Source organism: Molothrus aeneus, chromosome 9 (assembly GCF_037042795.1).
Source record: "Molothrus aeneus isolate 106 chromosome 9, BPBGC_Maene_1.0, whole genome shotgun sequence".
NCBI lineage: Eukaryota > Metazoa > Chordata > Aves > Passeriformes > Icteridae > Molothrus > Molothrus aeneus.
The window spans coordinates 4,684,695-4,756,529 of record NC_089654.1 but is presented as its reverse complement, the minus strand read 5'-3'; the positions used below and the strand labels follow the sequence as shown (position 1 = coordinate 4,756,529).

At 45.2% G+C, this 71,835-nt stretch overlaps 1 long non-coding RNA gene across 1 annotated transcript; it reads right to left on the bottom strand.

The window, feature by feature from the left end:
• Positions 1–17,742: 17,742 nt before the first annotated feature.
• Positions 17,743–24,732, bottom strand: LOC136560088 (uncharacterized). Its single transcript, XR_010784079.1, has 3 exons — positions 24,633–24,732; positions 19,343–19,420; positions 17,743–18,024 (listed from the first exon to the last, which is right to left on the bottom strand). It is a non-coding gene; the product is annotated as an uncharacterized lncRNA (long non-coding RNA).
• Positions 24,733–71,835: the final 47,103 nt, after the last annotated feature.

Genomic DNA, 71,835 nt, shown 5'->3' with positions numbered 1-71,835 from the left:
AAATCTGACAATCATTAAATGCATGCAACTGGAAGCTTTTGGGGAAGGCTTTCTGGGAAGGCTTTGGGGGAAATGGGAAGGCAACCTTTCCCCTAATGCTGGCATCTTCCTATTGTTGACCCTCTTTCTCCTGGAGCTGAGCCATGTGAGGATACATTTCACCTTGCAGAGCTTGTCTTCCCTTTCCTGTGACCTGACCAGGGCAAAAGCAGCTCCAGAAGCTCCACACTTGCTGCTAGGAAGAGATATGTGTGCTCAGACCTGATACTGAGCAGGAAGGGTAATTTTCCTGTTTGGGGAACCTGGGTGCTTCCAGAGGAGGAGAGTGGAATAGCACTCATGCCACTGAGGCCACAGCTTTGGGAAGGGTTTTCTTGGTGTTTCCAGGCTTAAAGACAAGTCCTTCCATGAGGTCTGAGGGGATTTGCCCTTGCTTCTGCATGGGGTCCTGTTTTGGAAAGGCTTTAGGCCCCAAAAGATGCGGAAGCAACTGAGGACCTTGTAAAGGGTGAGGCTGATGCAAGATGCAAACCCAGGGAAAACAAGGGATTATTTCAGATGAACACAGGCATTTAATATTGCCTAAAGTCTCTGATGGTACCTAAACCTTCCTCATGGGACTGAAGAGTGGAACTTGGGAAGGAAGGGAGGCCTGCAGTGCACACAGGCATCAGCTCATTAGGAGGTGTAGCACCTGCAAGCCAGGGTGGCTTTTCTTCTCCAGTGTTTGTCTCCAGCCTCTGCTGCTTCTTGGAAATCATGTTTTCTCTCACCCAGGCTGATGCCCCACAGAATGCACAGTCCTGAGTCCCTAGCTTGCCTGGGGCTTGGCTGAAGCCTGCACATGGCAGCGTTTCTGCATCCCCAGCTGGAGCCATGCAGAGGCCAAAATATCAGCATTCCAAATGAACTGCTGAGGAATTCTCTGGATTTCAAGCACTCTGATCCATGGAGCTCTACTTGAACCTCAGAGCCACCCTTAGCATGGGGCTCTGAACCTCTCCAGAAGAGCCAGCACTGCAGCCAGAGCAGTCTGGGCTGTGCCTTTGTACTCCATTTCTCAGCATCAACTCAAATGGAAAGGCCACGGAGACATTGTCATTTATAAAAAGATAGAAACAAAGAGTTGCATTTGGGAAAGCAAATGTCACATCACTGATCTTGAGCTGAGTTGTTTACAATGAAGAGGGGTTGATTTTTAATGGAAGGTTAACTCCTTTTTCTTTCTATTTTTTTTAAGGTGCCTAAAATTACCAGACTTTGCATAAAATATGGTTCTGATTAAGAAACATCTGACTTAACAAAAGCAAAGTCAAAGTTAATATGTGCAGAGTTTTGTATTAGCCTGCCTTTAATTCTGAGGTAAAACTCTAATGACTACAGTAAATTTGCTCATTTATGAATCAGATAGGAAATGCAATACACAGAAGAGATTAGGGGCAAGAAAAACAAGCCTTTTGCTGCAATTGAGACGAGCCATGCTGCTGCCCAGTCCTCTGAACTTGCTCCCTCTAGGCTCTCTCAGAAACAGGGACGTGGATTTTTCAAGGATACATAAACTTCCACATCACAGGGGAAAAAAATTCAGGATACAAAGAGAGATTTGAGAACTTTCCTGGACAGAATAATGTTTTAGTAGAGACTGAATGTGTGAAACTGGGCCTTGCTGCTTGTCTGAAATTACTAAAGGGAGAAGGCAAGTGAGGGAAAAAGAAAAGAAACCAAATCTCTGCAGGTTTTTGAAGAAAGAGCCACAACCAGCCCAGAGAGGGCAGGGTTGACTCTGTGAGTCCTTTTTTGGGCACCCAAAGATGGAGCACAGAGCAAGATCTCATCCTGCAGGACACAGAGCAGCAGTCAGAGCCCCCAGCTGCAGGGTGAGTGGGAAAAGCTTTGCTGGAGGAATGTCTGGGAGGAGAGCAGGGCCATGTGGTCACTGGGTCTCAGTGCCAGCGAGCAGCAGGGTCCCTTTTCTGGTCCCTTCAGTGCCACCCTGCCCTGCATTGCTCGGTGTCTGCTCTGCCACGTGCGCCCCCAGCATCTGTTGCTGCCCAAACAGAACTCACCCCAGGCTCACCAAAGTCACAACCTAAAATAAAAGGGTTTTTTTTTTTTCCCCAAGACATAAATCATGTCAATGTTGCTCTTTTTTTTTTTCTGAGAGGACACAGACATCTTCCATTAACCATTTTATTCCTTCAAAACGAACATCTCAGTGGGATTGTCTCAAAGGATGGGACCTGTGCTGGATGTGCCTGCTCTGGATGTCCCTCAGGACTCGAGGCAGGGGATGGCCACTTTGTTTTCCAGCCAGGTTTTTATTTGCAGGCGGGAGGGAGTGTTTGATCTCAGTGATGGGAAAAGCTGCTGCTGTTGGATACCTCTGGAAGCCGCTGCCTTGGCGGTGGCCCTGATAAGGCCCGTGGTGGCTTTGAAGGTGGGAGGGAGGGCACAACAGCCTGGGCACGGAGCTCAGCTTATCTAAATAGCACATCAATCACTGCCACTCCTCCAGCGGGGACAGCACAAGCTGTTCATGGCACACAAACAGCGGTACTTTGAGGGACTGCTGTAAATTTAATTAAAACTTCCTTCCACTCGATAAGCACTTCCATGGGGACAGAGGTGGCAGAGCTGCTCCCCTCCCATCCCAACCACCACCCGTGGGACACCCTGGCAGCCCCAGGCTCTGGGAGGGCTCCAGCCCCTTCATCACCAGCTGCAAGCCGTGAAAAGGAGTGGTATTGTTTTGTTTTGTTTTGTTTTGTTTTGTTTTGCTTTGTTCCCTTTGTCTGGATGGAGCCTCTCATCCCCACTGGCTGACCCGAGGTTGCATCTTGCACACCTGCTGTTTAAAAGTCCCATAAAGTGTCAAGTGAAGCCCAACATCCCCACACCACAAGAATAAAGCAATAATAAACCCTCCTTGCAGGAAAGACGTGGAGAAAGACCATAACTGCTCATGTTTGGGGTTTGGAAGGCAGCAAGAACCATCTCTGACGCTCTCACGGCTTTGCCCCGCACTCGTGAGGATTTGCCTGCTCTCCAAATATTTACAGAGAAACACGTGTTTGTGGATGGGGAATGCTGCTTTTTCTCCTTAGTGTTGTGCTGCTCTCTTCAAGTGGGAGTGGGTGTTGCTGGGAGATGAACCACAGTGTGTGGCAGCAGTAAGCTCAGAGCACGAACGGGATGGATGGTCACAGGTCTGCAACATTGGTGCTTGGTTTTTCTCACAGCTGGGATGTAATTTTGTATTGCTTTTCTATCACTTTTATTGAGTGGTTCATGAGCTGATGGAAGGAGGGTGGGAATCCCTGCTCTGCTCCCCAGTTTGGGGTGCTAGGCTGCACAGGAAGATTTATTTGTGGGGTGATTTTCTCATAGGGTGATTTAGAGTCTAGATCATAAAATCCTAGAAGGGTTTTGGTCATCTTGTTCCAAGCCCCCTCCTGTGGTCAGGGACACCTGAAGGTGTAAGGTGACAAAAAGATCAGCCAAACCATGGATGGGATGTGTCATCAAGGTGTCTGCTTTGGTTTGCTGTTTGTTTTTTTCCCCCAGCATTATTTATAAATCACGATGGGTTTGTTTTCTAGGTTTTCATGGGAGCAAGGTGCAAGTCATACAACAGGAGAAGGCAGCTGCTGGGAAAAGCTGAGCCAGATTTGGTTTCTCTGTAGAGACCCAAACCCAGAAATTTGGTTTTGCCACTGGAAAAGGCACTTGTGTATATTGAGGGGAATGTTTTTGCTTTTGGGACAGCTGGGGGAAACCACAAGACAGATTTGAGCTAAGTCAGATGGCCCAGAGGCTGCTGAGGTTTGGAGATGACCCTGAGCAGGCATCCAGGACAGAAACACCTCCACTGTACACAGTGCAGTCCATGAGGGAACATTTTTCCCCCATTTTGAGCAACTTCCTTGCTGTGGTGTGTGCAGATGTCCAACCCTGGCTGGCACAGGGCCACAGGGATGCATTGCAATAAACCTGGATTTTTATATGAAGGGAAAAGCCTCTGGAGGAACAAAGCTTTGAACATTTCAGTTTGTGATGGTGCAAGGCTGGCAGGGAAAGTTGTGAATGAAAACTTGTGGGACCCGGGGTGAGCCAGTTAATCTAGATGGGTTTCCTTATTTTTCTTTCCTCGTAGGCATTGAGTGTAGGTTGAATTTTATCCTGACAGCCAAATGCTGGGCTGCCTGCGAGCAGCTCCCGCGTGCCCACACTTCTGAGCTCCGGGAAATCCGAGCTGGGAATGGAAAAACTGCAGACTAGCAAAGCATTTTTGCTATTCCTAGAGCAAATCCACTGTCCACTCTCATATTTATCAGCAAAAGGGAGGATTTCAGGGTGTTGTGACTGATGCTTTCCAAACTGAGCTTCTCAAGAATCCTTCTTTTTTTTTTTCTTTCCTTTTTCTCTTTCTCTTTTTATTTTATTTTTTTTCCTGAGGCTGATTAAGTGTGAGAGAAATTTGGAATAAAAAATCTTTCCATCCCAACCTCAGAGATCTTATATATCAAAGAAACGTGGGTGGAATAGCAAGAGAGGAGGTTGGGAGGATGGTGACAAGGTCATGGCAAACAGACCTGTGGGATGCACACCTGGGATAAGGGACTTGAAATAAAAAATAGGAATGAAGTCGGACTTACCTGGAGCTGCAAATTTAGGGTAGAATCCCCACGTTTAAACAAGAAGAAAATATAGGGGATGATTATGGAATCATAGAATGGTTTGTGTTGGAAGGGACCTTAAAGATCACCTTGTTCAAAACCCCGTGCCCCAGGCAACACCTTCCACCAGGTCAGGTTTTATGGGATTTCTTCCTCTTGCCTCCATATAAGCAGAGTTATGGATGCTCAGACTGAAAAAATTTGGCAAGAGGGATTTTTATCACAGTCCAAGACACAAATACATTTCAGGGAAAAGGAGGAACATTGCTGTTTGTTTTTTTTTAAGTAATAATTTCCCAGAAAATATAGGGAATTTTCAGTAAATTTTCTAAATGCTTTTGTGAAAGGCTCAAAAATTTTTGTGGGTTTTTATCCTCCCATCCTAATCTTCACCCAGCTGAAGAGACACCAACATTTTTGATGGCACTCCCACTCAAGTGTGCTTGCAGGATGTCAACCCACAAAGAACTATTAAAAAGAAAAATTCCTTGGACAGTTTTATGCATGGAATTACTCAAAACCCCACTGCAAAATATTGAAAAATCTGCTGAATTTTGGAAAAAAAAAAAAAAGAGTCTGAAGGATAATGAAAAAATGAAAGCATGAAGAAAAGACTGCACGCCAAAAAGATTTGTATCATAATACATTCTGACACATAATAAAGAAAATAAATTTCAAAAGTCACTGGATCCATTTTCTGCACATCCACATGGAAATTCATCTCTTCTTTTGGGATTTGTTTTTGTTCTCCATGTTCTGCTGTGGGTCTCAGGGGCTTTTGTCACCGTGGCCAGGGGACAATATCTTCTCCAAGGACACGACCCCTGGCACGTGCCACCTCCCCTGCAGGTCCCACCTGGCCATGGGGATGGGCAGGAAGAGATCTGGGTGTTTTCCTGGCAGGGATGGGATTGGAAAGCCTCTGTCAGTGAGGAATGCATGGCCTGCCCCCAACTCTTAGCCAAAACATCCCCCACACTCTGGGGTTTAAAATGAAACCTCTTCACCTTTTCGTTATCGTGGGCTTTGGGCAGACACTCTTTTATATTGCACTGCATCACTTATATCAAAACCAGAGCAGACAAAATTCTCCTTGGCCCATTCTTTTTTGCTCTTTTATGACTCTGTGTGAATTTCAAAGCAGTTCAGGATTAGGCAGGGGTAAAAGAAAAAGGTACTTGCAGCCTTCATCTAAAACGGATTCATTTCTGTCACCAAAGTGCGTTAAAAATATAAATAAGTAAAACACAAACTAGATCCAGGCAAGACATATGGAGTGATGGTTGAACTTTGGATGATGCTGGCCATGCTGAGCCATTGTGATGTATCCTGAGTGTGTAAAATACACACAATGATGAATAAAATGTGATTTTCACACAAATGCAATTTTAATATATTTACATAGAACTCGTGAAACATTAAAGTGTCCTCTTCTAAGACAAGATACTCAAGTATCCAGTCAAGTCTTCATATAGCTCTGCATTTACTGGACATCCTGATAATCTGCTCTGCAAAGTTGCCTTGTGCAGGACAAACAGGGGAAGAAAAGAAATTGAAACCTTTGCAAGGGCTGCGCATCTCCATTTCTTTGGATTAGCATTCCTACCTGGAAGCATCCGAGTTTTGTGTGTCTTTAATTGAACCAGGACCTTTAGAATATTTTAAGTTGGATGGGACCCATCAGGATTGTCAAGCCCAACTCCATCAAGCCTCAGCAGTAGAAACCATTGTCCCTGAGCCATTGGAAAACCACCAGGAGAACTGCTCTTAGTCAGTGTCACAGCCTGTCTGAGCTGCAGCCATCAGTGTTTGTGTCAGAAAAGTCTGGAAAGCAATTCCCAATAAATATTTTACCATTGAAATGCCAAAAAGATTTGGAAAAATCAAAAGAGGGGAAAAAAAAAAGAATTTAACTTGAATTGTATTGTATCCAAATCTCTGAAATCTGAGTAGTGACTGAAACCCCCAGGTAGTGCCAAACAAGAATGAGCAGAGAGCAACCATGCTAATGCACCATGTTAATGAGTCGTGATAATTAACCATACTAAGTTATGTCTCTGCCAACACAGCCACCTTTTTTGTTCACCAGTAGCTCCAGCTCAGCAGCTCTTCCAGGAGGCCACCAAGGCTGGCTCTGCCTGGGACACAGCACAGAATTCCAGGCAAGGCTGTTGCTCCTCCTCTTTTCTGCTCACAGTACTCAGCAGAACATTTTCCTGGGATATCCAAATGCTGTTCTGTGCCTTTCCAAATTGTTGGGTGTTATCTCTTGCAATTTTTATTTTATTTTATGATTGTGGCAGCATGTTCTGCAAGGCACTCTGGAGCACTGGCCCCTTTTTTCAGTGCCTTTGGAGCAATGTCTGGAGATGGTACCTCAGTAAATGAGCACCATGTGCAGTGTGAGGCTCAGGTGTGCAGAGGGAGCCTTGGTTTTGGGAAGCCCTGGCACAGCTTGGTCTGTTTGGACAGACCCAGTGGTTTGGACACTCCAACATCCATATGCAATGATTTTTCTTGATTCACAATGTTGAAACTAAAAACCACTTGGCTTTAAACCTTAAGCCTCTGCCTGCATTCCCCTGAGAATGAGCATTTCTGGCAAACTCCAAGTTCTTAAATATCACTTCTCCAATTACATTCTCACAGGTTAGTATTTATGCAGGCCTGGCTTTTCCAATCCACGGAGCTGGTACTGGGCTGAGGCTTAATGCATTACAGGTGGCTGGTGGTGCTTTGGGCTCTCTGGCCAAACTGGTTCCAGATGGCCACACAGTATGAGTAATAACATCAGCTCATTAAGTTGCAAGGTTTCAACTACAATCACAGAATTATCAATGAAATAAAAGCTAACGGCGTATCAGCTGCACTCTAAGCCATAAATAGGATTTACAGCAAAACAAAAACCTTTTTTGAACCCAGATCTCTCATCTTTTCAATGCTGGGTGTCCACAGAATGGGTTTATTCACTAGCAAAAAAAGCAAAAAATAAATCTGCCCCACCCTCTCCAAAACATATTCCTGAAGGCTACTGCACTGCTGCCCTGAGAGCTTCTGGTTTTGGAAAAGCTTTGGATTGGGGTCACCGGGAATGCAAAGCAGCACTTATCTGTGATGCCTTAGAACACAAGTGGAATGAACCTAATTCTCAGATCAGAGATAAGCATCAGGAAGCCTCATTACCTCGAGTTTAATCACGGCTGCAAATGTTTTTCTTTGTGCAAATCTCTGTCTGTCTGTGTTGCAGTACAGAGCCCTGGCTCCTGCAGGGTGTGCAGGTGGCTCCTGCTGCTCCATAGCCTGTGGCAGCAGTGGGTTTGTTGGTCTGGATGCCTTCTCTGTTCAGAATCCCCGTGGGGAAACGTTTCCCTGAGCTGCCAGGGTGGCTGGGGTGCTCGAGATCCCTGATCTTGGCTGTCAAAGGGGGCATTTCGCATTACGAAAAATGTAAAAAATAATAGAAAAATATACATAAATTAAGTAATGCCTCTTTGAAATTTCATAGTCCTGGGGCCAAGCAGGAGGTGTCAGTACACGAATTCAGCAGCTGAAGCAATTCTTCTGTAAATTCTCGTGGCTTCTCTGACTTTTGGTTGACTTGATAAAACTCCTGTCACCCATCCCAAACACTTCAGAGCCTGGTCAGCCTCACTGAAGGGAATCACAGGGAGGGTTCATATTCCCCCTTGCCCTCTCTTCCATTCTGCTAAATCTGACCCCACTGCCAGGAAATTGGGACTTCATTAGTACTGAAACCTAAATGACTTCAAGGAGAAAAAAAACCGAAAAACCAAGTAAACATTAGAATATGGTGTCACATGGCTTGGAGAAAGGTATCTTGTATGTTGAGGTATAAATGATGCCAGAATTCTAAATAGGGAATATTTCCAGCCAAACCAGAGGATATTTTGTGTTCCTCCATAGCAGGCATCCAGCAAACCAGTGTGTTGGAAGCAGGAAGGTATCTTGCTGGGTATGGCAAAAAAGCCTTGTGAAACCTGAGGGGAAAATGTGTTCCACAGGTTTGTGGGAAGCCTGAAGAAGCTTTGTATGAGCTTGGTTTGGTCCCAGAGGTCGTGGTTCTGTTTAAAGCATTGATTTAATCCCCTGAGTCATGGACAACAAGTGCAACAATCTGCTTTGCTATTCTCCATGTGAATAAGAGCCAAAATCACTCCCTTGATAATTAGAGATGTTTTCTTTAGATTTATCCTACCTGCTCAGCCTCCCCAGCTGCACTTCTGTTACAAGTGCAAGAAAAGTCCATCCACTTCTCCTCCTGTTCCCAGCAGCAGCAGCAGCAGCAGCAGCATCATGTAGGAGTCAGTTCAAGCATCATGGTGTTAGGGAGGCTGAGCACATCTAGTGACCTTCTGTTCAGGATTTAATTACCAACAGAAGTGATCCTGTAGGTAGTTCTCTCTCCATCCTGCGATTCTGATGCAGATGTGCAGTGTCACTGCTTCCAGATGCTGACAGCCCTTTCAGAGCACTGGGCACCAGCCCAAGCAGGGATTTGGTTTTGAGGAATTCTGGCACCGGCTGCGTTTCCAGAGATGCGCGCGGAGGAAATTATTGTGTGTGAGTGTGATGCAGAGACACCACTGCAGGCTGAGCTTAAGTCTCTGGGCAGGCACAGTATTGATCAAAAGTCAGGACTGTGAGCAAGCATGGACAAAGTAACATGGTGACATAGTGGGGTGGGTTTGCTCTGTCTCAGGCTGCTCTTCTCCTTTGTGTTTTTTGAACTATAGGCCTCCAATGCCTCTGTCCCACAAGGAGCAAGTTTTCAGCAAGGTTCCTGGTGTTGCTGTGAGTTTTGAGGGTGGTACTTGCACCTTCTTCCTTAAACACACATAATTTGGGTGATGCTATGGTGCTGTCTCAGCAGGGTCATCCTGCCTGGATTTAGACCTGTGTTCCATGCACAAACAGGATTGATGGAGAGAGTGGAGAGCCACTGAGGAGCCCCAGCCTTGGGGGCTTCCATGGGGGCTTGGGTGATGGATGTGCTGAGCTGGGACTTGTCAGTGTTAAAACAGACACAAACTCATATCCAGGCAGGGCTTGGTGGCAGGATCCTGGTTTTTGGGTTGTTTTTGGGGGTGTTGAGGGTAGGATGTGCCCTAACAGAGGAGTAACAAGCTCTGAATTCAGCTCACCTCCTGACCCAAGGGTCTGCTGGCCACATCTCTGGGAGAGCAGAATCCTCCAGCATTTTGGGGGTGAGATTTGTACCCCACCTCCCCTTCCAGTGCACACCACAGGGTCCTGCAAACCCCTGCAGGGTCAGCATCCCCATTTGGGACTTTGCTCTGCATAACCAAGGGTTTGTGGCTCCAAGTGGGTGGTGTCCAGCCTGGTATCAGCTTGCTGTAAATGGAGGGCACAAGAGCTGGGTGCTGGCAGTGGCTGTGAGTGCTGGGACCAAAGCTCACATGCCAGGCAGTGATGCTGAAGAGAGCCTTGTGTGCAGCATGAGGAATGCCAGACCCACCCGCTGTCTCCAGGGCCGTCTCCCCAGCCAGGCTCTGGATCTTATTTGGATGCAGAGAGATTTATAAGGCATTCTCTTAATTAGGGGCCCCTGTTTTGACTGAGAGAGGATGGGGAATGAGGAGACCTAACAGGGGAGAGGGTAAACAGTGGCCTGAAAGGGAAGGCTGGGGAGACCTGTGGCATGTGCTGTAAAGAAGAGGGGGCAATAAAATACACCAATAAAAATGATGTGTACATCTGCAGCCTTATCTAGGAAAGGGGAACAACAGCTTGTCCCTTCTCAGGGCAAAAAAAAGAAACCCCTCCATATGTAAGCAATTATTGGAAACACATGGGAGAGGTGGACAGGGCAGGCAAATCCAAAAGCCATGTGATATTGCACAGAAGAGCAGGGCTCATCTGAAGGCTGGGAGTTCATATATTTCACAACCCACAATGTACAGGGAGTTTGGCCTCCTCCAAAAGCTGCAACTGGGAAGGCTCCTCTTCCTTTGGCCTCAAGGCCTGTGGACAGAGGGCTAAAACTGGGGAAGAAGTGCTGGAATGAAGCAGTTGGCATGCTGCTGGGGAGAACTGGAGCTCTGCTTGGCTTTGCTGTGCCCTTTATTGAATTTGCAGCTGGTCAGTGGCACAGCAGCACTTTGCTGGGGTACAGGGAGCAGCACAGCTGTGTGCTACTCAGCTAACTGTGCTTTTGTTTGGTTTTAAGGGTGGACTTTTGATTATCACCTTTAAATTTTCCATCAGTGTAGTGGCAGGATGATTTTCACTGCAGGCATGGGAGTCCCAGAAACTTTGCAAGCAGACTTCCACGCTTGCATGAAGAACAAACAGCATCAGGGTCAACGGCTGGACACGATGCTCTTGGAGATCTTTTGCAGTCCTAATGATTCTATGGTTCCACAAGGACTGTGGTGTGGTCTGGGTGTTTCTGAGCTGTTTTCACACTCCCTGGCCATGCACTGCTGCTCTGAAGGCCACAGCAGGCTGGAACCCAAGGTGTTATCCAGCTCCTGTGCAGAGCTGGGATGCCTTCGACCACACAATGCCCTGAAGTTACAGAGAGATTCTCTTTGATGACACCCAGCCCTGTGGAGTGCCAGATCATCTCAGTTGAGAACATTTGGTCTTGGCAACTGATCTGAACCACTTTTATGAGCTGCTTCATGTCCACTTGCAAAGAACATGCTGTGAACTCCATGCATGTTGTCAGCTCAGTGTCTCCACTGCTCCAGTATCAGTCAGGGGCCTACAAGTGCCCCCAGTCAGGCTAAATACTCAAGCTGCTGCTTCCAAATGCCTCATGTCACAAGTTCAGGGATGTTTTCCCCAGGTTATGTGGAGAAGCAGCTCGCAGAAGACAAAATTATTCCCTTTGGCTTTCCCATTTTAGTCCAGGCTCCAATCCCTATAGATCATAACATTGAATTTGTTTCCCCAGAAGTAACCAGACAATTTTCTTCCCTTTAGTCTTAATAGTAAGAGCAAAGATTGGGAGAAACGGAGTTCTAAAATTGGAAATACCCTCCTTGAGCCAGTTTGTTGTCAAGTCTTGGACAGCTCTGAGCTGCTATAGATGCTTTGCATCCACTGTAATACAAGTGCTGTGCTTGTATTCGCCTTGCAGTCTGAGGTTGGACTGGGAAAAAAGAGCTTCCAAATGGGGCTTTAAGCCTTGTGTGAAGGCTGCTTCATTTCTAATGGACAACTTCAGGTTTCTTCATGTTGGACTGTGAAAGGAGCTGCTCTGGCTGTGAAATGCATCACTCCTGTGTGTGCTGGGAGCTACAGAAAGTGATTCTGCCTTGTAAGAAACAACAGAGAGGAAAGGAAGTTCCCTTAACTCCTGGATATGCCATGCTTATGAATGTTAACATGATTGTGGGGTTGTTTCTTCCACTGAGCAAGCAGATGTTTTAGTGCTCTGAGGATCACCTTTGCTGCAAAGGGTGGTGCTTGCACCTCTGAGGGCAATGGTATGTTCAGGCTCAGTAAACATGTTCTGCTCCATCTCACTGAGCACTGAAAGCAGAAACTGCTCTTGGGTTTCATCGCAGGAGGGGTAGCTCTGCCAAAATAAAGAGGAACTTGTTCAGGGGCTGCTTTCATCTCTGTGCATTATCAGAGCTACTAAAATAAGGAGAGAGCCCTTTAAGCCTCATTGGACAGTGACACTAAAAATACCCCCACCAGCTCTCTCAGTCCTGAGCCCCAAACAACAGAAAAACAAAAGCCAGCCCCAAACCCTAAGCCCTGGAAAACCCTGTGGTATCCATCACTGCCATGTCTAATCACAGCTAGGAACCCAAATGAAGTCTGCAGCCTGTCAGCTCCGCAGACAGATTTGGTGGTGATATGAGCAAAGCCAACATTTAAAAATGACTGAATTCTCATTATAAAGATACATGATCCTCCTTCTCATTGAGAACAGTTGGGCTTTGCTTCCAGTGGAGAGCCAAACCATTTATTTTATAGCTCCATTGTATGCTGCACTGGGAATTGTTCCTGCAGATAGAGGTTTCTAGCATGCTTTCCCTATGTACTTTGTTCCACATGCACTGTGCCCTTTGCACATGCTGAGGGCTCTCACATGAATTACACTTTGCCTGATTTGGTTGGATGGGTTTCCTACGTTTGTGTCCTATAAATTGGCATGGCGATGTATTTATTTTGGTAATCAACCAGTTCTTTGTAAATCTGTGAGCTTAATCCTCCAAGAGAGGGAAATAAAAGGCTCAGCTTTTTTTTTTTTTTTTTTTTAACAATGAAGATAAATACCTTTATTTTCATAACTTTTGGACATCTTTTTTTTCATGGCATCCAGCCAAATCATGAGGTCCTTGCTTAGGCAAGAACACACAGATGTCATTAAGTTCCTCACCAGGCTTGTTAGGGCATGGAAAAACTCTTAAGAGGAAGAATGGTCTCATGGTTTTGCCATTGAACAAGAATTCACTTTAACTGGGCTAAGCTTTTGCTTCTGCCATATATTTCCAATGTGACCTTGTTTGACCCTCTCTCTCCACATCTGCTCCCCCAAAATCTCCTGCTGCTGAGCTTATAAATCTCCTTGGTTCAGAGCCCCTCTTGCTGTGGGTCGGTTCAAGCAGGAATTTCAGCCGTGGGGCGTTGCAGAGGCAGTGCAGACCCTGGAGCAGCAGCTGGCTTTTGGCTCTCCCTGAGATCTGGGACTGACTCCCTCCTGCTCCAAGGTGATGGGATGTGAGCCAGGAGCCACCAGAGCTTTCTAGTGCTCAGCTGTGCCCAAAATAATAGACATCAGCTCTCACCCTGTTAGCGCAGGAGCTGCAGCAATCAGATTTGGACGCGGTGGTTGTGGTGCTCCTTGCACTTGAGGTGACAGCCCAAAGAACAAGGATGGCTGTTGTGGGATCTGCCCTCCTTTTCTGGCAGCCCATCCCTTCCCAGGAACTCTAACATCATCCTTCATCTGCTGATCATTAGTGCTTCAGTCACCTCTTGGTCAGACCGGCTGTGGTTTCATTCCTGTCTGGAGATGTTGGAAAGATCTCCCTGCAGGATTTTAAATAATACTGGGAATACAAAGCATTAGGGCTGAGTGAGTGAGACCATTGCTGAGCATGAAGGAGCAGGGTGGTGAGGTAAGGACTGCTCCCTGCACTCAGTGACACTCTGGGGGGAGCTGGCACAAGGAAGCACAGGCTTGGCTCAGGGGGCTTATCTCAAGAGGATGGTACAGAATTCACAGAATTCACAGAATTCACAGAATTCACAGAATGACTGGGTTGGAAGAGACCTTCAAGATCATTGAGTCCAACCCATGCCCTAAAACAATTAAACCATGGCACTGAGTGCCACATCCAGTCTTTTTTTAAACACATCCAGGGATGGTGACTCCACCACCTCCCCAGGCAGAGCATTCCAGAACTTTATCACTCTTTCTGTGAAAAACTTTTTCCTAATATCCAGCCTGTATTTCCCTTGGCACAGCTTCAGACTGTGTCCTCTGGTTCTGTCAGTGCTGCCTGGAGAAAGAGACCAGCACCACCTGACTACATCCACCTTTCAGGGGGTTGTGGAGATTGATAAGGTCACCCCAGAGTCTCCTTTTCTCCAGGCTAAACACTCTGAGCTCCCTCAGTTGTTCCTCACAGGGCTTGCATTCCCAGCCCCTCACCAGCCTTGTGTCTACAAGGTAGGTACAACACATCAGGCTCACTCTTGGTGGTGCTGATAAGGATCTCCATGTGATTCCTCCTGCGCTCCATCTTCTGGAAGAGAAAACCTGAGGGCCATGGCCAGCAGGAGGGTGGGGGACAGCACAGCCCTGCTCTGCTGCCACCCCAGGCTGGAGGCTGCTGCAAAGGCAAATGTGCTGGATTTCTGCCTGGCAGATCTGCCCCTGCACACAGCCACGGTTGTTATCCTAACACGCCTATGCTGGGAGTGTGCAAAATTTACTTGGAGAGAGTCTCCTTGGGCCTGTCAAGGGTTTGTTCAGCTGTGTGCTCTGCAGAATGAGACCAGGAGGATAAAATCCAGAGTCTGGGTGCACAAGAGCCCTTCCCTTGGCCTTGGTGGCTCTGCTAGGAGAGCTGTGGGATTATGGCATGACAAGCACACTATGGCCTCTTCAGTCTTCCTTCTCCCTGGCCTGGCTGAAGGTGCTCATCAGGCCCAAAGGCCTCCCTGACCTCCTACGGTTTCATTGGATAAGTGGAAAAAACCAAATCCTTGAAGGCATGAGCTATGCCCACCATCCCCTTGGCTGTAGCACATGTGGTGATTTTTTGTGGGGAAGCAAAATTCACATCCCAGTAAACCCCATCCATTTCTCTGTCTCTTTACAATAACTACTTCTTCTAAAATATCCTTTTGTGATTTTTTCTTTTAAATCAGGAAAAAATCATAACTGGGGAAAGGATGTTTATAGAAAGCAGAGATTTCCTAAATTAATCTCTTTCCATAGTAAAAAAAAAATCTCTTTTACAATAAGTAATGATAATGGTCCATTTTGGTATTTTTCATACCAGCCTTTACAGTGAAAGCAATATGTTGGCAATAAATCTTCAAGTTGGTTAATTCCTATGAAATTCTGCCAGCAGAATCAAATGATTTTACTACCCCATGTCAAGTTAATGGTTGGGTGTCAACTTGTGTCGCTTCCTGCTTGAAAAATGACTATACCATTAGGAGGATTTTATTTATGCTTTCCTGCCTGGTGGTCAAAAATAGCAAAATGCAACAGTTAGGGTGGGGAGAAATCAATTTAATAAATAGCATTACCACCACATCTCTTTGGAATAAGCCCAAGGTGATGCCCACACAGTGGGACATGGGTGCCCTCCCTGGATGTTTGACTCTGTTTTCCATTTTCTCACTGGTTGCCATGGGAAGATAAATAGGATTCAAGGTCCTAAAAGCAGCTCTGGTCCTTCTTCAGTTGATTGCCTGAGTTGATGAGATGGGTGGGATGTGCCTCTTTTGTAAGAAGTTGTCTGAAATTCTTCTTTCTAACCCATATTTAGATATGGCAAAGGCCAGAAAGAAAAGACTGGGCTGTCTTTTGGCTGCTGCCTGGATTAAATTCCTAAAGATTGAAGGAATAACTTCTGTAGTCTCATGCTACTGCTCTCATATGTGTCCATTTCTGAGAAAGTGCTCAGTCTTGGTGCCCAGGAAGGTGGTGGCACCTTGATGGGATGCCAACTGTAATCTATTTGTTTAACTGATTATTAGTTGCTAATAAGTTGCTTTTAGTGGCTAATTGTTTTATAGTGACACCTGCAATGTACAGAGACCATGCAGGGATGCATGGTCAGCTGCAGGCCAGCCTGGAAGCAGTTCACTGCCTTTGGTCCAACTTTTGGAAGAAAAACACTAAGAAACTCCATATCATGGTTTGAGTAGAACAGAATAAGCAAACAAAAAAAGAAACTGCTCTGTCCTGTGATTTGTGGTGTTGCAATGTCCTTGTGAGAAACACTCCATCAATAACTGGTGACCTTTCCTGCAAAGGGACCAAGAACCAGGTAAGATTGTCCCACTGGGAGGTTTATTTGTTCAGAAAGCAATGATCCTCGACAGGCCCGTGGGCAGCTGCAGAGAGTGGCCTGGATGGATTCACCTCCCTGCTTTCCCCCATCCAGCCCAGGCAGGCAGATGGAAAGAGCAGCTGCCAAGCTCACCACACCTCTGCAATAACAATCAGGGATCAGCTCACCTCTGGCCCTCAAGCAGTGTCTGGAGAAACTCTGCTGGTGCCAGCTGCCCCACGTTCAAGGCTGTCCTTTGGCTGGAATCCCCAGGGATTTGGCTTTCAGAGCACTGATGAGCTGCAGCCCCAAAGGCCAGGCGAGGACGTTGGGATGGGCAGCATGAAAGACAATCCTCCTTCTGAGTCAGCTCTCAGCTCCTCCAGCACTGCCAGGACTGTTTCTCTTGCTGCCCTGGCTGTGGCTGTTCCCTCTGAGCCCAAATATTTCCACTGTATATTTTGGGAAGAACTGGAACGTTCCACTCAGTCTTCCAAAATCTGAGTATCATTCTTTATTGCCCTCCCTAACACCTAAGAGTCAGCTCTGGACACGCTGCAGATTATTTTTATCCATCCTAAGTGTCGTTGTACACCCAGTTTTGCAGTGTTGTGTCCACCCCCAGTGAGATGTCCCAAGAGATGTAACAGGGATGGTCCTCACCCTTGTAGCCTCTCCTGTCTCAGGATCAGCTGGGCCTGAATCAAAAGGGAAACAGCCAATGCACATCACATCATCCAGAGTTTGGGGCATAATGGGGTCTCTTGTAGCTGTTCTGTGACCACCTCTGAATCTCTTTACAAAAACCACCCCAAACTCTGTGGAGGAATGGCATGGAGTCAGCACACATACAGGGTTTTTATCTGGGGAGCAGGACTGGGTCACGTTGCCTGCCCTCACAGTCAGGCCCATTCCATCTCCTCCCTATTTTGGTAGGACAGCACAACCTTTCTGTTCTTTCCTCCACTCCATCTCTTGGTCCCCAGGTCAACATCACAGTCCCCTGAGAATTCAAAATGTGATTTCATCACAACTGCAGGCCACGAGTCCTGAGAGGTAACTGTGCTCTGCTTGCATAATCCCATCCACAGAGCCAGAAAGAGAAGGAGAAAATAAATGGGGAGGATTTGGTGACCTTATGGTGCAGAATGGTATAATACATACTCCAAACATCTTCTATGCTTCTCTTGTAAAGATCTAGGCTCAAAACTGGAGAGATTTTTGACATGCATGACCCCTATGGTTTAACCACAGCTGACAACTAAACCCCACGCAGCTCCTCGCCCACTCCCCATGGTGGGATGGGGAAGGGAAACAGAAAGGAGAGAGCTCATGGGCTAAACTAAAGGTGGTTTAATAGGTAAAGCAAAAGTCATGTGTGCAAGCAAACCAAACCAAGGAATTCATTCCTATGGGCAGGAAAGTGTTCAGGAATCCCCAGGGAAAAAGGGCTTCATTATGTGTAACAATGACTTGGGATGACAAACAACAATCACTCCAAATATTCCATCTTCTGTCTTCAGCAGAAATCAAAAACACAGCCCCACACCAGCTACCATGGATAAAATTAACTCTACCCCAGCCAAAACCAGCACAACACTTCTTGCAAACTGTGAATCAATCATTCAGCCAAGGAACCTTTACCACGTCTAGAATTTCCTGTAGCTTGTTTTGATTTACTTCATGAACCTCTCCAGCCCAGATGTTCCAAGATGCACGAGCCTTTGAGCCAAGGAGTAACCAACTTCCAACAAGTGGTCACGAGGTGCTAATATCCCTTTGCCACAGGGCTGGCATCATGGGCCAAGCTCACAGCTGTAGGGTATGGACATCTGAAAGGACATAGGAAAAATCAAACAGTTCAGACACATGACCTCAGGGCTAACATTTTGTTTAAGGATATTTATATATTAACACTGTTCCCTCTGATAAAGAAATTATTTAGGCTCTGCTTGAAAAGAAACTTCTCATCTATTGCTTTATCTTCCTACAAAAGGGTTTATTTTGTCACCAGGCTAAATAAAGCCATGTAGTGAGAACCCTTTGGCACCTGCTTGCACGTTTGCATCTGGAAAGAAAATGTTTCTGACCACTCTCTTTCCCGGTGTGCAGTCAGTTTATAGAGCCCAAGCTACCCCTAGGGCTCACTTCTCCTACTTGCTCTTGGAGCAATCCCTTTCCAAGGCAGCAAGTGTCAGGATGGTTGGAGGGTGTGGAGCCTGACCAACCATTCCTGGCGATATTCCCCAAAAATCAAAGTGCGACAAAGCGTTCGGAGGATGCCTAATTATGTTACAAGGTGTGAGGAACTTGGAACCATAATATTGAGACTGCTAGAGAGAAGATTATTGTGCCTCAAATTTTCCAGTGTGGCGAGCTTATAAAAAGTAAGCTTTTTATTTTATAATGTTTTTATATTATAATTATATTTTAACTCTCACTTTTAAATGCATAAAAAGCTGTAATGTTCTATAACCTTGCTGAACTGGAAAATCTGAGGCATGCACATTTGGTGATGATGACAGTTTGATGCATGAATTTTTTGGGGTTGGTCAAATGCCCTTGTCAAAATTCCATAATTGCATCTCACCCATATGTAGGTTTTTACACTCAGTCCCATCAAAGTCTCATTCAAGACCTTAAAATAGAGTTTAATTTATTCACAGAGGTTGTGTTGGTCTTACTGAGTTGATTCACCCAAGCTCGCAGTAATAACAACAGTAATAAATGATTCTTAATAACAACATTGTGTTATTTTTGATTGCTCCCTCTGGGATTCATGCATGTTACAAAGGAAGCTGGAATCACTCTGCTTTTAAGATAAAACACACCCAGCTTACTGGGGTGATGTTAATTAGACTTTGAGCATCCATGTTTTAATCTTCTTGCTTTTATCGTTTTCCTACACGTGAAACGTTTAAAAAAATGGGGACGCAAATGAGATAAACATCTGCTCCACCTTGGAATCATCCATCCAGCCCATAATTCAGCATGTGGCAGGGTTTCAGTGGTGAATGTGGCTCTGAAAAGGGCAGACAAAAATAGCATCATCTTCCCAGGGAGTCAGGCCAGGCTGCTGATGGGTGTTAATCAGTGTCTACTCTCCAGCTCTGCCTGCTCAAGGTGTGGTTCATCTCTACCAAAACTTACTGGCGTGCTTTGAGATGTTCCAAGCTGATTATCCAGCTCATTTCTCCCATCCAAGTAGGTCTCACAGTGGGGCTTCTCCTGGAGGAGCCAAACAAATCATGGATTAACTCTTGTCTCTCTGATCCAAGCCTGGTGGGACACCAAGTGCAAGTAGGCACACACAAGGCATCAACATGCTGAGCTGATGCTGAGCTGCACTGTGCTAAGAGTGAACCCCTGGATGGTGCCAGTGGAGGAGTTAATGTTCCCTTGCTGTCCCTCATGGGTGATGAACCCATTCCCAAGTGTTTTCTCTGCAACCTTTTCCTAAAATTAGCTTTAAAGGTACCCCTGAGCACAGGGCTTCCCAGGGGTGCTCCAGTGTGCCCAGTTTGTGGTACAGTGGTACTGTGCAGGTGACTGGTGAACAGGAGCAGTGCTGAGGTGACATTTACCCAAAAAATGGGCCTGCTTTTCCTGTGTGAGAAGCTCACAGTGATCCCTTCTGGATTTGATATCTGAGAGGTACCTGCATTTGGCAAGGGCTTGCAGGAATGGAAAAGCAGCCCCTCTGCCTGGACCAGACTTCTGAAGCTCCAGCACTGGCTGGAGAATCGGGCCAGGTGGGATTTACCCCTTGCTGTTGCCAATGTGTAACCTGTCAGGGCTGAACCTCTTGGATACAAATTCCTGCTCCTCTCCTCTGGTGAAAGCAGGGAGCCAGAGAGCAGCAGCTCTCCCAGCAGCTCTCAAAGGCATCTGTTACCCCAGGGCGACTTGCACTGCCTGCTGTGAAAAGCTGTAAATTACACACCAATAACTGCATGGAAATGGCTGGGCAAATATTTTGAAAGAGGGGAGAAACCTTGTAGAAACCACTGCTTTGTGAGTCACTCATGGGTGGAAAAAGGTGAACCCAAAAGATATGCCTGGCAAAAGACTTGCTGGACATTATCCATCCTCACAGCACTCCTCCCTCTCTTCTTCCCCCCCTTTCATATCTCCTTTCCCTTTTACTCTTGCTATTCAAAGCCTGATGAAACCATAGTTTCCAAATTGATTTTTTTTTCCCTTCCAAATTTCTACTGTCAATAAACACTTCAAAGGTAGAGAGAACTCATATGCTAGAACTTCTAGCCTGGAGCTGACTTTTACAGCTCTCTAATAAACCCCTTTAACAAAATGTTTATAATGGCCATGGCACTTGACCACTGCAGTGCTTTCTGTCACCCCCATAATATTAAGTGCCAATAAATCACCTGCACTGTCGTGGTGCCCTGTATTTATTTACAAAGCTGTTACAGGAGTACTTCTTGGTTTTATTGACCAAGTGGAACAAAAGCTGAGATTCTTCATTCAGTGGGTTTCTTGGGAATTTGGGTGGGGGGTTTCCTTTGCTCAGGAGAGTAGATGAATGCCACCTAAACCTCCAGCTGGCCTCTTGTACCTGAGGCATGTAATGCTGCTGGTTTTGGAGGTGCTTCACAGGGGATGAAGCCCAGCTCAGAGGCTGGGGGTGCAGTAGTTGCTTGGCAGACAAACCCATGTGCATCGCCCAGCCTGTGGTGGAGCTGAGCCTGCAGCCACAAATAGTTTGGAGGGGAGGCACCAGCCTGCACTGAGATGTGGGGATGAGGAAAAGGGCTTTTTTCTCTTTGTAGGCACTGCTCAGAAGCCTCCCTGCCCCTGCTTATGGCAGAAGGGGATTTCTGGCCTCTGATTTCCTGGCCCATGTTAGGCTGGGCAGGGCACAGAGATCAATTGTTTCTCTTACCACCCAGTTCTGACCCTGCTTTGGTCTCTCAGGGGGTTGTACTCGGGCCTATAAACTCCACCATCCCCCAGCTGCAAAGAGCATTTTTTTGATCTTTAGTCTGTTGAGTCTTCCCCACATTTCACTCACTGATAAGCAGAAGTATTAAAACCATAAACCCATAAAAGAAAACTACTTCTTCATCCTTGTTTCATGCATGTTTTCATCTCTGCAGTAAAGGTTTCTGCAGATAACTCCCTATCTGTGATAGAGGATGAAGAAGAGCAGAATTCGAGATTGCACTATGAGCATGGACACAGTCTTGGTTTGAAATTAATGCATAAAAACCAAACTGTTTTCTCCAAAAGAGTAAACATAGTGAATTTTCCAACTGTGTCAATAACCCCAGGACAGAACGGATTTTCAGACAGTGATGGATCATATAGGAAAACAAGGTTTAGCTGTTGGAAATTAAAAGTTAATATTGGAAGTAAAAGGGCAATCAGCCCCAAAAGCCACCTGCCTCCTCTTAGAGTGTGTTTTGAAGATCCTTCCCACATACTGTGTTAGGAGCTGCTGCCTTTGAGTGTATCACCTGGTTGGAATTTTTCACGGAGCTTGAATTTATTAGAAAACAGCCCCAGTCAAGCAGAACTGTGCAAATTAAATTGGATTTACATGACAAGGTGGAGCCCAAGCACAGCAGCTAGGAAATGCCTGAGAAGCAAAAGACAAACCAGAGGGGATCAGGGAGGAAGGCTGCACTGTGTAAACAGTGTTTAAAAAAAAAAAGGAAAAAATGTTTGACAAATAACACAATAAAATTAAAATTGCCGCTTCGGCTGCCCTGGGGGTTTCAAAAGGAGACACTGAGAGAGACTTGGACACTAGAGGAAATAAACAGATTTGAGCATCTAATAAGAGGGAGGATGGAATATTATTGTAGGATAAAGTGTTCTGGGATGGGACGAGCTGACCCAGAACATGTTCCTGTTGTGAGGAGGGTGAAGACTTGATCTTCAACCCCACTGGAGCCTGGAGGACTCAGTCCACTGGCTTCAACAAGCTTTGGGAGAAGCCTGACTTCCTTGTAGGCATTAGAAGCTTCATATTTTCTTCCCTGTCAGCTCACACTGCTGCCTATTATCTTATCAAAACATGGTTTCTTCATCAGTAATACGTAGGTTTCATCTGAATCTGTAAAAACTGAATTGCTTCCATATGCCAGATATTTCACTGGAGAGACCCTCCACTTTGGGAATGTCATTACTGCCCAAAATAATCTTCTGCAAGTCGTAATGTAAACTCAAAGTTATTGCAATTTATTAGCAATCACAATTTGCCAGAAAAATAAAATCAAGGGAGTATCAGGGAAAGTAACTCCATTGCAAAATGAACATGCCCTCTACTGCAGTCTGAGCCCATTAATATTGACTTTCCAAATTCAGAGAGTGATTTCCTCCTGTGCCTGTGCAATAAGGCAGTGCAGCATGTTTTCTCCTGAAGGAAGCAACAGGGTTTTGTTGAATATATGGAAGGGAATTGGTTTTCTGGTTTGTAACTTGAAGCTGATCCTTACTGTCAACATTTGTGATGAGCAAACCTCATGAAATAACACGGCTAAAGGCTTAATCTGGTGCCACTGTGATTTGCAGGGCTAAATTGGGGAGACATGGCTGTGGCCAGGGACCAAGGAGTGCACAGTGCTGCTCTTAAAAATGAAGGGATCTGCTCCCAGAGATAGTGTGCTGCCGTGGGCAGAGGTTGGGAGGGGGCATGGAGGGAATGTGGTGGAAAAATTCATGAAAGGAGTGCTAAATGTGCCATTTCCTGCTGGAGCCCTTCAGCTTATGAGAAATCCTCCCTCTTGCATCCTACTGTTTGCAGTGTGGATTTGGGAGGGTGAGAAAAGGCTCTTTATTAGCAACACTTTGATTCCCCTGATGCTGGTGGGCTCGTGGCTGGGATTTCCTCCAGCTGAATGCTGATGTGAGCAGCTCCCAAGTCTGTTTGTGCAGAAATATCAACGTGTGGCAGATCTGGCTGTGGTGTGGGGACAGCCCATCCCAGAGCCCTGGCCCTGCTGTGAGTCCTCACACAGAGGGCAGTGCTGTACCCACAGATGGAGGAGCCTTTGGAGCTGCTGAGGTCCTTCAGCACTGGCCAGAGGTGTCCCCAGGATTGTCCCTACGGAATGGACAGGCTTGGCCTTGCTCTGGTGCATGGTCATAACCCTTAGATTTACTCAGTCCCAGGTGATACCAAGGGAAATTTTAGAGGGTGCAGTATGTGGGATCATGTCAGATATCTGGGAGTGGTTGTGCAGCCATGTTGAGAGGTGCTAGCAGAGCTGTTAGGTTGGCTCTGTCCAAAATCCCCCTATCCACCCCCATGCAAAGAACAACCTCTGGCTGATGTCAGCATCATAAAACAGCCATGAGTCGTTTGTCCCTTCGTGGCACTCATTTCCCTGTCAGGGACACCCCTTCTCATGTGGCACTGGCATTTCTGAGTCACTTGCCTGGTGTGAAGCTGCAGTTGAGGGTGAGGTGATCAGAGAGGGAGGATGGAGCAAGCTGGTCCCAAACAGGGGAAACACAAGAGCTGTCACTCCCTGGGAGCCTGGGCTGCCCTCTGGGCTGGTGATAATGGATGCAAACTGGGCGTGGGACACTGCATTCCCTGACATGTCACAGCAGATGAAAACAGAGCACAGCCTCACCCTGTAAAGCCCACTCAGAGACGTCAGAGGCTGAACTATTTTGGTAGGAGAATAAAAGTCTGAATGCACCCCACCCCTTGAGAGTTTGTGTGGTGGATGTTGTGCCCACCCGCCCTGAGCTTGCTTTAGCATCAAAGCCAGGCTCTGCCTGTGTGCAGCACCATGTTCACACCCTTACAGCAGCAGTGCAGGAATAACAGGCCACTTGGGGCATGGCAGGAGCAATTTGGGAGCCTTAGCCTAGAGCAGATTGCATCCTTACAGCATCCTTAGCCTAGAGCAGATTGCACACTTACAGCATCCTTAGCCTAGAGCAGATTGCACACACAGCATCCTTAGCCTGGAGCAGAATCCATCCTTACAGCATCCTTAGCCTAGAGCAGATTGCACCCTTACAGCATCCTTAGCCTAGAGCAGATTGCACACACAGCATCCTTAGCCTGGAGCAGAATCCATCCTTACAGCATCCTTAGCCTAGAGCAGATTGCACACTTACAGCATGCTTAGCCTGGAGCAGATTGCATCCTTACAGCATCCTTAGCCTAAAGCAGATTGCATCCTTACAGCATCCTTAGCCTAGAGCAGATTGCACACTTACAGCATCCTTAGCCTAAAGCAGAATCCATCCTTACAGCATCCTTAGCCTAGAGCAGATTGCACCCTTACAGCATGCTTAGCCTGGAGCAGATTGCACACTTACAGCATGCTTAGCCTGGAGCAGATTGCATCCTTACAGCATCCTTAGCCTAAAGCAGATTGCATCCTTACAGCATCCTTAGCCTAGAGCAGATTGCACCCTTACAGCATGCTTAGCCTGGAGCAGATTGCACACTTACAGCATCCTTAGCCTAGAGCAGATTGCATCCTTACAGCTGGAGCAGCAGCTCACTTCTGTAGCATGTACATGTCCTCCACAGGGAATAGGACAGCCATCAAGATTTGCTTCACTGTGGATTAAAGCTGGGTTTCAATAGATCTTTTCCTTCCTTTTTGGATTTCTTTCTTTTTTTTTTTTTTTTACGTTGCTGGAAAAAAAAGTACTGTGAAATTTTGTTCCACTCTCTTTGAATTTAACAGCGGGTTTTTTTCCACTAATTTCAGTGAGGTTGCAGGTATTTGTGTGTGTTTCCACCGGCCAGTGCCCAAGTGTAACAGCTGAGCTGGCCTGAAAAAAAAAAAAAAGATTTCTTACAGAGAAAAGGAAAATGGAGTTCTGCTGGAAAAGCTTTTGTTTGGCAGTGGCTGGAAAAGGTTGTTCTGGGACTGATTTAAGGAGCACTGGGTAAACTTATGCACATGCCCTCAGGGCAGCCATAAGTTCAGTGATGAAAACGTCTGCATGTTTTACACGGCTCTGCTCAGGGGCTGAGGGAGAGGCAGCAGGGCTGCAGCAACACACAGACATGGCATTGCTGAGGGGACAGGATGCTCCAGGGGGAGCAGCACAAACCCTGTGGGTCCTAGAGGTGTGCAGGATGGACCATCGGTGCCAAGCACGGTCCTAACCCCATCCATAGAGAACTTCCTGATGGGAGATGCAGTCCCACCCCAGCCAGAGCCAGGGAGAGCAACTTCCCTCTGCACGTGCTTCTGATTTGCATAATTTGTGTACTAATTTATGGAGCAGAAGGAAGCAGGGCTTGGAACAGATGGTGGCTGCTTTTTTTGTGATGTTGTGCTTGATGTGGCTGCCTTCCATGCTGGAGTTTTGCATGTGTGTGTGTGTGTGTGACATAAGTGGCCTTAAAAATACAAGGGATTGGGTGGGAGGAAAATGAGAATGGAAACTGTTTTTTACTAAGCTAGATACCATAATAACACCATAATAATCCTGGCAGTGAGCTAAGGGAGAGCTCCAGAGATGGATTTTTTTTTTCCACCATACATTTGTTTTCAGTATAACCCAGAGAGGAGAGACCTTCCCACTTGCTGAGCAGCAGCCATGCCCGAGGGGACCTGGTTATATTGACTTTCCAATATTTCTGGTTATAACTAATCCCAGAACAGGGTGTCCCTTTTGGGGATCTCCGTGTGCTTTGCACATAAACTTGCACCCTGCCTCTAGGACTGACATTAAAAAAAAGGAAAATGAACTCCAAAGGCTTGACTGGTGAGTGGGGCTCTTTGTTCTGGGGCATTGTCACCCAGGAGTGAGCCCTACAGGGAGATTTATAGCAAGATTCCAAACTGCCAATGAGGGAAGGCTTCTCTCAGCAGTCAGGTGGCAAAGCACAGCAGCCCATGCTCAGAGAAGAGGAAGATAAGGTTGGCTGTACAAACAAGGTGTGTTGATGTGTTGTACACTCTGCTTAGAGTTGCTACAGCTGAGGGAAGGTGCTTTGCCAAAGCTCTTGGGCTTGGCCATGGGGTCCTGGGGTTTGGCCATTTCTGAAGCAGTCCTTGGGTTTCTGGATGTGGCTCCAGTTTGCAGTGGCTTGTTGAGGTCTCTAAGGAGCCCTTGTGTCACGGTGGGACTGCAGCACTGCACAGCTCTGCTCTCTTTGCTGTCATGGTCACAAACTACAAAATTTCAGCTCCTTTCATCCCTAAACCATCTGGACATTTTACTCATGGCCAAAGCTGCCTGAATCACAGAAGGGGCAAACCGTGGGTCCAGCAGGTGTTGGTGTGAAGAAGGACCACTGACCCTGCAGATCCTCCTGGAAGGACTTGAAGCAATAAAGGGCAGTGTTGGGGTGGAGACAAGGAGCCACCACAGGCAGATGAGATAAGGCCAAAGGCTTTGGTCAGGCTTCCCTGTGCAGTGCAGCAGATCCAGTTATCCTATGCAAGCAAGCTGACAGCTCAGCTTGCTCTTCTGCTCCATCTGTAAATAGCTACACTGGAGTGAGAATGGTTGTTATCTCTGTTGAGGTGACTGGGATCAGCCATCCTGGCTGATTTCTCAATGGAGAGAAAGCTTTGTCTTGTTTAAGATCAAGCAGGAAGGCTATAAATCTGCTGGGATATGAGAGCACATTCTTGCTTCAGTCCAGTTCCAAACAGACTTCACCTTCTGGAAGAGTTTTCTTACATTTTGTTAATTCTCTAGCATGCAGGAAGGCAGGTTTATGGCTTGTGCTCACTCTGCTTACAGTGTTAATGAATTTGAGTAGTTAATCAATTTAGCGTGAGTTCTTCTAAGTTAAAAAAAACCCAAACCAACTAAAAAACATATATCTATATATAAAAAACCATCCAATTTCTGCTTACTCCTTGCAGAATGTTTTCTGTCCTGTCAGTCTAAACACTGGGAAGTATTTTAAACAGATGTAGGCCATCAGTTTCTATAAACATTGTAATTGCTTGGCACCACCAATGCTTACATGGAAGGATTCAGATTGCCAGGATCTGCACAGACACCAGCCACACGCTTTCTGCTGCGCCCAGAAACTCAGTTTACATCTCATTGGAGGCCTGTAACCTCCCTCCTGTAGAACTCACTTTAGCCTGGAGCCTGGCACAGCCAAGGGCTGCTATCCCTGCAGCTTTATATAGCCCCAAGCTGCAGGCTCAGCCATTTCAGCATCCTGGCTCGGCAGGGTTTGATGGGAGGGTGTGATTTGGATTCTACCCCAAAAGCTCTTTGTTCTCATCACCCTGCTGCAAAATAGACACAATGGTACTGGCACCTCGAGTTGCTCAGGCTGAAAAGAATGCAACTGGGCTCCCTGTGCTCACATTCAGTCATTTACCAGCTTTCTGTGAGCTCATCCTGTCTGATTTTTGGGAGGTGGTGAAGCTAATGTCCACGGTGCTGTCCCTGGCAAGCAGAGGAGGTGTGGTCCTCAGCTTGCCCTCTCGTAAAAATGATGAATGGAGCTGGAGGGGGGAGGGGGTGGAAGGAAGGAATGGATAACATCCCTGATAATAAATCTAGTGGGGCAATTAAGATCTCCTTTAAAAATGTGTATTATCGGCACAAATAGAAATACAGATGAGAGCAGCAGCCAAGGGCTGCTCTGTGTCTGTAACAAACAGGATGGACTCATCATTTAGCCAGGGACTGCTGGCCAAGCCCGTGGCTCTCCAGGACTGGGGTGAACAGCTCTCCCCAATCCATCTTTCAGCCTGAGGTCATGTGCAGCTCAGTCATTTTTATGCCATATTTGCCTGCAACAAGGTGATGGGTGGTTTGGCAGCATCTTGTGCCCTTGCAGTGTTTTTTTTGATGATTCTTTCCATTATTCCTAACTGGGGTGGGTCAGAATTGGACACCTCTGCTCTGCAGACCAGTGGCCTGAAGGTGTAAAGCCATCCAGGGCTTTGCCCTATCTCATTCCTGCCTCAAGACAGCCCCATGTGCATTCTCCTCCTGTTAAGAAATACTAAGTGGCAACAAAAAAATGAGACTTTGCTGATAGCATATGTTCAAAACACAGGCTCATTTCTTAATATGCTTTGGCTCCAGCCTCTAGCTGAGAAGCCAGATTGCTAAAGCACCAGAAGTGTGGATAAATGTACAGTCGGGGCATTGCATAATTTTTGTCTCAGTGTGACTTACAGAGAAAACTGTGAATATCACCACAGACCAGAGAAAGCAACTGCTGCTCTCCTGGAACAAACATTTCAGGTCACTCTTCTATCCACTATTAATTCTTTGTCAATTTAGTGTTGGGAAAGGTGTTGTCCAGATTTTGAAGGACAAATGAAGCATTTCCCACCCCATGGAGGCACAGAGGACAGTACCAGAAAAGTATTCATCTCTAGAAGGTGATGACACCTCCAGGTGTCTACTTAAGGTGTCTAAGTCTTTAAGTCTCTAAGTCAGTTTAGCTGCCTGGCTAAAATGCTCAACAGCTCCTTTGCACAGGGAAGAGACAATGGTTACTCTGCAAGGCTCTTGCCTGCACAGGAGGTTAATTCCTGCTCTACACTCACTTAAAGAAATATCTCTGCAGAGATTATAAAGAGATCAAAGGCAGATCAGCCACCTAATTTAGTTGCTTAAATGATTAAAGTTCTCTGGGGCAAATGTTCTTTTTCCTTTGCTCCCAGTGACAAAGGTTTCTAGGGCATCTGGTGAGCACCTCCGTGGTGCAAGGAACAGGTTTCTGCAGCAATAAAAAAGGGGCCCTTTCTCCCCAAGAGCGCTAAACTTTGCCCAGAAAGCTTCCAAGTCTCTGCAAGGAAACCTAAAGCTGGAGCAAAAGGTTGGAGTTTATGGAAGTGGTTTGTGGTTGTGGTTAAGAGAGTTTGCTCTTCCATCTGCGCACAAGGGTCTTTTTCTAGGAATTTTTGCTCGTGTCACTAGGAATTCAGCCCAAAATAGACTCATTGGGACAGAGGAGAAGTGAGAGCATGGCTCAGGAGTCAGAAATGCACTAAACTTGGCCCAAAACAGAGTTTTGTACTCTCTGAGAAGGGCATAATCTGATGTCAAGCTTTCCCCAAGAGTCATGCTCCTAAATGGAAAGGAGTCCAGAATGATCACATGCTGCGGGCCTGTTCGGAGACAAGTGGCTCTTACTGCCAAACAAACTGGAGGGGAGGGCTGCTCTTGAAAAATCCACTGCTGCCCACGTGCTGATCCTCCTCTGGAGAGCAGGCATTTCTCAGTCACAGCCAGGCCAACTGCTCTTCTCAAAACCAGCATTCCAGGAGTCATCACCTCCATCCACACTGGGGTCAGGAGCTCAGCAGTGCTCTGCCACTCAGCTGTCCCTCCCCTTTCAACCAAGGTGGGTGTCAGCAAATCTTTCTGGAATTTCCTCAGGTGGCTCCTGGCAGAGAAAACAGAGAAAAAGAAACTTGTACTCCTGAGTATGTCTGTTTTGATTTTGGCCTGAGCATTCCTCTGGGTTTGGGGTAACATAAGAAACAGGAACATGAGAAAATGGTTTCTCTCCTGTTCTTTTACTGCACTTGATGGGTTTTAAAATATAAAGACTCTCCTCTCTCCAAATGAAGCATAACCAGAATTTCTTACTCCAGAAGTTAAACTGAATTCTTGGTCAAAAACAACCTCTGAAGAAAGTGCTGTAAGGTTTCAGGCCTTTCCATCACTTCAGCTTTTCTTGATTTTATTAGTGTCCTTGCCTCTGTTTCTCAAGTGACACATTTCTAAAGAAATGCAGGTTTTGTCCTTTAGGTAGCAGGCCAGGGTAAATTCTGTAAGCTGAAATTTTTCAGTTCAGCAAAGACATCAACAGGCAGTGACCTCTTCAGAGCACACCTGAATTTCTCAAATTAGTCATATTTGGCCATGAAACTCTTCCATGGTCCAGCAGAAGTCAGAGATCAGATCTTCTACTGGGATGTGAGAACTGTCCGACCTAGTATCTCAACAGTTACATAACATTTTTAAATTGGGAAAACTAGATCATTCATCCCTTCCTGCCTCTTTTGAAAGCAGGATTCATGGGTTTGTAAGGATGTGACCTGACTTTCTAAACTTGTTTGCCTATTCCCCCCAGTGAGAGTGGCCCACCAGCCAGAGCAGCAGGGATCCCTCATTCCAGCATCATCAGAACTTGAGACACTCCACATTAAGACCTGAATCCCAAGACTGGCCTCTGCCAAACTGTAGGCTGGGGTCCAAACATCAGTAGCAGCTATTTAGGAAAGGCTTGCTCCAAGATATTGGTTTAGAAATGCCTGCAGTGTTTCCACCCTGTGAGACAGGGACCAGAGCACATTCCCAGCTGCTGCTCTTCAGCACATTCCCAGCTCCTTGGATACCAACTGCTGAGCCCTTTGCAGCCTACCTGGCACCTGGCTGGGCTGGGTTTGCAGCCTTTCTCAAATCATCTGCAGGTCCCACTTGCCCCCCTTTTACAGCAAAACAATGCCTCTTCCCCGCTGCCAGAAATTTCTCCAACGGCGATGCAGAAATCAAGTTCTGGCAACAATTCCCTCTTAGCATTTCCACCTGAAGGAGAAAAGGAAAATGAAACAAAGCAGCAGAAGTTGCTGTCTGTGGGGCTTTCAGGGTGGCAAAGTCTGATGCTGCAAGGCCCACACCTTGGGAAGAACGGCCCCTTTCAGGCATTTTGTTGGAAGTGGAGGGAGCGGTGGCCAAGCCCTTCTGTTCAGTGAGGGCTCTTGATCCATGGCTCTTTCACCATTCCCACCAGCCCAAGGTCCAACAAGGGCTCCTTCAACATCACTTGGAACTGAGCTGGAGCAGGGCTGGGCAAAGCCTTTCCCTTCAAATGGGAGGAGGAAAGGTGTTTATGGGGACGCCTCGGTGCTCGTGGGCATCTCCAGTCTGCCGGGAAGTCACCAAGCAGTCAAGTCAATTATTTTTAATGAACTGGGCCAAAGCTGATTGTGTTATTTTGTAACATATTAGTTTGGAAAGCAGTGAAATTATTTGGCATTTTTCCCTGGCCATCACAGGGACCCCTTTGTGCTTCCCTTTTCCCCACTTTTCTCTCGTGTATATAGCTGGCTCCCAAATCTCCACTTGCTGACGCTGATTGATTGCATTAATATCACTGTAAATATTACATAATCTCTGCTTACAATGCTAGAAGGAACTGATGAGTTTTACTCTGCCAAGAGTTTTCAGGCTGGAAAATAATAATGAAAAAAATAATCTCAAAAAAATAAAATCTAACTCTTTACCCCCATATTTTATTTTTTTTTTTTGCCATGTGCATTTGCCATTGGCCCCATTGGCTGCACATCAAGACAAGGCTGTATGGACTGTTGGTGGCCATTTCTTCAAGGGGACAGTGAAAAAGAAGTAACAGCATGACAGTAAACTGTGCCTGGCCTCAGGAGAGGTGATGGGGGATATTGGTGAGATGGGATATTGGAAGACAACTTATGGAAAAAATCAGTTTCAGAAAACAGGATTCAGCTGAGCTAAGGAGGATGAGGATGCACAGGGAGGTCTATACCCCATCCTGGTTCTATGGGCCAGTGGAAATATGGACTGTTGGAATGTGGTACCCTCTTCTCTCCATCAGTGGGTGATTTAGGCCAGTTTCCTGGCTGATTGAGCTCACCCCTTTAGGATTTGAAGATTCTGAGGCACGAGCCGGGGAGGCTGCAGTGCTGCTGGGAGGGATGGAGAGGAGGCTTCCCCACCCTCCAAGGTGCACGGTGGGATGGTCCTTCCCACCCTGCTCCGGGCAGGTGGGAGGGGAGATGTGACTCCTCCCTCTCCAGCACCAGCCCAGGGTTGTTTGACCTCCTGCTTGTAACACATCCTCCACCCCGACCCTAGTCCAGGCCAGCTCTGTTTCTTTTCTCTGTCTCCCTGCCGGAGACAACTCCGGATCAGGTTGCACTCTGAAGCAGGCACACCGTTCTCAGACTCTGCAGAAAATCCATTTATCATATCAGCCTTGCATTAGCTAAAGTATCAGAGATAAAAATTATCTTGGAAATCTAAACACAGATTCTAATCTAAGGTACAGCAGCATCTGCTTCCCATTACTTTTTATGGCTTGCAAGGTTCGAGCGGCATCACTCCCGCTGTGAGATATTTGGGAAAGCAGAGGTCTGCTCTTCCCAGAACTCCAGGTCCCAGTGCTGTTTGCTGCTCATCTCCCAGGGCTCATCTGCATGGGAATAGCCGATTACTCAGCCTGCAGCGCTGGGAAGCATGTCCAGTGCAGTCCAGGCTCCACAGGCAGCGCTCTGCCTGAGCTCAGGGTTATGCTGACTTCAGCAGCACCAGCACTGGGCTTGGACTCCTTTCAGAAGGCAGCTCAGGGATGTTTTTCAGAGGTATTTGCAATACCAGCCTGCCAGACTGCGCTGGTCCAAACTGGCCGGGATGAAGCAGTGATGTGGATACACGGACACAAAGCCGTGGTTTCAGGCTGCTTTTCTAGCAGAGCTTTTTCTGAGCTGTGCTTTGGGGATGAGGAGCTCCACTCGAGTTGCTGCCAGAAGTGACTCAAACCTGCCACTACTTCTCACCTCACAAGGCCAAATCCTGCATGGTTGGGTGTGTGGGGCAGCTTTTGGCTTAGCCATGAGCAGGCCACTTGCTCCAGTGTAATTCAGGCACCTGGTAATGCAACCTCCCTTGTACCTCAGGGAATTGTTTCAGGGCAGCCACACCTCAGGGACACCCATGGCCCAGGTGGGGGCCCTGAGGACACTAACAGATCTTGATCTTATCAAACAGCTATCTGTATATGAAGGGAGAGTGCCAGGAGCATGGACCAGGTTCTGCCCTGTGGTGCTGAGCAATGGGACAAGAGGAAATGGGCAGAAATGGATGCACAGGAAGCTCCACGTGAACATGAGGAAAAACTTTGTTGTGCAGTGACTGAGCACTGGAACAGGTCGCCCAAAGGGGGTGTGGAGCCTCCCTCAGACACAAACCTGTGCCATCTGCTCTGGGATGACCCTGCTTGAGCAGGGAGGCTGGGCCAGATGACCCCACTGTGGTCCCTTCCAACCTGACCCATTCCCTGACCTGCCTCACCTTGGACTTTCGATGTTCCCCACTTGAGCTGAGCCCAGCCTGAGCTGCACTACAGGCTTGCCTGCCCTTTGCCCTGCTCCTGTGCTGCTGCTGCTTGGTTTTCCTGGCTTTTCCTTTAGGGAGCAGCCCTGCTCTTGTGCTTCTCCCTGACGGCAGCACGCTTGCCGTGGTGTGCAGTGCCTTGGGCATGTGCTGTGAACTCAGCCTTGCCCCGCCGCACAGAGACAAGTATGCAGCTCTGCAAACTACTGTTTGCCTCTGGAGACAAATTATGGCATGCTGCAATAGCTGAGGAATAGCATAAGAGGAGTATGCAATGAATCATGATGCATATGCACACGAGGGGAAAAGTTCAACCTTCTGTTTGCCATTATCTGACTCTTGAAAGCTGAACTGCTCAATTCTTGCATTTTCTGTGTGGAGTTTATTTCTGTGGCATTTCCTAAGTCTTTCTGTCTGTCTCAAGGCAGGGGAAAGAGAGTATGTCCCTCTGCAGAACATTGCATTTGTGCTGGCTTGCAAATAAAAAATCAAATCAAAAATAAAATAGGATAAGAAGCATGTCGTGTGTAACTCTAGATCTCTGTATTTGTGGAGTTGAACCCTTTTTGCTCAGCTTGCCCAGCTGTGGTGTGCCTGAAGGCTCATGTGCTGCTGGCTGGGGTGGAAGTGGCTGCAGGCACAGGGAGTTTGGAAACTATTGTGGCTGCAGGAGGAGATGTGCCCTGACATGCCAGTGGTATTAAAAAAAAATAATGTGTTTTGATTAGAGTCAGAGATGTCAAGTCATTTTTTCTCACTACATCAGTTGAAATGGGTTTTCTCTGATAGGGCCAAAGAAAGTGAAGAGAGGAGATCCTCTCCACCAACTTACTCAAAGTTGACTTCACATCTCAAGGCACCCGGTTTTCCCTAATAATGATAGCAAGAGGTCCCCACTTGAGCTCAGCCCAGCCTGAGCTGCAGGATTGCCTGCCTTTTGCCCTGTTCCTGGGCTGCTGCTTGGCTTTCCTGGCTTTTCCATTAGGGAGCATCCCTGCTCTCCCTGACTAATCTCCTAAACTAGCTCCCTTGGGGTGCTTGGGCTTTTCAGGGCAGCCTGAAATCCTCCAACATTTCTATAGCAATATAGGAAAATTAGTCTTTAATTCATTTCATGATCACTGTGCATAAATAGTCCCAAAGGATTGTGGTGCCCAGGATGAGATACAAATCAGGCATTTGTTGGTCTCTGCTCAATACGTCAGATTTTGTCAAATTTCCAAACTGCATAGTGGATATTTGTCCTTCCTCAGGCAAATATTTAATGCAAAGAGCAGGCCAAGAGGTTTCCAATCATCTCTTAATTATCTATGAACACCCACATGGGAGAGGGTTTCTTTGGCGGGGGGGGGGGAACAAAAGCATCTCCTTAATCTAGCGGAAAAATGAGATCCTAAAATAATGAGGAAACAGAAGCTAAACACATTTAGAGTGGTGACAAGACGTGGGTTTTCAAGAATGACACTAATTATGCATTGAAACCCATTAACTTGGTGACTGGAAGAGCCTGCATTCCTTCCTTCCTGCCCTTGGCTGCCAGAACTCCTCTGGCAGTGCGGGCTGAGCCACGCAGGAGCTCAGGGCTGCCCCTGCTGCTGCTGCCCCTCACCTGGGAGGAGGAAGTGTGGGAATGCCTTACAATGGTTGTAACCTCACCCTGCTCCACAGCCTGGAGCCTTAACCCTGAAACCTTAACCCTGAAGTCTAAGGATGCCCATTTCTACTTGAGCAGTAATTTAGGACCAATTTCTCGGGCAACAACACGTGTTCTTGCTGGGATTAGGACCAGGAGGAACCAGTCACCTCATTCCATCTCAGATCCCATTCCTGGACCACCTTGCTCTGCTCCACACACTTTTGGTGAGTTGGTTTTATCATAGCTCTATGCATGTCCTAGAGAAGCACATGTGGGTCTTGTGTCTAAAACTACAACTTTGGTTACATAGCAATGAGGGCAGTTAAAAGAACAATTTCCCTGGAACTGACCTGCCAAATGAACCTGGCCAAAACACACTTGCGATGTTTACACCAGTCTGATTTTTCTTGATAGTCTCTCAGGGAAAAAAAACCCAACAAAATAAAGCCCTCCCCCTCAGTGATATTAATTAATCACAGTGATATTTGCTTTCTTATTGGGTGCTTAAGCTGGCCGTGCAATTACCAAACTTAGAAAACTGTGCCATATCTTATCTTTTTATTAAAAAAAACCAAAACAAAACAAAAAAACAAACCAGCTGTGACTGTGTGATCTGGCTGCATGCAGCAGTGAAAGGTCATTCTGGAGAACAGGCTCTGGGACCAAGCACTGTTTGGATATTTACAGACCTCAAACAGTTTGGGATCAGAGATACTGGATAGGATTTTGCACAGAATTTGATACAGCAGAGCCTAGACCTCAAAGTGTTCCCAAAACCCAGGGATGAGGATTGTCTGTACGGGTTAATCCTGCCCGTCCGTGCACTGGAGAAAATCCTGCAGCATTCTCCCTGTGCCCACCCCCTTGGGAGCTGGAGGAGAATTCAGGTCAAAGTACAGAGAACTGTATCACAGTATTAGCACTTATTATCCAGTTTGATTCTATTAAGGGAAACCTGCAGTGAGGAATGAGAATGGAGCTGGCCCTTTCCACAAGTGCTTTAACAGCTGGTGGCCCAAGAGCTGTTTTGATGAAATAAATCACCCCGGTGGAAAAATCTCAAAAGCCGCAGACTGTGGAAAGTTGACCAGATCTTTACTGGCAATATTTAGGGATGCTCTAAACAATGAGACAGTTGTTTTCCTGTTACTTTCAGTACTGTGCCTGGAAAAACATGATATCCCTGAAGCTTGCCTGCCCTGGAAGCCTTGGGATGCGTGGCACTGCTAAACCTGACTGCAGGATTCCTGGAGGGGCTCCTGTGCTTGTAAAGAATTTTAGTCTATCCAATAATTAGCTGGATTGCCTTGACCTCAGCTGGAGAAAGCAGGATAGGCACGGTTGGAGGTTTTTTTGCTTCTGGAGCCTGGCTTATTCCTGCAAGCATCCTCCACAATCCTGCACCTGCTGTGAATTCCTGGGGAAAAAAAAGGAGAAAAAAAAAAAAAGGTTGTTGCAATGCACAGCCTCTGCCATAAAACCTGTGAAAAGTAAATACAGAGGCAGAGCTGAATGAGCCCTCAGACCCCAGTGAGGGGCTGTAAGGCACCAGCTCCCTCAGTGCCTGTGGCAAGTCCCCCCCTTGGAACTGTCTGGCCTCTGGATGGCATCACAGGGAGGCAAATCCAGAGTTTCCATCTGCTAACGCCATTTTGGATTATAACTCGAAGGAGATGAGCTGCAAAAAAAGCATCTCCTGGGGCAGACAGAGGCTTTGCCTGCTCAGACTGGAGAGAAGAGCTGGGCAGAGGCTGCACACACACAGGACAGGTCATCTCATCAGAAAGAGATCTAATGTTCACCTTCTGCTCCTGGGAAGTTCTTCAGTCCAGGTGCAGTGCTGGGTGTCCTGTCAGGGGCTGGGACTAAGGACAGGCAGGAAAAAATAATCTCCTCTAAGATGCTGAGCTCAGAAATCCTCCTGCAGCAGCAAAAGGAGGTTAAGGCAGACAAGAAAGGAGACCTTTCCTGTCTGGTTGCTGTTGGTGGCTGTTTCTGATGAGGCTTGACCTTTTCCTGAGTGCTGCAGAGGAGCTGAGTGCTGGCCTGAAGCGGTGAGGAAGTAGAATAGAAATAATCTGCAAACGTGATCTGCCAAACTCTGTCCAACCAAGCCTTTTTCTTTAACTGGGGCTTTGTGGAAGTGGTAGTGGTGGTTCAAATACAAGGTGCAGGGGTTGCTGGTGGGGCTCCTCTCCTCCAGGCAGGCTCTCAGAGAGATTTTTGGGTCCCCCTGGTTGGCGGGTCCTGTGTGGCACCTTCTGCTGCTGTTCCTATCAGTGCTTTTCATGAAGCTCTGATGGGTGAGAGCCACCAGTCTCCCTGCTCATTCTCCTGAAGGGAAAACCTGATGACCTCCCAAGAAAACATCACCGGCACCTTTTCACAATCAGCCCAGCGCCCAGCTTTGCATACAATTTCCTTCCCTACCCCGTTGTTTCTCCTGTTTACACTCCTGTCCCATTTACACCTTTCAATGACACAAAGGATCAGTCTCCCGTGTTTATACAACAGCTTTTGGCCATGGTTCCTTTGTTGTGGATAAAGCAGAGAGCCTTTACGGAGATTCATTCCACCTTATGGAAGAAAAGCACGAAAATGAGTTATTACAGTCAGAAAGTCCTATGTTTACAGGGTAAAAAAATAGACCATGTAATGCAGTAACTGTGGGCTGTGGGAGAAAAGATGTAATTGTTGTCTGTGCTAAACACAAACCTAAACAGGATCACAAATAATTAGCTATTTAATAGGTGACTAGAGTAAATACTGCAATTAAAAATCCTATTAAAAATAATATTAAAAAAAGAAACCTCGCAAGAAATGCAGCTTTGTCCTGGACTGCCAGTCAACAAAATCAACAAACCATTATGAAAAAAAATGTCCGTGCATGCCCAAATCAGTAAAACACATAGTAATTACTTGGCACATTTTATCTTCAAAGTCCTCTGCGTGAGCTAAGTAATTAATCCTCCCAACACCTCGGTGCGGTATGTGCAGCAGGCACCGGTGAAAAGCAAGTTTGTCTTGCAGCCAGGTACAAATACCTTGTTGTGGGGCTCGTTCTTGATAGAGGAAATGCCACTGTAAAGTCAATAACGGGGAGTGGAGGTGGTTATCTCTTCAATGGCTCTCATTGTTAGCCGCTGCTGCTTTTGTTTGAGGAGGGGGGACTGAGACACGAGGAATTCGGAGGCTGTCCTTGGATTCCCCATCGCATTCCAGGGTGAGCAATGGCTTTGGAGAAAGCCCACGCAGCTTCTGCCTTCACTCCTGCGTCTGAACCGGGGTCAGGGTGATCTGCCAGGCCTGAAAACACTTCCCCACACAGGCTTTGGGTCTGCCGAGTAGAAGTTAATGGCTTTCAGTTTAATTGGTTGTTTGAGGGCAGAGGGAGAAGGGAGCTCCCCCTTGCTCGCGGTGATGCTCCAGCAGCAGCAGCAGCAGCTGGGGAGGGCAGGTGAGACCTGGGTGATAAAACCTCGGGTGCCTGTGGTGCTCTGAGCCCATTTTTGGGCTCTCTGCCAAACAGAGGACAGCTTTCTACTCTGACCCTTCTGCCATCAAGCCAAAAGGTGGGGAAAAGATAACTGCAAGTAGCAGATCAGAGCGGAATAACGTGGGGGAAGGAGAGGTGAGGATGCAGTGGTAGAGCATGGAAAACTCACGTTAACATCAAGCTGTGTCATAAACACATCCAAGCCTGAGCTCTGGGAGCGCCAGCAGAAATAAAATACCTTACAGAGAGAAATCAAAGGTGGTACCGTCAGCTGCATCCTTCTCCTGTAAAGTGCAGCAGAAGGCAGGTGCCACAAGGAGCAAACCTTCCACCTGGGAATGACTAATCTCACCCTGGCTGCCATTAAGAGACCATTTGCAGCAGTGGCTAATTGGGCTGAGCAAAATAAACTTTCCCACAAAGAAGGGTGAGCTACAAATGGAAAAATACCTGTGCAGAGATTAATTCTGGTGTGGGAAGGAAGGCGCTTCTGCCAAATGAAAGGGAGCATTGGAAAAAGGAGCAGCTTTCCCTTTGATCAGAGGGGCACCTGGGCAGCAAGGAGGAAAATGGAGGTTTATGGATGGAGGGAAACACAGGTTTATGGAGATGCAGCTGGCAGAGAAGAGCATTTTCACCAAAAGTGAGATTTTTGTAGCTGTAGTTTTGTAGCAGCACAGGTGTGCTGCTGTGTATGTGGAAGGGGAACATTGCTGTACATCAGGTACAGGTCAGGATGTGAACAACACCAAAATGTGGCTCCTCCCCCCTTCAAGGAAGGCAATTTTTCCTTTTTTTTTCCCTCCTTTATTTTTTTTTCTCTTTTTCCTCTTCTCCAGGCTCCTCTGCTTCTCAGCTCTCAGGGGAGCCCCATACCTGACTTTATTCTCCAGCCTGCTGTTGATCAGGAAAAATGATGTTCTCCAGGATGAATCCCCAAGAATAGGTACTCATCAGCCTCATTAGCCTGGTCATCTCCCTGTGGATTTTCCATTTTTCTAGGAATTGAAAGGAAAACAAAGGAGGCAGAGTTCAGAATCTCGAATAGGTTTAGTAACACGTCGTGCAGGCACAAGTCATGCAGTGTTTTCACAAGTCCCATCTCAAATCCAGAGTAAACTGCCAAGTTATTTCCCCGTAGGATAGGCTCAGTGACGTGCATCAGCTGGGTCATCAGCAGAGCCCAGCCCTGAAAGCAGCATCTAAACACATGCTGGGGCTTAAGCAAGGAGCTCAAGCACGCGCTTTAGGATTACGTGCTATCCTGATTTATAAATAATTCCCACAACTCTGATTAGAAGCATGGGATGGAGGCTGGTCTCTGTGCTGAGATATATTGACCTGTCTATTCAGAGGTTTCCAGGGAATGTCGCCTTTCCAACTCTCTCCTTTTGTGCCATTAGAATGTCAGGCTTGGCTGGAAGAGCTGTGTCGGTGATTCCTCTTTGAAGCTTGATGTGACAGCACCATGTGGAAAAACTCCTATTAACAAAGCCCATACTGTTACTCCTCAAATATTTAACTGCCATCAAATGCCTGCTTATTTCTGCTCTTCCCAAATAATCTTAATTCTGCTCTTTGCCAATAACTCACTGCTTGGAATTGGAGGGCATTTCATTATTTCTTCAGTGTCTCTTTCTCAAGAGAAAATCTGCTTTGCCACACCAGTTGCTTCTGAAAGGACACAAAGAACAGGGACACTTGGGACCCATCCTTTCCAGAAGGTGATGGATTCCATGACTCATCCAGGAGCTGCTGGATTCCCTGGAGAAAAGGGGATCCAAACTGGACCACAGACATCAGCAAATAACCCTGTGCTTCTCAGCATTTTTCAGAGCAAATGTCCCAAGCACATGACTTTCCTTTCTGCCTTCCAGGCAGTGGGAAGCAGCATTCCCAGACTACACACATGACTTTCCCCTGTTTATCCCACAGTGTCTCTCGGCTTAGACCCCTCTGCCATCCATCATCCATTCAGAGATACAGATTTCACTAATAGCCACAGTGTAAATATCTACAGTAAACAGTTGTAACAGCTGACTTTTAGTAGCCACTGTGCATATGGAACTGCATAAACAGGAAGGACGATTATAGGGATGGAAACATTGGCACAGGAAGGAAGGAAAACAAGAAAGTACAAGGCTGAAGTCCTAGACTAATTAATTAATATAACATTAATTAACTAATGTATATAATTAATATAATTAATTATATATAAATATATAAAATATTAATTAATTACTGTATTAATATAATTAATTAATATAATAATTTATTAGAAATGACCCTTCTCTTCTGAAGGCCCATGAAGCAAACACGTAATATTGTTTGGCCCTACAAAATAATGCATAGCACTGAAATTCATCTGATATTACCTTTTTGACCCAAATGATTAGCCAGGATGTGGGGTCTCGGGGCTTTTTTTTCCACTAAAAGTAGATATTAATGATGGTCTCAAGTATTTCTTTAACACAATCCTGTTTATTTCAAAGCCTGGGCAAAATCCTTATTCCCTGAACTCATTAGGAATTAAATAGCAGGAGGCAGTTTCCTTGGGCAGTGGTCCAACTCCCCTTTTCCAGCCAGCACTCAACCCAAAAAACTCACTTCATCAGTCTCATTTCAAGGTCATGCTTCATGTGCTTCTTCAGTTATCCTTGACTTTTTCAGCTGCCTTCTCTCCTTGCTACTGTGATATTTCTCATGACGTTTTTACTACCTATTTCTCTCCTTTCCCCCTGTTTCCTTTCCATTCCCACCCTCCCCTTCACCCCAAAAAAGACCCAAGAAACAGCATGAAATCCTTTCAAATCCTTAGCCCATAGCACTTGCTCACACTTTAGGCAGTGTGAATGTTTGGGCACTAATTCTCCCCTCACTCTTGCAAAAATAGTTATTTCTTCCACTTATTCTCATCAAAAAATGACATTTATTCTCATCAAAAAGTTTGTTTTCATCTCCCTCCCACCTGACAGTGACTTTGTAATTTCAGTTGTTGTCGCTTGCCTGTGATTTATTTTATTTTTTATTTTGTTTTATTTTTTATTTATTTAATTTAATTTAATTTAATTTAATTTTATTTTATTTTATTTTATTTTATTTTTTATTTTATTATATTTATTTTTATTTTAGTATTTATTTTATTTTACTATTTATTTTATTTTTAATTTTGTTTTATTTATTTTATTTTATTTTATTTCTTGTTTTATTATATTTATTTTTATTTTATATTTTATTTTATATTTTATTTTATTATGTTTATTTTTATTTTATTTTTTGTTTTATTTTATTTTATTTTATTTTATTTTATTTTATTTCTTGTTTTATTATATTTATTTTTATTTTATATTTTATTTTATATTTTATTTTATTATGTTTATTTTTATTTTATATTTTGTTTTATTTTATTTTATTTTATTTCTTGTTTTATTATATTTATTTTTATTTTATATTTTATTTTATATTTTATTTTATTATATTTATTTTTATTATATTTTTTGTTTTATTTTATTATTTTATTTTATTATTTTCATTATTTCATTTCTTTTATTTTAATTTTTATTTTTTTCTTGTCTCCACAATAATCTTCCCGAGGGAAAGACAGAATTTTTTCTGCTTTTTTAGCCAGGCTTTGCCTCTGGATGGGGTTTTGTTTTTACTTTCCCCTCCAGCTGGTAAATCCCTGTCACCATGTCACACACCAAACAGTGACAAATTCCTGTGCACACTTTGGCTGTGGGTTCACAGGCACACACTTTGGACCTCAGCAAGAAGAAATATTGGCTTCCATTCCCCCCCTCTGCCAGAATAACTCTTCCTTTCCATGTGTTTGTTTAACTAATCTGTGCTAAGGCCACCTGCTCCTCCAAAGGCAGCAGCAGCATTAAGAAAATAACAAAATGCTTCAATATTTCAGTGGGAATCAAGGCTCTGTGGCTTTTTTTGGGCACGGCAGCAGGGTATTTACAAGGCTAATTTCAGCTACTCAGAGCATTTCAGGAGGTTTTTAAAGGGGGGGACCCATGAACCTGAACTGAGCCAGGCTTAAACTCGGTTTTATCCATCCCAGGTGCCAGGAGGGCTCAGACCCACACTCTGTATTCCCTGCTTGGATCTGCTGTGTCCTGCAGAAGGAGGAAGGTTGTTTGGCTTGGAGCCGGGCAGATGGCTGACAAAATAATGTGGCCAAATTAAGATGGATGAAAAGTGGGGACACAGGAGGGGAGAAAAGTGAATTTCTTTTCCTCTTGTGGAAAATGTAAGCAGGCCAATACCTGCTGCAGTCCAGGTGGCATTCATTTCCCTCATTTAACTTGTTGAGGAGACTGGGATTTTAATTTTATTTCATTTATTTTCTTTTTACGATTTTCTCGAAGCCTTATTTTTTTTCATCCGTATTTTGATTTTCTGTAGAACCACATGTCTTCTTGCTACATGGAAAAGATTCAGTAAGCCATCACCTCCACTTCCTAAAACACTTTTACCAGTGATTTTTCCTTTTTCTAAATTAAATGTATTTTTGAAAACCTGCTGTTGCTTAAAAAAACCCAACCAGAAAAAAAAAAATAACCAAAAAGAAGTAGTAATAGAATTAAGAATTCTAATAATTCTGTGGGAGAGATGTAGCCTGTGGTGACTGGCTGAGGGACAATCCTGCTCTCTCCCTGCAGGCATTCCTTGGAGGAACATCACAGGTGAATCGTGGCAGCAGGGAGAAATGAATGTCTTCTACAATCCTTAGAAATCTGGATTCCTTATCCTGGGGAAGGATGGACTTCAGCTCTGGTGAGTTCATATTCCATGGGACACCATGTGCACACAACCACAAACCGTAATCAATTAATGATCAGAACATGAAATAATTTCAATAATTAATTAATTTCAATAATTAAATAATTTCAATAAATAATTTCAATAATTTCAGTCCAAGGCCTGCTGTCAAGGGAAACACCACGGAGATTGTGTTATCATAAACTGGTGAACAAACTGTGAAAAAAAAGACTTTTCCTGGTGCAGAGGAAAGTGGGAAATATCTAAAAAGAGCAGGAGAGGCAATGCAATTATGAAGAATTTGAAGCTGCAACATAAATACAAGAATATACCCCCTGAACCAGCACTGCTCTAAAAGATGTGTAATTTTAAACTCATGAAATGCACCCATTAAATCACATATGCTAATTTTGTGCTTAAAATTAGGCCTCACTGGGCTGGAGGTCAGGTGGGGCATGGATATAAATGGTGTTGTACTCTTGGTGTGTCACATGGAGTGAAAAGGAAAAGAAATAAAAAAAGAAAAGAGGTGAGAAGATGTGAATCAAGGAAGAAAATTCCTGTTTGGATAGCCAATACACAAGGATGAGGCCAGAAATATCACATCAGGAGAGGGAAGAGGGATATCCTTGGAACAATTGGATCAGGTAACCTTGAAAGAACCAGCAAAGTTGCTGTCTTGGTGATGTTCTCAAAAGACAAGGTTGAATTTGAGACAGTTCCTTTTGTTTTCATAGCAGGCTTCCCTTCGCTTCTTCCTTTCCTAATTATATTCCATATATATTTCCTAATTATATTTCCATATTCCATGTTAAAAAAAAAAAAACAAAAACCTGCAGAAGATCTTCTGCCTTTGTTTAGGAGCTCCTGGAGTCCCATCACTGCTTCTCTGTTGCTGCAAAAGGAATCTCCCACCTCAAGTGGCAGCTTCAAGGCTTCTGGAGAACGTACCACATTATCTGGTTGGAAAACCCCTGGCCATTTAATAAGTGCTTGGGTTTCTTATAATCTTATCAATAATTTTGCTCACAAAGACTGATTGCCAACAGAAAAATACTTCTGTGGGTCTGATCCAAAGCTCAGGTAAAGTCAATGAAAATATTCCTCAGGCACTCTCCATGTGGGACCATATTTTGACCTGTCTTTCCAAAGCTTGCAGGGAAAGAGAGCTGTTCAATTTGTCTAGTTGCTCTTTAACGAATGGTTTTAGTGTTTTTAAAATTCTGCCTTTGGGATGTTCATGCATCACTGAGCACTGTTAAAATAGAATTTGACATTGGTATTCACAGCAATGCTAAGAAAACTGCCTTTCTTTATAGGAAGGAAAATACCTAACCCTAAAAGGAACATTAAACACATAAATAACATGAAACATGCCTGTTTCCACAATAATTTCAATGATTCATTTATTTGTTTTTAGTCCAGGGCTTTTAAGATAAAGATTCATCATATGAATTATTTTTTTAGGTAATGCACACCATAAACATTTTATTTTCCCTCTCAAGATCTGATCCTTTTCCTTTTTTTTTTTTCCTGCGGAAAGCAAAATTTTTCCAAACTTTTGGTGAATAAGTGATGACGACGGGAAGTTCTCTAATCTCTTGCCATTTCCAAGTGAGTCCACGTGGAGCTTTTGGATGGAAAGTTGCAGCAGAAGGTTCCAAGGGCTGCAGGGCTCTCTAGCTCCAAGCTGGGCTGAGTGTATGGAGATGTATCCCAGGCAGCAAAATCCAACTTTTCCAGAATAAGCTCATTTTAAAGATGTGTGGATGTGGCACTTGGGGACATGGGTTAGTGGTGGACTTGGCAGTGCTGGGCTAGCAGTTGGACTTGATGATCTCAAAGGTCTTTTCCAAACTAAATGATGCTCTGATTCTATTTTTTTTTTCTCATGCTTGCCCTCTAATGAGCTGTGGCAGCTTTTTCTTGCCTGCACATTCCTTAATACCTATGTAGCCAGAACCCTCTGGGATAGGCAGGGGAGGATTTGGCTGCTGTAGGGCTGTCACAGGATCATTCTGGTCTGACCCTGGGGACCATGCTCTGATTTTCCTTTTTCCCACATCCAGAGGTGCTTGTTTGGAGGGAGTGTGAAATCTGCATTTCAGCAGCCCAGTCTTTAGTCCCCGGATTAACTCCTCCTGCTCCTCCCTTGCAGAGGAGTTGTGTCATCTGGACAGGGGCTTAGGGGTGAGGAATGAGTCTGTCCATGACTTCTGGTGATTTAACAGGGTGGTTTATTCCATTAATACATTATGTTTGGAGGCATGGCCCTTGGGAATCAATGGGGATATTTCCAGTTGGTTTCCATTAACCAAATATAAAATGGAGTTGCAGCTTCAGAGGCATTAAACTATGGAAAAACTCCAGTAATCACAAACCCTGGGACACCAGACCCTACAGATCATGGCCCTGGGTGGTAGGTGAATGTGACTTGTAGAACAGTCTCCTCTCTCAGGGTTAAGGCCAAGCCTTGGAAGGACCAACTCGATCTTGGTTTAGCGAGTATGGGATCAAGAACAAACCCCTTCACCCTTGCTAAAGTTCCCTCACCAAACACACCAAGAAATGAAACATGGCATTTCTTCCAAGGTTATTACATTGCTGTCAAGTATATATATATATATGTATATATATATATATATATATATAACATGAGATATATTAGGGATATTAGGCTTGTGCTTGTGGTGGTCTTCTCCAAATTCCTCATCCCTCCTGCAAGGGGACCTTGTTTCAGGTCTTGTGCTCCAAGTTTCCAGCTCTGTGGTGGTCACAGCTCTCCCTCACTGCTTCTCCTGTTTTTTTCATTGTGTAAACTTTTCAGTTTACTGCAGCTCCTTTATCCATGTGGGAAATGTTGTTTTTTTTTTTATAGGCCTTACACCACTGGGGAGAGACAAAAAAAGTCAGCTGGGTTCAGCTCTCAGATTTGCTGCAATAAAAACAATACAGGAGCAAAAGGAATTAATGAATATTGAATATCAAAAGTGGACTCAGTTCTAGAACATTTTGAGCATTTTTGCTTTGGAGCAAATACTCTGCTTGGGCTAAAATGTGAAAGGCTTGCAGGATTTTAATTTTTTTCCAGAGAGAGGGTTGCTGCTATGTGGAAATACTATCTCTTATGCCACATAGTAAAGTACATTTTTTTCTTCTTTTGCAAAAAAGTGGTGAGAAGCCAGCTTTCTTATTTATCCAGCTTGTCATTCCACAGGGAGAGGACTGGAGATTTAGTAATATCTAGAAAAAAGGATTGCCAATACAAATGCAATTGTCTCTCACAAAGTCACATTAAGGAGACAACATTCAGTGCTTCCAAAAAGGCAAAACAAAGCTGGATGTAAAATAATTTTGAGAGGAATTTGTGGTATGTAACTAGGAATGAGTGCATGCCTGCTGAAAGGACAGATCATTTAAGTTCAATGGGATGTATTTCTTCACAAGTCAGATATTCCATGTATCATAATTCAGGAAGCCCCATGGGAGCAGCTGTAGGTGGAGAATGGACTCTTGGGTGATGTGTTTATTCACAGGCTCAACAGGAATCAAAGCTTTTCCAAATGGAGAGCTGTTTGCGTGCTTAAGACATCCACTAAAGTTGCCCAGCTGGGCTGGTGGGACACTCTATGTACAGCCAAGAAAACATGGATTGAACACTGGGACATTAACCCATAAACAAAGCAGGGATCCAGGAGTCCTGTGCACAGGACTTGGCAACTTCAGCTCTTTGATGATAGCAGGAGAGGCAGAACTCAGATCCCAGCTCAGCTATGAAATTTAACCACACCTCCACGTCCCCAGCCCTGCACAGTTCTGGCTAAATTGCATTAATTTTAGTGTAAACAGGACGTGTTTCATATTTATGCAGGGCTCTGGCTGGGATTGCTGTCCTGAACCCGAGCCACGGCAAATGAACATCTCCTCTTCAGCCTTGTTTTTGTTTTGCTGGTTCTGCTTACAGCAAACAACCGTGTCTGAGAAGCCTGGGGTCCGTGGGATCAACTGTTTAATCAGCTGTAGCAAGAATGTGATTGTCTTTGTTGTTAACCACTCAGCTATGAAAAGCGTGAATAGTATATGTACATTTGGAAGCACCACATGAGTGGTTTTGTCCCTGCTTTGCTCCCTCCTACTGGTCAGATGCTCAAAATAAGTTAAATATTTTGGAAGTCAAGCATTTTGCTGTTTTTTTCTCCAAAGTCTGTGTTTTCAGTTCAAACAGATAATTGCATCTGTAATGGAGAGATGTTTTCCTCGCTTGGCACTGTTAACATCATAAAACACCTGCTAGGGCTGAGCTGCTTTTACCTCTGAAATGTTTGTTTTGCACCACTTTTTCTGCAATATAAATGTACCACTGTAACTACAAAAGCTTTGCCTTAAAATTGTTTAAAAGCCCCCCTCCTTGGCATGGAAGAATTATACTCACTTTTGCTAGGCTTTGTTGGATTTTTTTTTTTTTTATATATTTTTCTTAAGCTCTAAACATTTTTAGGCTTGCAAGAGAAAGGAAAAAAACCCATCCAAGTCTAATGTAACTGTTGAAGTGTCAGAAATGCAAATCTGCTGCTGCTGTTTTGGTGTACATGGGGTGGAGGATGGAGGATGAGGAGGTGGTTCCTCCTCCCAGGGCAGCAGCTTTGCATCGCTGCAAAGGCAGGATTGCACTGCCTCTCTCTGCCCACACAGCAGTCAGAAAGGGCTTTTTCTGCAGTTTAGGGGTGCCCAGCACACAGCTCACTGCTCACACTGGGCAGCTGGGCTGGCAGAGGTCACTGGTGGTCGCTCAGCACCACGGAGGAGCCAACTCTGGTCCTGGCTGCTCCTGGGCTCTGCAGTGTGGCTGAAACCAGATGAGGACCAGCTCATGTGAGTGATTGCTTCACTCTGCTGAGTGGCTGGATGTTGCAAGACCACTCGAGGTTCCAGTTGTTTTCCTGGACCCTGGAATGTGTCTCTGGTCTGAGTGTTGACTCATTTCTCCCAGGAGTGAGTGGCTGCTGGCTCTGGACGTCCTGAGCAGCTCCTGGGCACCCAGGGGAGCAGGGGCGGCCTGTGGGTGCACACTCTCTCTGGCACACAGAAATAGGATGTTGCAATGCTCAGACCTGTAGATTGCCAGGTTTTTAATGGAAAGTTAATGTATGGCTGACCTCAAAATGCTGGATGCTACCTAAAGGGTTACGTCACTCCACCACCCACAAGCGTTTCTCGTGAACTTTGCCTGACTTTCCTTCCCGAACCCCTCAGCTGTCATCTCCTCTGGATTTGGACAGGCAGCAGCATTTGGGTTTGGTTTTGAACTCCTAGGAAAGGCATTTCTGAGGTGCTGCTGAGTGTGGAGACAGGAGAAGTTTCTGATGATGCCAAGTATGGCACAGACTCCATTCCTGAGCTGAGCCCTGACTCTGTTAGTGTTGGTATCAAGGAGCTGCTGATATCGAGGAGCTGTTGGGTGGGAGAGGGTCTATTCCCTTTTCTCTCACCACTGTCTCATCTGAATCTTCCTTGAAAGACGTCAGAGAAGAGCAAACCAGAGGATCCATTAAAGTTTTCCCCGATGTCATCATTGCTGTGTCACATCTTTGAAATGTCAGCCCAATGTCTTCTCTCACCCCCAGCTGCCCGTTTTCTATTTCTCATCTTCAATTTCAGAAAAAAAAAGAGGTGAAAAACCCCCAGAAGTGATAAACATCTTGCCATATTGCATAACTCCTGCCCTCAGCACATTTTCCATGCTCCCGAGCCAGACAGGTTTTCCATTTTGACTTTATAGTTATGTCTCACTCCTTGGAGCGACAGCTCTATCACAAAAATCTCTATCTCTTGTTTTCTAAATCTGCAGCTGTTTATGTTCTTCTAGCTTCCAAATTGCTCTTGGTCCCTGGCCACACCGGAGTGTCCCAAAGACACCAAGCGGGAGAACAAGCGCTGGCTGTGAGGAGGTGGTGGGTGGTCTGCAGGGGAGCTGTGCCTTAGCCCTCCACCTCTGCTCGGGCAAAAAATGTCCTGCAAGACCCAGAAATGTGTTTTCCTTTCGTGTGCAACCCCCAGGTAAAAGTGGAGCTCCCAGATTGGAGGCTTTGCCAAGAGCGGGCAGGCTGCTCCTTGCCTGCCCGTCACAAACACTCGCTTGTTTCCAACAGCTCAGGATTGACAGGCAAAACTCAGATTACTCTGGCGCTTTCCCCCCTTCATTTTAGCACAGAGCTAACCTTCAAGGATCCATTTGCCTGCCTTTTCCATGGTGTGGAGGGTGGCACAGAGGCAGGGGGGACAGAACCTCTCCTTGAAGCCGCCGCTGTTGTGCCGGAGTTTGCCGCTCCCTGCCCGCAAAACGTAACCCGAGCCTCCTGCACGAAACTTGCTCGGTTTAAAGTTTACACAAATCATCTCCTTACTTCCAGTTTTCCTTGGCTCTCGCGGGGTTTTATTTGTTTTTCAGCCCTTTTCTCAGAGGTGGTTTCTCAGCACCCAGCTGCCCCCTGGTTCCAAGGGCAGAGGGAGCCTCCAGGGGTCAGGTTTCCCACCTGGATTATGCTGGGCAGGCCGCAGAGCCCCAGGGAAAGGAGATGAGAAGGAGCTGGGAGATGCTGGCTTAGTTATCCAAGCAAAAGGGAGGTGGTGAGGATATTACAGTTCTGCAGCATCCTAAGGACGGTGTCAGGAGGTCATCTAAAGTCCAGGTATAGCTTTACAATAAGGAAATTCAGGAGAAGAAGGACAGATTTCTGACAACTAGGACTGTGTGATTCTGAGCACTTAAGGAGGCGTAAAAATCCTTCAGTTTTATAGGTGGATCCCTGGGAAGTGCTATGTGATGAGGGTAAGACTGGAGGATGCAGTTCCAATCTGAAATGTCCCTCTGCCTGGGGACAAGGCAGATTCACTTTTTCTGGGTTCTTTGCCTTGCCAGGACCCCTTTAAACCCTAATCCTCCCTCAGGGTGCCTGACTTCATATAGATGCACACCACAGGATAATAATTCTCCTGCTTTTGTGGAGTTACTTTTCATGCTACTCCACTCTCACACTGTAATTTAAACCAATTTCTATTGGCTTAATACATACTGAAGATGACAATTTTATTTCTATTTTTTTTCCCTCAACCCTCTGCTAATTCCTCCCCTCAATTTTCATCTCCCAAGGCCATAGCTAGAGCACTTTTTGTCATGATTATCACTCATCATAATTGAGCCAGCCTAACTCATGATGTCACAAAAAGAAATCAACTCTCTTAAGCTATTTTGTAGACAACTCATCTCACTAATTCCCCTGCCTTTACCCTGACAATAACCTTATATCTTTTTGGCCTGTTTTTTCTTTTAGCTAGCATAATTGGTTTTGTCATGATGGTAGCAGTGCTTTGAGTGCCAAAAATGTATTCCCAGAGCAGCTGTGATGAAAAACATAGTAGTGAATTTTGCAAGTCATTATTAGTCATTTGCCAAAAATGAATGGCAGCTCAGTCTCCAAGTGTGCTACCCAGAGGATGCCCAGGAAGGAAAGCTCTGTGTGCCAGGGGCTTTCTTCCTTCCACCCAGACAGGACAGGCTTTCACTGAGGGTGGGCACAATGACTCATGTCCTGCCTGCCAGAAAAATAGCTGGGACCCATTTCTTGGAAGAAACAGGAATGGAAGCAAAGCCTGATTCACAATGTCGTGATATTTCTTGAAAAAGTGATTTTGAAGGCTTGCCTTGCTGTCAGTTCAGATTCAGTGACCTGACAGTGCCTTGGCTGTCCTTTTCTCCTTGCTCCATTCCTTAAATGCAGTTATTGCACTTTCAGGGGTTACAAATCCACACTCCTGATGTGCAGCTTCTCTGGGCTTTTCAAACCCCAGCAGGGAGATTCCCCCATCCCTCTAGACTTCCCTGTGTGATGCTGTGGCTGTGAATCCCTCTCAGCTCCATGTCCTCTCCTCATTTTCCACCCCATCTCTGCAGCAGCCCTTTGCTGAGCCCCGGGGAGGGGTGACAGGCTTGGAGCAACCCTCAGTTCTCTGATTTCTGCTCCATTTTCACAGCACCACAACACTTTTTCCCTCTCTGTGTTTGTGGCTGGAAAACATCTGAGACTGTTTTCCTCACTGAAACTTCCATCTGGGTTAATTTTGACGGCTCTTATTTTACCTCTCCTCTCCCCCAGCCTCCAAGAAGCTCCTGTGTTGCTTTTGCACCCTTGATAAGACTCCCTCGATTCTTCCACACCAAGATATCCATGTGGGACAGGGAGGAGACCTTTCTCTTTAGCAGGGTGGTGGATTTGACAGCATTTTTTTGTGTCTCCCAACAGAAATTCCAACGTCCTTGATCACAGCAGTCACTGAGCCCTTCCAACCCTGACTCCTCCAGCTCTACATCCTTTTTGGTACTGGAAGCCACGGTGTTACTTTGAGTGGGTCAGTGGTGGTCACTCAGTTTAAAGCTCTTTGCCATGAGTTAGGAAGCACTTTTGCTGTGCTTGGCCAAAAGCAGGGCGGAAACAGCAGCTCCTGAGGAAGCCCATGCAGGAACAACTGGGCTCCACCAGGTTAGCAGAACGATTTTTCCACTTTCCCCCCAGGAAAATCTCCATCCAGAGCACAATTCCTGGCTCTCTCCAGCACCCTGCAGAGGTCCTTGCCAAGGTCCAGTCTCATACAGACAGTCCTATCTCAGCACAAATCTGTCCTGGACAGGTTCTGACTGGTCCCTGATGGATCTCTTTTCTCTGCATCAGCAGCACAGCAGTGGCTTGTGATTTATCAGATCCTGCTGCTCTGCACAAGTCCTGCCAGAGAGTCTGAACCAGCTCATGTGATAATTTTAAGGGTTTTTGTGGTCTTGATTGGGGAATATGTCTCCTCAGGTAATATTTTTTCCATCCCTGAAGGCCCTGTGTGAATTTCATGGACTTATTTGGCTCTTTAAATCCTCCCTTGCTGGGGAGAAAGTTCCTGTGAGCTCATGGATGGCTGTGCTCTGTCTGCCCTTCCACAGGAGCCCTCTTGTTCAGGCCTCTCCAAAATCCACCTTTTATCCTCTGCCACTTTTGATTTGTTGGTGTTTCTTCTTCCACCAGTGCTTTTTTTCAAGCCTGGTTTTAAGTACGAGGGAGGTTAAATATATTACATTGTTCATAGCAGACGTTTCTACTTCAGTTTAACTGGAAATGCTGCATGAGGGGTGGTCCTTGCCTCACTCCAAACCACCTTTAATCTCCCACCAGGAATCACTGCCACTTTCCACAGAGTGCTGTGGAGCAGCTCGAGCCTGGCTTTGCTTGATGGCCAAGGGCCCAGGTAACCTGTCCTTCTGCAAATTCTCCTTCTGAAGAAATCAAATTCTCCATTTCCATCTTGAGGGGAAGAAAACCAAAACACTTGCCCCACCCCCCAAAAAATCCCTAAAAACAAACAAATAAAAACAAAAATAAAACCACCCCTGTGATGGTGTTCACAGGGGTTCTTGGGTGAGGGAAGAGACGAGGATCTGACTCCGTGTTTCAGAAGGCTGATTTATTATTTTATGATATATATTACATTAAGACTATACTAAAAGAATAGAAGAAAGGATTTCCTCAGAAGGCTAGCTAAGAATAGAAAAAGAAAGAATGACAACAAAGGTTTGTGGCTCGGCTCTCTGTCCAAGCCAGCTGGGCTGTGATTTGCCATTTATTAGAAACATCCAAAATGGGCCAATCTCAGATCCACCTGTTGCATTCCACAGCAGCAGATAACCATTGTTCACATCTTGTTCCTGAGGCCTCTCAGCTTCTCAGGAGGAAAAATCCTAAGGAAAGGATTTTCCATAAAAGATGTCTGCGACAAACCCCAAACCCCCGAAACAAAAAAACAAAACAAAAGAAACAGAAACCCCCAAAAAACCTCCAAAGAACAAAAAAAAAAACCCCCAAACAATTCCACCAATCAAAACCAAAAAAAAACCAAGAAGAAAACCTCATGATCTCAGCAGGTCTGAGAAACTCCTCTGGGGTGGATATTTGGCACTGTTCTGCCAGCTGAATCCATGGACAGCCTATTTTGATGAGCTCCAGTGAGACCCTGGATTTGGGCAATCTCCAGGAGATGACGAGCTGCTCACCAGAGCCCTTTCAAACCAGCTCAGCTCCAAGGAATTGTTTCACTTCCATCAGACGTGTCCTTACCCCCACCCCTTCTGTGTGGGATTTCTTCCTGCTGATGGGTTTTTTGTTTTTTTTTTGTAGTGGACAGGGAGCTTAAAAAGATGGGGAAAAATTGTCTTCCTGTGATGCTGTCATTAAATGTATGCTCTGGGAACTGCCTTCTTGGCAGAAATATGGACAAATAATATATTTCCTTTAGTTTTGACTTGGAAATACATTTAAAAAAATGACAGCAGTCACAAAGCTGTATTGTTACCAGAGAATGGTGTTTGGGGAAACCTTGTTTTGCTGTTTCTTTTCCATACTTTTTTTTGGGAGGTTTTTTTGGCTGCTTTTCTCTTCCATAGGCAATAAAGTTCAAATTATTGTAGGATTTGGAGCTTCGCTTAAGAAAAAAAAAGTCAGAACTTGACAAAATGCCCACTAATGGAAGAAGAAAGTCTCCCACTGACTTTGAGAAAGATTTGCTCGTGTCAGAGAACATCCAAGAAATGTTTTATTTTATGGTACTTTCATAGTTCAGGAAATGGTGACTCTTTAAATCACAAGAGTAGATGAATGCTGGCTCACACATTTGCAGGATTTTTATCCTGCTCCAGCATCACTATTTGATTTTGGAATGGACAGTGTTGAGGACACAGCACTAATATGGAAATGTCCTATTTTTTGCCCCTGTTGTCATCATAGGCTGTCCAATAGTCTTAATTTTTACTTTAAAACAGTATTTGGCCAGTCAACATAAAATTTGAAGAAAATTCATTTAGGGATGGGATTCTCCTTTGCATATCAAAAGGAGATAAAACATCCAGACAAATCTGGGCTGGAAACACAGTTAAAAAATTTAATGGTGGAAGTAGATAACTACAAGATACCTCATGAAGATTTGAGTTATGGATGGGATATGTAGGATTCTCCATCACAGGAAGCCAAAATTGGGTTGTTTTCTTCTGGGTGCTCAGCATGACTCAGAGGCACCACTGGGTGGGCAGAAATTCAGGACAAGGGTCACCCTGGGTTGTGCAGGAGGTGACAAAAGACCATCATTACAGCCCACCCCAAACTTATAATCACAAAATTGCATGAACTTGGTAATTATTGACAACTTGGACTTCAGATTTCAGTTCTCCTCCAGGTGACAGAAGGTTTCATCTGCAGAGAAATGTTCTGGGAAACAGGGAAATTCTGCTGCAGCCTCTGGAAAGCTGCAGTGTGGGAGGTGGAAAGGGATTATAAAAAGTGGAATGAATGAGGTGTTTGGTGCAGGTAAAAACGAGGCTCTGCCTGTCTGGTCCTGCTCTGGTGGCAGCCAAACTCTCAGGATGCTTGGTGGCTGCCATCCCTGAAGCAGGACCATCCCACCGTGCTGATTTTGGGGTCTCAGGCTCTGTTAAACCCCAAGTGATTTTGAAGTAACAGAAACTGTGAAGTTGACACCAAGAAAAAGGAAAAAGAAGAAAGAAAAGGGGCCCATGTTTTGTGGTTAAAAATAAATGAGCGTCACATCTCCTTCCAAAGCAGAAACCTCTAAATTTTTGCTTCTGTCTCATTCAATTATGCTCAAAGGGCCACACTTAAGAAGTGCAGGAAAAAGGAGTCAGACCTTTACAATACAAGACACAAAGCTGAGTTTGGCTGTGCCAGCCTTTGCTTCCTGCAGTTCAGTTCTGGAGAGCAGTCAGGGCTGGGCTGGTGCCAGGGCTGACACCTGGGCATGCCCTGGGCTGGCAGCTGTGTACCCACCCCAGCTCACTGCCAGGCTCTTCCAGAGCATCCCAATAGAGACATTTCTGATGGCAGATTAATCAGGGTGCCCATTTCCCTGTCCCAGATAGAAAATTTGGAAGAAACGCTACAAAAGAGCTTTCGTAGGGTTTTCTTGACCTTTTTCTTGACCAAGACACAAACTCCCAGACAGTTTATATCTGAGGTGTTTAAAGCTCTGAGGCTGGACATGGTGGGTCCACATATCTTGTTCTGGACCAGTGTAAATCTCCTTTCTTGAAGGTTTAAGATCCCCAGATAACCCATACATAGGGTCCCCAGTTGGACCTTCTTGGGACTGCACTTGAAATTCTTTTCTCTCTCCCAAGTTTATTAGTTAGTGCCCAGACTTTTTAGTAATTCCATGCTATGGCTTGAGTTTGTTGTTGTGGGTTGGAGCTGCTGTAGGGAATCTTAGGGCAGCAAGGCACAGGCTCAGTGCTGCCCAGGCTCTCACAAACATACCCCTGCCTCCTGCATGTCTCTAAGCCTGCTCTCATGCTCTGAGCTTTTCACCAGGATGGAAGGAAATCACACAGATGCCTCTCTTCCCACTTCTATTCCAGCTACATAAAATGCTGAGAGCCTCTCCCACTTTTGCTGATTTGTTTCAAAATTTATTGGAAGCTAAGGAGAGGCAACTGGGATATAGCAGGGATTGTGCTGAGCCCAGATGGGATACTGAACTGAAAAAAGTTCTTGGATAGGGAGATAGGTAAGGAAATGTGCTAGAGCATTAATACAGAATAAATCTTCCTCTATTGTTTTTCTTTTCCAAGTAAAATTCTAACAGATACTCATTTACAGTTTGGATATCTGCCGTGAAATGTTTGACACATGGTTAACTTCACTCTGTTAATTACTGGAGGCTTTCTGGAAGTCTCCTGAGGTATTTGGTGCAGAGCAGTTCCTGTGCAGGAGAGGTGGCAGGAGAAGATGCCACCTTGGCTGTGCTGGCTGCTGCCAGGCTGTGCCACCTTCCCAGCAGGATGTCAGCAACAGCTTGGAAAATTCATTTCTGTCGGTAATTCAGGCCTGTGCAGCAGGCAGAGGGTGTGCATCCTATGGAGCAGGGATTGCATCAGGATCAGCAGAAGGGGCAGAGCCCCACAGGTGGTTTAACTCAGAGCCTGTGAGAGCTGGAATGGAGCAGCAGCAATCTGCCTTTCCCAGGAGCAGGGCTGGAGACCCTCCGCTGCTCAGCACTCCATCCTTGGGATTCCTGACATCCAGGGGGCTCAGTGCTGAGCGCCAGCACGGTCCAGAGCTCTGGAGAACCTTTCTTCCACCAGGTTCAAGCTTGGAGCAAGCCACAGGCTGGTTTGTGTGTACTCAAGGGCTGGGCAGCCAGGGAACCACAGCCAGTGGAGCTGAAAGCTTCAAGCTCTGCTTTGTTCCCCATAAAGCCAGGGAACATTGGATTCTCCTGCTTACTGGGGAGGCAGGAAAGACAGGAATTTCAAAACTTCATTCCTTCAATTCGCCCTTCCCTCAAAAATGCTGCTCTTCCTTCAATTTCTTCTCTGGTCTCCAGCCTAAGCCAAGTTTTCATAACTCCTTTTTTTCCCCCCCCCACCCTCTGGTTTGAATTACTGCAGTGTCTATCAGTTTTAGCTGACATTGTGAATAAACTCTCATAACGCAGAGAACATCTTGCTTTCTAAATCACTTAAGTGATAATCAAATTTAGCAGGATGATTTAGAGCCCAGGAAGTTTGCAGGGTGTGTTTATTTTACTAGAATTTTTCTGTACACAGAAGTGACCGTCCTGCTAACTGTCCATATGAAGAACTTTAATTCAGAACTTTCCTTCACTACCCCATTTCCACTTTTACTGTAATCCCATGTTTTGCAGGATGCTAAAATCACAGCTTTTGTTGCTAGAGATGAACTAATGCTGAAAACTCCCCAGAGAGAAATGAGCTTTCATCCAAGTGTGGGCCAGACAGCCAATTATTTTTCCTTAATAAGAACAACTGCTTGATGCTGCATCATACTTGAAACTAATAGTAAGTTAAATAATAGCAACAACAGCTGGTGGAAAGTGAAAGAATAGCAGGAAATAGCTCCTCAGGCATCCTATAGTTAGCTTGTGGCCTTCATTGGCACAGGAGATGGTGGTGATGACTGCTATTGTACGAACGCCATGGCTCCTGCTCAAGAAAAACCAATCCTTATCTGCCTGAAAACTCTCTGTGGGAGGTTCCTGGAAAAGGACATTGCAGTGCTAAGGTGGGAATGACAGACAATGACTGCATGTGCAGGCAAGGTGACTGGTCCCCACGGCTAGGAAACCCTGTCAGGGTTCCTTGGAGGCTTTCTGGGAAGCTGAAATAAATAACATGATAATTACTGTTCCTGGAATCATAATGCTTAATCGGTCATAGAATCACAGAACATGGAACAGTTTGGGTTTGAAGGGGCCTTAAGGATCATTCCAACCCCTGCCATGGGCAGGGACACCTCCCACTATCCCAGGTTGCTCCAAGCCCCAGCCTGGCCTTGGGCACTTCCAGGGATGGCGCAGCCACAGCTTCTCTGGGAACCTGTGCCAGGCCATCCCCACCCTCACAGGGAAGAATGTTCCCCTAATATCCCATCTAAATTTGCCCTCTTCCAGTTTAAATCCATGCTTCATTTCTCCTAAGCTCCCCGGAATCAGCTGAACAGAAGGGGGTTTTGTGTACGGCAGTTGTCAGATCCCCATTGCAAAATCACTCCTCAGCTCTACCTGCCTCCAACCTGACTCTGCAGAAAAGCTTCCCCAGCCTTATTTTGGATCCTAATGCCTGTGATTAAATGCTGCAGAGCCATGGAAAAGCAGTCTGTGAGCTCCCAAGCAGTGTGAGGGCCAGCAGCCTGTCCCCAGTCTGATATTTCCATCCCTGCACTGACAGATTCTGCCTCAGGCAACTCTAATTAGAGGTAAGATTGTCTGAGGATCTGAGCAAATTTATTCAGCCATTCTGCATATCTTGACACCAGCAAGGTTTTCTCCAGAGTCTGCACATTAATTTTGACATTAAATTTCCTTTATAGGTTTCTAAGTTCATACTTCTAATAAACTTGGCCTGCACTTTTCCTACTGATGCCCACAATATGCTTCATTTTAAGACCGATGGAACATGCTGAGATGTTCTGGTTGTTTTATTTCCAGGACACAGGCTGGAAATTACACAAGGAGCTAAAACATGCTTGAACCTCTTATCAGCACCATCAGATATATATCACAGTGTTAGTTACTTAGGAAGGGCTGTCTGCACAACAACTGGGAAAAGGTGTGAGTCATCTCTTCTTACTCCATCTCCGTGAGGGGAACATCACACCACAGCTCATAAGATGCCATTGAATGTGAAAGGGAAGATTTCAGCTATCAGGCCTTATCACTGAGATTTTGCAATAGAAATGACCCGTGATTCACTTCTAATTTTGGAAGGTTTGGCAGTTGTTGGGGTGGTTATTATTTTTTTTTTTTTTTGAGTGAATGAAAAGCAGCAAGGAATGAAGGAATTCACCCTGTGAGATCCAGAGCCCTCTGTTGTACAGAGGCATCGATGCTGTTTGGACACATAAAGGGCAAAGGACTTGCCAAACAGTTGTGTCCTGACACTTCACTATTGGCTGGAAATTGACATCCACACAGGGGCTCCCTATCAGCTCAGCTGCCTCGTGTTCTCATTAGGTTGGCTCAGGAGCTGCTTTTTCTGCAGCCATGAATTTGTGCATACCTCAAGTGTGCCATTCCAGCTGTCCTTGCTGCACATCTGCCGTCAGCCACAGAGGTCATGGATATCTGATGGCCAGGGAGACAAATGAGTCTGAGAAAATCAATAAAAGCCCCACAGAGCAGCCCAGGAGCAATCCAAATGGGGATCTGCTGCAAACCCTGCCTTTTCAACAATTTGGTGCAAATTTCAGAAAGCTCAACCCTGGTGAGAACAAATTCTTTACTAAGTAAATTGAAGCATTTTGCAACTGGTGCCTCTGTTCTCCGGGCTGTTTTTTTTCTGACTTGTTCTCTGGGCTATTTTTATTTTGACTGGCCAAATTTCATCCCGGTACTCCTGTGCAGTCTCTTTTCCAAGAAATGAACAGCCAAGCTGTGGCCAGTGAGTCTGTCATGGGAACATGAGCGGGAAGGGACACTTAGAAGCAAGGACTACCCAAAACCTTGATAATTAACTTGATTGGAGTGATTAATATTAACTACACAGAGCAAAATATAAAGTTTGGGAAGTTTGGGGTGAAACCAAACAGCGCTGTTTCCCATAAACTCCTCTGCTCCCTGGCTGAGTTCTGCTTTTACCCCAAATGTTCACGTTGTTTACTCCTTGCAAGACCTGGACAGTCGTGTTGACCAAACATTGGGTTTATAGTTATGATTAATTTTTTTGTTCTTCTTGCCAAGGACAAACAAAACATAATGATGGAGGAAGAGGTTCAGCTGAAGTCTTCAGGCACTTTGAATGAAGGGCAGATGTTGGTCTAGAGGACAGATGTTTGTCTGGAAGACACTGTGACTCAGCCATGCACATCTGTATTACCTCTGGAAATATCACAGGGTTTTGCAGGAGGGCAGCTGGGTGGTTTTAAAAGCTTTCTCTGGCTTTCAGATCCACGACTCTTTGTACCCTCTTATTTAAAACAAAGCATTTTCCTGAGGATTTTAAGAAGCTGAACATAAACTGCTGACTCCTGGATGGAATAACTCCCTCCAGCCATCATGAGCTGTGAAATGCCTCTTTTACCAACATCATTACAGCTCGTATTAAAAGTCCACTGGACTCTGCAGCTCTTCACTGACCCTTCCTGGCCTTAGGCTGATGCATTTACACACAGAACAAGCTGTCTTGAAAATTTTTTGAGGTTGGGTTTTGCTGCCACTTTACATATTGAACACTACTGAGGTTTGGGTAATTGTCCCAATGGTGAAAACCAGCAGGAATCAAGCTCACCTGAACAATCGCTCTTGCCTGATGATCTGGGCTTGATTAGGGCCCTTTGTAGATGTCTGAAAACCAGTTCATATCCTTTGCTTCGTGGGCCAGCTGCACAAAACCCTTTCAGTGTCCCAGGGAGTGCTGCTGAGGCTGAATCCCGTGTTTGTTTTTGGCCAGGGCTCGGCGGGAGCTGCCGGCAGCGAACGCGCGCACGGAGAGGCTGCCAAGCACACGGTGCCAATCTGGGTAAGCCCTGTGCAAACACCCAGTCTGGACAAAGGGATCTGCAGACAGAAGCCAGCCCTGATCTCACAGGAGATCAAGTGTTGATAAAATTGCCCAGACTGGGGAGCCAGAGGGGTTTTGTGTTAAACTCGTGTAGTGCGTAGCGGGGATGTTTTTGTTCAGGTTGAGTTAGTGGAGTTTTTGACTTAATATATTACTTCAGACTTCCTAATTCTGCATCCAAGATCTGAGAGAAGCCTTTGCATTGCTTAGTCCCTGGGTGTCTTTCTGGACTGCAGAGTGCTGAGCCCATCTCTGGGTGAGGCCTCAGTGCTGTATCACAGAATCACAGAATTCACAGAATGACTGGGTTGGAAGAGACCTTCAAGATCATCGAGTCCAACCCAGCCCCAACACCTCAACTCAACCCTGGCACCCAGTGCCACATCCAGGCTTTGTTAAACACACCCAGGGATGGTGACTCTACACCTCCCTGGGCAAACCATTCCAGAACTTCATCACTCTTTCTGTAAAAAACTTTTTTTTCTAATATCCAACCTGAATTTCCCTTGGTGCAGCTTGAGACTGTCCTCTGGTTCTGACAGTTGCTGATGTGTCCCCCCTGATGCCTCCAGGATGCTGCCTGGAGTGCACAGGTGTGTGATCCCAGGGACAGACCAACTCACCTGGACCCCAAGTCCCCTTTCCATGTCTGCTGCCTCCCATAAACACAGTGGATCCATGCAGCTGTTCCCAAAGGAGTGCCATCACCTTCAGTTCTGTGGATCCTCTGGAGTGTGTGATGTGGGGCTGGTGTGGGCAGTGGCTCAGAAACTTCTGCACATTTATTTGCCTTTCCATGAAGGGCCTTGATGTAAGGAATAGCTGAAGTCCAGCAGATGAGCAACACTTGTTATATGGAAGTAGACTCCCAGCAAAACTGCTGTGATGAAATAAAGCACAGGCTCCATCTGATCTGTGCCATGCTTCTGCCGTTAGAGCTGTGGGATGGCTTCTTGAGGCTCTGGTCACTCTGCTTATCGTGTAAATCACAAAGAACCTGCTGTCCCTGCCCAGAGCACTCAGAAATGCTTAACCAGCCCCTTTCTATGCTCCACTGCTCCTCTCAGGCCTTGCATGCCTTATCTGAGATCTGAATCACATAATCTGCTTTGTACCTCTGCAATTGTATAGATTGTCATGGTTGCAGGAGTGGTTGATCCGATCCCAGTTTGTCCTGAGGTTGTCCTGCCAGCATCTGCACACACTCTGTTCTGGAAGGCAAACTTTTATCCTGATTTCTGGAACACAGCGACAAAGTTTCCCCAAGCCAGAATAACAAACAAACTAACAAACAAAACTTATTCATGGGAAGTGATTTAGAGTGCAGAGCAATCTGTCTCCCACTAATCAGGTTAGGGTCATGATGAGCACCATGGAAGAGGAAGCCTGACGTGTGGTTGCTGTGGTGGGACAGAAGTCCCACAGTCTGTGTCCTGGGCTGTCTCTGTTCCCAAGGCACTGTCCTGCTCTGCTCTGCCTCAGGACCAGCTCCAGTCTCTCCCAAAAGATGATCTCCTTTGCTTCCAGCTGGGCAGATATTTGATCTGCCAGGTGCTCCTCTCCTCTGTCCCCTTGGGCAATGGCACTGAATGAGCACTGGGGCTGAACCATGGCATGGCTGGTCCTGCAGAGCTGCTCTGAGGAGCACATGGGGACATCACAGTCCTGGCATTGCCACAGCAAGGGCCACCTTCAGCTATGGCCCCTCCCAGGCATGAGATGTGCAAAGATGAGGTGTGCCTGTGTCCCCTTCCCCTCATTAGGAAAAGCTCTAGGGAAGATGCTCTTTCATATTTCCTCCAGCTGCCCCCAGAGGCACAGAAAAGCCCTGAAATGAGGGAAGTCATATAATCTATGTTTTGGATTTGGCTTAAAAGCGAGTTAACCCCCCTCTCTTTTTTTCTTTTGGTGGAATTTCCTTTGTTTTACTGAACAGCTGCAGGCTGCAAGGTCCCAGAATTGTAATTTTGGCCACCATATACTGTCACAGTGTGTATTACATATCCAATAAAGCCTGACTATTGCGTCCTCTGGGCACACTTTAAAATAATTGCTTGTAAAAGCACATACTCATCTCAGCTGCACTCATCTGAGGGACCAGTGACAAAAAAGGTTCCCTGACTTCCCAAAATACAAGTTCTCCTTATTCTCCTTATACCTTTCATTGTCCCCAACCTCAAATCCAAGATTTTCCAAGGGAGTCACACAGCATTTTTCTCTTGCTCAAGGCTGCCTGGAGGTGACCCAAAATGCAGCAGAAAAAGCATCTTGGGGATGAGGGGATGTCCTGTTTTTCCTGTAGGAGATGAAGGACCAGACCACAGCAAAAGATGCTGGCTTGTCTGCAAGGCCATGATGTCACCCTGATGTCTGCCATCCCTCTGGTGCTGTTCAAACATCAAAACTCCTGTGGAACACCAAGGAAAAGCAACTCCTCCAGCCAACATGGCCTACAAACCCCAGAGGCTTTTCATTTCCTCCATCTCTCCAATCCTCTGTGCAAGCAAGGAGCCCATAGCCCATTCCTGGCCCTTCCACCTGGTCTCAGGGTGACAATTAGAAATTAGTGACGAGTGAACATCCAGTGCTTTGCAGTTTGGGGTCACTTGACTTTAAATAAACATCCAAATGTTCGCAGCAGAACCAGCCAAAGCTCATTTGTCTTGAAATTTTCTCACGCCATTTCAGGCACAATTTCTTCTGGCCACAGCTGGGAGTATCAGGAGAATAATCCTCTTTGCTGTGTTTTGGCATGGTTGGCTCTAGTGCTGGCCAGAACTGGAAGAAAAATTATCTGTCTGTCTATCTATCTATCTATCTATCTATCTATCTATCTATCTATCTATCTATCTATCTATCTATCTATCTAATGTATTTTATGTGTGTGTCCAAAAGCTTTAGACCCTCAGAACCCTAATGAAGCTTTACTCAAAATTTGGCTGAGTTGGACCTAACATTTTGAAAAGTAGTTCTTCATTTCTAACCGAGCATACACAAATTTACTAGGAATCAGAATTTTAGTGCATTTGAAAGAAGTCAAGAGATGTGACTCTGTGTGTGTGTGTGTTCTCAACTTTATCCATTTACAGAAAGTTACGGGTGAAAGTTTATCAGCTGACAGCTCATTGTGAGAATTCCAGGTAGGAGCTTGCAATATTTACACAAGGTGTTTCATTGTGAGCCCTCAGAATGGGAAAGCATTAAAACTCCAGAAATACACAGGGCAAGCTGCATAAAATTAATTCTCTTGCTTTCATTTCGGTACTTGCAAGGAATCTTTGCCAGTCCTCTTTCCATTCCAGAGCACAGCAACGCCCATAAAAGAGCAGAAGAGTGTGTCTGCTCTGTGCAACATTTCTGCTTGTTTATAACAGGAGGCTGGGGGAAAAAAAGGGCTGAATTTATTGCAGCTGGTGGGGGAATCTGGTTTTGTCCATTTTACCTGATGGTCACTGAAACCATATGCTCAATATAAATGCAAAGGAACATACCTGCAAAGAATTTCTGCTGTGGAGCTTTCTGCAGGGTTTTCCTGAAGCCTGACCTTCAACAATCATGGTTTTGCCTTGTTTTACAGAGATCTAATTGTTCCTAATTTCCTGTCGATAAATGGTACAAGGTGTGGAGTTGCACTTTTAATGTTAAATTTCAATCATTTGTCTGACTTAATAGACGTGAATGGCTCTTTCAAGCCTAAGTGCCTTTGGTTCATGTAGGACATGTTTGTACTGAAAAATCTATTTTGAGTGGGCAAAGCCATTTTTCAGGAGGGAGGAGGATATTTCCTACCTGCAGCTGCTGAGCTCTGGGGGAGCTGTGGGCACAGGGCTGGGATCTCCTGATCTCCAGAAATCAGGTCTGTAGGAGGATTTTTCTTCCCTCCCAGTGCAAATCATCACGGATTCCCACTTGCCACAGGCAGGTCACAGTCACATGTAGCTCAGCTTTAGGGTAATCCTGGTGGCACAAGGATGATGCTTCCTCCTGGAACATTGTTGGTCCTTTGGCATCTTTCTCCTCTTACCCAAGACCTCCAGAAAAGACAACTCTTTTTAATGGCTGTGTTTCTGTGGAAATCACAAATATTTCTTGCAGTAATCTGCTTTTTTTTTGCCACCAGTTTATCTTGCTGTCACTGATAAGATGCTTCCTTAGCCGGGGTAGGCTGGAAGGAAATTGGTGCCTCCAATTTAGGGATTAAATTTTCAGGGATTAGCTCTTCCACCTCCTCCTCTTGTCTGCAGAGGCAGGTGAGGAAGCTCCATACATTCCTGCTGTGCCCATGGAGCACAGGAACTGCAGCTTGGGATCCCTGAGCCACGGAGGGAGCAGCCAAGGACACTTCTGGCTCTGGGAAAGGAGTGCAAGGCTTGCAGCCTCTCTCAGAGCCCCCATCTGAGTCTCTTCATCCCAAATACACAGCAACATTTCTGCTGGACCTTGACCTTGCTAGGTGTGGTGGTGTTTCCACCAGTTAATGCTTCACAGAGGCAATAAAATCACAGATAAAATTGCTCTTGAGCCGAGATGATGCAATTAACCATTGGCCGAACTGTTTCAACAGGATGCTGGAGAAATTATGAGAGAATTATTAATGATTTCTGATAAACCAGCTCAGGCAAAGGAGTTTGTGTACAGACAGTGAGTACTTGATTCTGTTGCAGACATGAATAACTCTTCAGTAAATTGCAATTGACTGAAATTTTTAAGTCAGCAGTCATTAGCCTGTAGTGATAAATCTACAGATGAATTTAGGCCTATGTTGCTAAACACTGTTTAGGAACAGATTAAAAAGATATTTGACTCACCACATAATTTCCCAGCCAGTACGGATCCAGAGTAATTATTCTAGTTACAATGTCCTTGTGTTTGGTGTTTTTCATTCAGTTTTACACACTATTGTGAAACAATGTTAAATTTTGTCTATTTTCTCCCTTTCTAAAGCTCTCAATCGCACCCAAAAATCTATTTGTTTCTGAATATATGGAGCAATTCTTTTATTTGAAGTGTGTGATATTGCTTTTAGAGTTCTGAATCTCAGAGAAGTGTCTGCTTTTGCTATGAAAAAAGATGTGTATCAGAACTTTTCCTGAGCACAGACTGTGCTTTAATATAATTCAACTCATAGCTAATCCCCTCCTGCACAGATAACATTTCATACTCAAATTTTGCTCTTTGAGCTTTCCAGCCTTTCAATTCCAGCTCTGGATCCAGATCAGATTTCCTCACTTAAATAGCTCCCCTGTCTGTTTTGTGTAACTCCCAATGGTTTATAGGGTATCTTTGTTTCAAAATCTGTTTCTCTGCTCTGCTGGGACCACATATGTCTCTGTTGTGTTTAACTATCCCCTGCAACCTGTTAATACAGCATAATGGGTTTGCAAAGATAAAAACCTCACCAACAAAATAATACTTCTTTCATTACAAAATGGAGGCTGGGAAAAAAAAGAAAAGAAGTAGAGTTCTTGAAATGAAAAATATTTGAAGAGAAGAAATATCTAGGTCACAGCTTTTCTCAATTTTTGTAATTTAATGCAGCCTGGAATAATTGCTGCATGCATTCTTTTGAAATCAAGTCTTATAATGCACTTATTGCCCAATCTCTATTTTCAGATGTTGCTGGTAAGATACAACATTCTGTTTTCCAAATAACTATATTGTAAAAATGCTAAAAAAGTAAGTTGAATGAGAGTTTATCCAAATATTGAAAAGAAACGTAGCCATCCACATCAGCCTGGTAGTTGGTGGGTTCTTCATGGGAAACTGACTCCACTTCTGAAGATGCCACAGCCACCAAGCCCCAAACTCTGGAGAAATAAATACTTGAGTGATCGAGAAGTAAAAAAAGGGGGAAGAGAAAGATTTATGGCTCCAGTCTCAGGTAATCTCAGGAGAATCTGAGGAAATTAAGCAGTGCATCAATGATGCAGAGAGTTTCTATGTCAATTCCCTTCAGAGAAAACAATGTAATCATGCATGAGGTCTTCTTCAAGACTGTGCCTTTTTCCTCTTATATTTTAAGGTCACTCTAAGGCAATTAAAAAAACATCAGGAGAAGGTAAAAAGGCTGAAGGCTTTGTGTAGAGTCCCTAGGAGTCACCTGGCAGCCCCAGCTTTGCACCACAAAAAATGGCTGGGAAACCAGTTTTGTGAGGTTTGTATTGCTCAGGAATGCAGGGAGGGGGGAGATTCTGGGCAGACAACAGCAGAAAAGCAACTGCACCTTCACTTGTCACTCTCACAAAATAAAAGGTGGGCAATATAATACCTTTGGGCTGACACAAAATTGGTTTTAATTTCCCTCTAACCGCACATTTTTCTACACCCCACTTCATGTGCCACCAGGTCAGGGGTAAGATGGAAGATAAAGCCTGAACAAAAGTATCTCCTTATCTGCTGAGAGAAAAAATACTGGCATGTTTTCAGGTCAGGCCCAAGTGTTTGAGAAGCCAGCCCATTCCACAGAAACATTGTGTTCCACTCCACAGCAAAAAATGAAGCACTTGAAAAATCCCAGCGTGTTTCATGAAAAATTGTTGACTATAAGTATGAAGTGGGGCTGACAAGGTGGTGTTAGGCATTCACTGGAATTTCTGGACACGTGCCCTCTGAAATTAGTAGATTTTACCTCTCTCTGCTTTTGTTGTGTCTATGAAGAAGCAGTTTTCAAACAGGAAAAGGGGGAAAGCTTCAGCTGCCCTCATGAGCAGCTCCTGACCCTTCCTCTCCACCCCTGCCCTCCCTCACCAGCTCTCCAGCAGGGCCAAGGCCTGCGCTGGGTTTTAGGTGGGGTTTGGAATTTAGACCTGGACCATCTCTGTGGCTGATCAGCCTGATGTGCTGCCCGCAGAGTTCAACATCACCTGAAAACAACTCGGGAACGTCCATTCCCCTGTTACTCATTGCCACATTTCTTGTTTTGCCACTGGTGACCAGACAGTTTTTCCTATGGATAATTCCCCTCTGCCCAGATAAGTTGCTATTGCATTTTTAACAGCAGAAAGTATTGGCTTTTTGTGGGTTTTTTTTTTCCTTTTCCCCATTTCCTAGAATTGATTTAATGCACAGATCCGACTGGCCCTGCAAAACAAAATTTAAATCAGAAAAGCTTTAATTAAGATTTTTAACTTTAATTGAGATTTTTCCTATCAATTCAAGTAGGTGCCTCTCTTTTTTACTATTGCAGGACTAGGGGTTAACCAGTTGAGGTCAGTAATTACTGATACAACAACCAAGCTGGTTTAAGTGGCTTTTCAGCCAAATTTTTAATTACACTGCACAGATGGGGCAGATTTTAAAATGCTTTTGCCCTGTTCAAATTTAATTATACAGTTTGGGGTTTGTTTTGTTTTGTTTTGAGAAGTCATCACTGTGTCCATATTAACAAAATTGTCTGGATTGCCCTTTCCAAGCTGTTAACTCTTAGTTTTTATTCTTTATGCTGATGGTGGTAATTGGATTGAACCAAGGGCTTTTTTTGGGTTGGTTTGTGGGATCTTTTTTCCCCTATTCACATGATTAGTCATAATGACCATAAACAGCCCTATTTCCATCTGAATCAGTGGAGACACTCTGACTAATGTAGGAGTCCTTATACAGCAGAAGCTGAAATTTCTTTGTGTTTTCTGATGTTGAAAGTTCATCTTTGAATTCACCATAAGTACTGTGGTAGTGTTTCAGATAGGCACTACACACTCTGCTCCTGCTCCCAAAAGTCTCTTCATCAGATGCAAACAGCATCAATCAAATCATTAATCCACTGAATAATAATTTTTTCATTTTTCTCCTTATCTGGAATAATCAAAGAACATCATCACCCTTCTTAATCAGTTCAAAATTTTCTTCACAAATAATTGTTCACCTGCTAATTTTTCTTATCAATATGGAAACTCCATCTGAGGTTTTAGTTTTGTTTTTATTAGCCACTAGATTTACAGGAGAGCTTAATACAACTTCATTCCATGATCAAAGCAACACTTAGTGCCAAGTTTCCAATATAAATACTCATGTTATAAAAATATCTTTCCATTAATTTGTTGCTTCTATAATTGTTCTTGTCAGTAAATGTGTTCATTACTGGAAAGAGAAACTTTAAAAGAACGTAAGACCGGTTACAGTGCATTCAATAAGGCATTAAAATGAGTATTCCTGGGAACTCTTTTTGTAGTATTTTCCCAGCAGTACATCTTCCAATGGACAGCTCTACAGTAGGCTCAGGGAGAGAAGGAGCCTAGGTCATTTTCCATGGAAATCCTGGTTCATTTAGCCCAGAGACTGCAAGACTGGCCACTGTTTGGCAAGACATAATTCAATAACAGCATCTTCCCTGCCTGGGAATATAAGTCACTTGCTTGGTTTATCTGAGAAACCTTGTCTGTGTTTGTAAGCACAGAAATCAGCATCTGGTTAAGGGGAGGATTGGAAGTAATTTTGTTTGAAAATGTGACCCTTTTCAAACAGCAAACCTCAACTATCTGTACTCTTTCAGTAACCTGAGATGAGTGATTATTTGAGAGAGCCTAAATGTACATCCATTCTTGGTGGCAAGCCTTGTATTTTCATATCTGTTCCTTGGATGGAAAAGAAACACGAGAGAAATTGCAGAGAAAGGCCTTTTCCCTCCCTGTTTGCAGAGGGAAGCCAACAGGGCAAAGAGAGCTCAGGCATTTTATTGGAGGTTTCACAATTTATCTGCTGGACCATGATATCCCTTCACCTTCCCAAGGTGAAAAAGTCCCTTCTCTCCTTTCATCATCATCACCTGACATCCATGAGTCACCTTCAGCAAATGTTCCGATAGGAAATGCAATTTAACTTTGTTTCATGCTGAAACAAAGGTGCTGGAATCAAGAAATAAAGCACTGGAATGGCTGCCTGGGGAGGTGGGGGAGTCCCCATCCCTGGGTGTGTTTAAACAAAGCCTGGATGTGGCACTGGGTGCCAGGGTTGAGTTGGGGTGCCAGGGAATGGGTTGGACTCGATGATCTTGAAGGTCTCCTCAAACCTGGTCATTCTGTGATTCTGTGAAAATCATCACCAGTTGGGCCTACAAGAAACAATTAAATAGAACCTTACAAGTGGATTAGAAGGCCATGATTCCACCTTAAATTTCTCTGGTTTAGACCCATTTGGAGTGAAAGGCATTGAAGAACTGCAGGAGTAGAACAAAGGAACTTACAGCAGATAAAATGACATCTGAGACAATGAGAGGCTTCATCTTACTTTGGTGTCATAAATTTAGAGTTTTGTAATAGATTCATGCATTACATCAGTTTTGCAGTCAGGGACCAGTACATCTCCTGTCACCTGTGTAATCACACACACAGGTCATAGCTGCACACAAAAAGGAGCAGGATTTACTGCTCTGTTATATTTTATTTGTATTAAATCTCAGACTTTGTTCTTTTTGCCATATTTTATGCTATCACCTCAGTCATCAGGAAGAGATGCCACTCTGCCCCAGTATAATTTTCTGTGGTTTAAAAAGGGGGGGGGGGGAACAATTTCTTCCAGCAAAATTTGTAGTGATGAGGCAGAAAGCTCTCCCCAGAACACAGCCTGCCCCTCAGCCTTAAACTGTGTGTTTCACCTGAGACAAACCAGTGTGTGCTGGTGTCAAAACCTGAACTGACAGTCCTTGGAGTCAGTAGTGGGAAACAGGAACCTAAAGGACCTCAACCACTTCCTCTGCAGTAGCCACCACTCCTTAAATTCACCTGTTTCTCCCCATTGGATTGAAGAGGGACACCATGAACCTCTCACCACATGCAAGTCTTCCTTGTGTGTTGTGAAGGAGCAGGGAAGAGGATCCATTGACAAAGATCTCATTCATCACATCTGCCAGTTTTACCTGTGTTTCCTTTACATATTTATTTTTCTGGCTCTTAGTGGGTTAAAGGGAAAGCAGCTCCACACTGCTGGAGCTGCAGGTTAATACTCTGAGATTTTGAAGGATTTTTCTTTCTTGTCGGGTCATTCTGTAGAAATAACATCATTGTTTGCTGGAAAACAAAGCAAAACATCTGTTTTCCTCCTCAAACCAGGAACTCCATTTGTCAAACCCTGCTAAGGCTACTGAAGCAGGAGACCATCAAAACAGGAGAACCACTGTAATGTCTGAGGGGAATTCACAGCTCTGCTGTACCTGGGAAGAACATGAGTCACAGAGAATCTGGCAAGTGCAGAGATGCTGCAAAAGGCAGCACAGGGATGTCAAAGGGAGCAGATGGATTGCGTTGAGCTCTGCAGGCTTGGAGGATGTTCTGCTGTCTCCCAGAGCAGAGCAGTTGCTCTGGAATATGTCTCACATCACACTTTCTGCTGATGGAGTGGTCACTGTGCAGGAAGCAGCTGAACCCTTTCCAGCTCTTCCCTGCAGCCAAGGGGGAGCATCCTGATGGTGTCATCCCCAGAGATGGGCTGCCTGAGGACAGGCAGTGTCAGAGGAACAGTAGCAATGAGGGGGAAATTCAGGGACAGAGATCCTATGGAAGTGTAGGAGATCCATCATTTCTTTTTTTTTTTTTTTTTTTTTTTGTGAGGGAATTGCTATTTTTTTAATCGCACATTTCTGAGAGAGAGAGAGCTGAGTGGGACACTTTTCAAAGCCGATGCCAGCTGCTCCATGGGGAGTAGCAAAGCAGCCTGGATGTGTTTTGGTTAAAACTTGGGTTCAGTGCATTGACTCTGGAATTCTTTGCCATCAATCCCAAGGCAGATGGGCTCAGGCCTTCCCAGCATGGTGCTGCTGGGCTCACTGGGACATATACAGAGCTGTTTAGATATTCACAACCTGCCAGAAAAAAATCACCTCAACCCCTTGCTTAAGAGAGAAATGTTGTGCCCCCAAAACCACGTGGGAAGATCACACCCAGATTTTCACATTGCAACGTGTTCTGTTTACAGATTGTGACTAAACCCTGTGGCCAAATCACAAGCCCTGATTAGAGGGGAAGGGCTGAGAGGATGCAGTGCCTGTGTGCTGTGTGGATGAGCTGGAACCACTCTGCTGTGCCTCAGCTAATTGGCACAGGGCTCGCTAACGTGGGTCGTTTCATACATGAAAGCTTGTAATTGTGTGAGTCTTTCCACTCACTCCTGGTTGGGCTGATGAAAATGCACAGATGTGAGGGTAAAAGGTTGTGTGAGACTCAGGATGTCGCCAGCTCCTCTTAAACAGCCTCCCTGGGCTGCTCAAACATCATTTCAACAATAGTAGTAGCTGTATTAATTTATTGTAAATTGAAAAGGAGAGGTAAAGAGAAAGAAAGCTGTGCCAGGATCCTCCAGGAAGACAAAAGATAAAAGTCAAGGGGAGCCTCTTCTTCTTCCCCAAACTGAAAAGCCCCTCTGGGGGAACTGAGGGTTGTGCATTTCTGCCATCTCTCCCTGCCCACTCCATAACAATTTGCACAGGGACAAGTTCCTCCAGCATCTGGGCTTGCTCTTCCCACACACCATCCCCCCCTTGGATGCATTGCATGGGCATTTGAACAACTACCCAACCATAAAATAAGCATAAATGTTTTCTCAGGGAGAGGATGAGGACTGTGTTTTCAATCCATTCCAAGATTTCCCTAAAA